Source organism: Dendrobates tinctorius, unplaced genomic scaffold, assembly GCF_039654945.1.
Source record: "Dendrobates tinctorius isolate UK_male_01 unplaced genomic scaffold, ASM3965494v1 ptg000070l, whole genome shotgun sequence".
NCBI lineage: Eukaryota > Metazoa > Chordata > Amphibia > Anura > Dendrobatidae > Dendrobates > Dendrobates tinctorius.
In genome coordinates, this window is record NW_027361738.1 from 85,381,579 (window position 1) to 85,453,667 (window position 72,089).

A 72,089-nucleotide genomic window follows, 5' to 3' on the forward strand; every position below is an offset into this window, starting at 1 on the left:
AATTCAGGTTAAATAGCTAGTTTTGAAACCAAGATACTTTATAAATTTACTCAGCCAAGAAAGGGGAATTGTGACTTGAAGCCGTTTATAGTATCAGCAGGTACGTTTATTCCCAAAGCCTCGGGTTCCCCTCCTTTTCTTTCCTCACATTCACCTTATTTTCTGCTTCCCTTTCTCGTCATTCCAGCTTAATTCTGTTCCTGCTTTCCCTTCTTTGTCTTCCTTCCTGCTTCCACTTCTTTTCCACCCTCCTTTCTAACTTCTCTCCTTCTTTCGTTCATCACCTGACAAGCTAACATTCCTGATGTATAAATAAAATGACCTATATTACTGAGTATATGGAAATCACTATGGGAGGATGACAGAACTTCAGGCGACAATCTGGTGTTCCCACCTCGTCAATATTTTACACTTTGTATCTTCCATCTGTGGTTACATATTTTAGTGTGTAATTTCCTACACATGCGGCGTCACATCCATATCCACTCAGGACGGTCACGCTCATGCCGTTAGGTGGCAGCAGCTTGTGAAATAGACGCTCTGATTTGTTTAGATTTTTCACACCTTCACATTTTCATTTTCTCATCATCTCATTTTACAATGTTCGGTCTTTGATTTGCATTTCGTCTAACGCTCCGTAAATTAAAATATCAACAAACATGAGCAAAGCGGTGTCTCCAAGTGAGAAGATTAGATGGATACATTACATTGTTTTATGAATTATCTCTTCTGTTCGCCAGTGTATAATATCTCAGAAGTATTACACAATTCTCCTCGAAATCAATGATCTGACGGTATACCTCTTGGTTGTGCTGGGAGATTTTCTTTATAGTTGCGCTTCCTTTTTATTTTTCTTGTCTGCTCCTCACGTAATTGTCTCTTTGTACTCTGGAAATAGCTACCCTGAAACATCAGACTCTCTCCAATCATCCGAACCTTCGAATGCCACCTAACCCTCCTCTCCACTTTATAGATACTTAAAACCAACCATAACACATTTTCCGATCCACAACCATTGCCCAGGGACCGAGAACACAATGATTGGGAGCTGAAGTCCTTAAGTCAGACCCATCTTTTGCCAATTATCGAGAGTCAGGACACCACCATACACATGATGATCAGCGAGCACCACCAAAATCAGTGGATTCAGCTAACACTAAGATAATGTGTGTGGCCAGCTTCATCCAACTCGCCTAGTGTTAAAGGGTAACCTTACTTTGAAGTAACTTTCCAGAATAAGCTTGATAAAATACAGTTTATCTGGCTATTATTTGACTTTTATTCTGCATTTCTACTCTGCTATTTTGAGGTTTAGTCACAGATTTTCAATGATGTTCTGGTCAGGGGACTGTGAGGGTCATTGTAAAACCTTCAGCTTCCGAGTTTTGAGGTCATCTATTGTGGATTTTTATGTGGGTTTAGGATCATTATCCATTTGTAGAAGCCATCCTCTTCCTCTTCCTCTTTTCACCTTCAGCTTTTTACACATGGTGTTATGTTTGCATCAAGAATTTGTTGAAATTTCATTGAATCCATTCTTCCCTCTACCCGTGAAATGTTCCCGTGCCATTGGCTGCAACACTCCATAGGGTTTTGATGACTTATTTACAAGTTGCCAAAGGCAATTAAACCCTAAAGATTCTATTATTGTTAAAATATAACTTTTATTTTGACTTTAATAATTGCGCAATTTAAAACCGCAGCGTCTGTATTGATTGTTGATTAGACTTGTGGTCCCCATTCTAATTCAAATTTATTCATAGACCCGTATTGTCAAAACTGACCTTCCTCAATTTATAAGAGTAATAATGAATGATTATCATATATTCGCTGTTGCAGAATTAATATCAGATTTTTTAGCCCTGAGCTTACAATCAGTCGATAGGACACTAGACTGCCATCTACGATTTTGCCAGTTAGTAATGGTGGTCAAAGTTCTGTCTATTGGAAAGTATCTGAGGATCTAGGATACTGACTTCATATTAATTTCAATCACTGATATTAGTTGCATAATGTGGCTTATGATTACAGATAAACTGCTTTTAAAACTTTACACCAGCTGCCTCCCCAACATGTTTCACCATTGCTGGCTTCATCAGGGGAATGAAGCTGCTATGGCCACTGCATGGAACCTTCTGGCTTAAATAAGATTGGTTTGTGATGCTGTAGAGGTCATGCTATAAGAGGAATTTCACCAATCATAAGAGACAAGTAACACTCATAAGAGAACATCCCATAAGTAAAGAGAAATGTCAATCAAGGGATTTAAGACTATGCCATGTTCTTTAACAAGAAAAACAGACTCACCCAGCCTATCTGGAACCTGCAAACAGGCTGTCCTTCTGGTGTCTGTCCAATTCTAATAGTTGGCGCCACTGTGGGGCCAATAAGGCTCTCCTTCCAGGCCCCATTCCTGATGGTGGTTAAAAAATAGGATCTTTAGACCACATAATCGGCGTCTGTGCTTGCGCATACGGTTATAATAATGAAAAGCACCTTCTGGTCACATAACCACATGTCAGAGTGACGTCACGTTTGTAACCAAGGACCTTCTGTTAGGAGTGGCGGAAGACACTAAATAAAAAATAATTAAAGTGCCTTCGCCACCCGGGGTCCATCGTGCGGTGGATGGAAAAACCGCTGCTAAGAGAGGCAGAGCACTAAGGCGGTAATGTGCACAAGGGTTAGACGGCACCCAGTGCACTGAAGCAAGCTCTGTTATATTCACAGAGCTGCAGGCAATAAAGCTTAAAGTAAACGCTGAGTCTGTTCAGAGTCACAGACTCACAGCGATACTGACGCGGTATTTGCGGTCACAGGAGTAGCCTTAAACAGCAGGACTACTCCGTCTAAACCTACCGACAAATAAGGTGCGAAGCGTCGCAGCCGCGGACGCAGAGAAAAGCTACAACTGCAGCGCTGCAAGAACTGAGCCGCTGGCAAGGCGCTGTAATAACGCTGGTGCAATGCAGACGCTAAGCTGCTGAGCAAGATGGAGCATATGCGCGCTAGCGCTGCTACTGGCTGAACCCAAACACTCACACAATTGTATTATCAGAGGGAAGGGGTTTCTTAATAAGTCAGTCACCAGTCCAAGCATCTCCCATCTTACATACAGCAGCAAGTATGAAATACTAGCGCATGGCAGAACAGCCATGCGCGCTTTTTATACCAAACGGGACCTTCCGGAAATCTCCAAGGCTCCGGGAGGAGTCAATAGGATTAGACACAGGACCTGAGCATGTGACTCCCGAACTCCAATGGGAGCTCGTCCCATGAGCATGCTCAGTGGAGGGAACAGAGGACTTAGCCTCTGGGGAGAGTTGCCGCAAGGCACTCTCCTCTGCAATCTCCTCTACCGCAGATAAAACGCAGGAGACTGCAGAATGTAAGGGTCTATGTTTCATCATAGGGAAGGAAGAAATCAGACTCCTAACATTACCCCCCTCCTAGGGCCCCCTCCTCCCTGAGTCTTCCGGACCATCAACCTGGGCTCAAACTCACCCGAAGGCGAGCTTGATGTCCTGGTAGGTGTTACAGTAAACCGGGGCACCTGGAAGGCATCAGTGGAAGCAAGGTCACCAGGTTTCAAAAGAGACACCTGGGAGATGGCAGGAGCTGGCGATGCAACTGAACGCCGCCGCGAATCAGCGACCGTCACCACTCTCCGCTTAGGAAAGTTAACCTGGGCACATGAAGTGCAAGCCTGGATAAATTTTTTAATATCCCGAGCTCTATGAGGCTACCAATACGCTCCGGCCAAGAGCTTCGAGATTTGCATGTAACCTCGATGTTGAGGCGCATGGGAGGCATGCGCCCATGCAAGAACTTGAGCCCTAAGATGAGGAGGGACAAAAGTCTCGGTGACCGGTTCAGACTCTGACCATTGCGGAGAGCTGGCTTCTGGAGAAACCGCACATACATGGGGACAACCGCAAATGGATTCCTGATCAGAGTCTGTGTTGAGATCAGTACGAGACACCTCCATGGGCTCAGGGGGTATAACGTCTGGCTCAGAAAGCTCAGAAGGTACAAAAAATTTAGGAGCTGAGACAGCTCCTCGCTTGGAGTGAGCCCGCTCCATACCGCGCTCCGAAAAACAGAGGGCGATACGTGAGGAGACGGAAATTAGCTCCTCCAAACTGGTGGGGATCTCTCTAGTGGAGAGAGCATCCTTCACGTGCTCTGCTAGACCTCGCCAAGAAACGGGGATAAGCGCTCTGTCGGACCATTCCAACTCGGACGCCAGTGTCCGAAAACGGACGGCATACCGGCTAACCGAGAGCGATCCCTGAGTAAGGGCGAGCAGCTGCAGAGACGTATCGTGCGTGACCCGAGGACCGAGAAATACTTGCTTGATGGCTGTTAGCAAGTTGGCCGTGGTCCGAATCTCAAGGTCACCACGTTCCCATAGAGGCATAGCCCATTCCAGAGCCTTGCCCGACAGTAGGGAGATAATGAAGGCCACCTTAGCCCGCTCTGTAGGGAATTGGGCAGCCAGCAGTTCCAGGTGTATGGAGCACTGGCTGATGAAACCCCTGCAGGAGGCGCCATCCCCAGAGAATTTTTCGGGCAACGGGAGGCGGGTAACTGTTGGCACAAGGGAGGACACGGACATACGCCCTACGGCATCTGTGAGTGCCTGAACAGCAGCATCTGTAGCCTGCGCAGCTGCGAGGGACCTCTCAAGGGTGGCCAAGCGAGCCTCGAGCTGTCGCACACACTGCACCAGTTGCTGCTGATCTGCCATCTCTAACCAGACCCTGGCGCTAGTATTATGTTAGGAGTGGCGGAAGACACTAAATAAAAAATAAATAAAGTGCCTTCGCCACCCGGGGTCCACCATGCGGTGGATGGAAAACCGCTGCTAAAAGAGGCAGAGCACTAAGGCGGTAATGTGCACAAGGGTTTGACGGCACCCAGTGCACTGAAGCAAGCTCTGATTTACTCACAGAGCTGCAGGCAATAAAGCTTAAAGTAAACGCTGGATCTGTTCAGAGGCACAGACTAACAGCGATACTGACGCGGTATTTGCGGTCACAGGAGTAGCCTTAAACAGCAGGACTACTCCGTCTAGACCTACCGACAAATAAGGTGCGAAGCGTCACAAACCGCGGACGCAGAGAAAAGCTGCAACTGCAGCGCGGCAAGAACTGAGCCGCTGGCAAGGCGCTGCAATAACGCTGGCGCAATGCAGACGCTAAGCTGCTGAGCAAAATGGAGCATATGCGCGCTGTCGCTAGCGCTGCAACTGGCTGAACCCATACACTCACACAATCGTATTATCAGAGGGAAGGGGTTTCTTAATAAGTCAGTCACCAGTCCAGGCATCCATCATCATACACACAGCAGCAAGTATGAAATACTAGCGCATGGCAGAGCAGCCATGCGCGCTTTTTATACCAAATGGGACCTTCCGGAAATCTCCAAGGCTCCAGGAGGAGACAATAGGATTAGACACAGGACCTGAGCATGTGACTCCCGAACTCCAATGGGAGCTCGTCCCATGAGCATGCTCAGTGGAGGGAACAGAGGACTTAGCCTCTGGAGAGAGTTGCCGCAAGGCACTCTCTTCTGCAATCTCCTCTACCGCAGATGAAACGCAGGAGACTGCAGAATGTAAGGGTCTAGGTTTCATCATAGGGAAGGAATAAATCAGACTCCTAACACCTTCGGATCTCATTTACGCTTGCGCATACATTAGTTATGAAGAGAGGCCCATAGGACCTTAGCTCACATGACCGCCCATTTGCGCTTGCGCATACCTTCATTGTGAAAAGAAGCCAATAGGACCTTAGGTCATATTACTATTATGTCACGATTTTCAATATTGGAACCATACAGTCACGTGACGAATCCAGTGTCTATGCATATAGTTATGATGGCGTAATATGACGGGTCCTGTTTAATTGAATATTCCACTAAAGACCTCTTATCTCTGCGGCCAACTAAGATCCTATGTCACATTCACATAATAATTTCTAATTTAGATACACAGTTCCTACGGAGCACGTCCAGCTAAAACAGGCTCACATTTACAACCACCCAAGAGTCTTAGTGTTTGACAAGACGATAGTACCTAGTAAACTTAGCATGGAAGTACTGATAAAATTATTACCATTCTATTGTATTTCTTTTACTTTTTTTGGACTAAATTGGAACAGCCAATCAGATGGTCCTATGGAGGTTAAGTATAGGTCCGTTTAGATATTAAAAAACAATTGATTAATTATTATCTATTGCTTTGTGATTAATTAAATGTACTTTGTTTTTTTATTATTATTGTACTAATAATTCAACCTTCTCACTATGATCACATTTTTAGTATACATTTGGATCATGGTGGTGTTTGATATCTATTAGTCTACAAGCCAAGATGTATGGACTCTGGATAGTTATTATTATATTTACAGATAGCACTTCTTGTCTCTTATTTATTAATATTAAAGGTACCAGTTTATTATCGTATACACTTCTATATAATTATTCAATTCTTTATCATTAAAAAGGCAGGGAAAAATAAATTATTTGACCACTTGATGACTATATTGACAATTAGCAGAGAAAAGCTTTAGACGTGAAACCTTCAATAAGCCCTGTCGTTCTTCGTGATTTCTGACCTTAAATCCACTCTGACTCCTCTTGGAGCAATAATTTATTGATATTTCCCCCTTGGATCCCCTAGGTGTCTAATTCCACAGAATTGAATATCCAATAGATTTGATGCATGTATTGTCCTCATGGAGCAATAGATTGTCAACCTCCATACTAATGTCTGGAGATCCTACTATTATGCTTGGAGATCCTTCTCCCGAATTCATGGATTGTCTTACCGACATAAAGTTTAGGGCACCTCACCACTTAAACAACTGCCTTGGTTTTGCAGCTGATCCTGTCCTTGATGATTAATTTTCTGTTTTCATGGAGGTTAACAAATTCTCTGATGCTGAGCAGGTATTGGCAAAAACCACAAGACTTGCAAGGATATGAACCTTTTTGTAGTTTATTAAGCCAGATCGTTTGTGCTTGTGGCATATCAGTTGGTGTAAAATGGCTGTGCACCAGCTGGTCTCATAAATTGGGGCTTCTGTGATATGTCACTGATGGATAACAGCCAACTACTTCTCTTAAATGCAGATCCGCCCGTAAAATAGGCAAGTACCTACATAGTATACTCATGATTCCTGAGTACTGTCCATCAAAGGTTCTTATAAATCAAATCTGGGGATTATCTTTTTTCTTCTCTTCCAGATTCAACAATATATCTCTCTGTTAATTTCACTCTGTTAATGGACCTTTTTTGGGAAACCTCTAGCCACAAATTTCTTGAAGAGATTATGACACTCTCTAATGAAGCTCTTGCTATCTGAACAGTTTCTGCGAGCCCTCAAATATTGTCCCTCCAGTATACCTGCTTTCAGAGCAGGGGGGTGCCCACTGTTCCAGTGTAAAAAATGTTCATGGCCATTGACTTTCTGTAAATATCGGTATGGATTCAACCATCATTCTGGATAATAATAGTTAGCGCCAAAACAATTATACCCTTATTTATGATTTCATATGTGAAAAACACACCAATTTTGTTTTTTGTTTAGAAGTGTAACAAAATCCCAAACCAGCTGTGGATCACCGTCCCAGAGGATAAGTACATTATTGATGTACCTACCCCAAAATAAAATGTGATTTGTGTAAAAAAAAGAAATTCCTCACCAAAAACAATTCTATCTTCCCACCACCCTAAAAAGTTAGCTTAGGCTACTTTCACACATCAGGTTTTCAGCGTCAGGCGCGATCCGGCGTCGTGCCGGAACGTCGGATCCGGCAAATGTTTTGTAAAACCGGATGTGACGCATCCGGTTTTCTGCCGGATCCGTCTTGTTCTTGACAGACAAAACCGGATCCGTCTCATCCGGTTCATCCGTTTTTCTATCCGTTTTTCGACGGATTACGCCGGATCCGGTTTTTAAAAACACCCCTTGTGGCCTTCCGAACGGGATTGGCTACTGGAAAACTATATACAGAGTGTTCCTACAGCCCTTCTTTGACAGGTTGTAGAGGAGAAAGTGCAGGTTGGAGAGAAGAGCAAGTTACTGGCGAAGATGGATGTTGACATTGGAAATATTTTGAAGAATTTGGCGGATTTTATAGCGGAGGCGAATCGTTTGAGGGTGATTGTTCTGGAGAAGGAGAGAGCGAGACAGCAGCGCATCAGGCATCGTAGATGACGTTTGTGGATCCACCCCATCACAGCCAAGAGAATGACGCGTGGGGTCTATTCTACACTCTGCATGGACCTTCGACGAAACCCGGATACATTTTTTGGATATGTTCGGATGAAAATGGAGAATTTTGATTACTTGGTGGAGCGCATTGCACACCTCATAAGAAAAGCGGACACCTATTGCCGCTTCTCTGTTTCACCCGCAGAGCGTCTGATGGTGACTTTAAGGTAAGCCACATTTATTGGATGTGATCGCATCAGAGCACACTTTCACTGCAATCTTGTTGGTGGTAATTTGTATCTCCAAGTGTTATAGCTCAGTTTTGGTATGTAATGCTGTGATTTAAAACTAATTTATTGTTTGTTAATTCCCCACAGATTTCTTGCAACTGGAGAATCCCTTTCGTCACTGCATTTCCAGTACAGACTCGGGATTTCCACCATATCTGGAATTGTGAAGTACACATGCCGTGCACTGTGGGACTCCTTAGCTGAAGAGTTTTTACCAGAGCCCACAACAGAGAGGTGGATTGAAATTTCAGAAAAGTTTCAACAGATATGTCAGTTTCCCAACTGCTTGGGCGCTGTGGACGGGAAACATATCCGCATTGTAAAGCCAGCCGGATCGGGATCGGAATATTTCAATTACAAGAAATATTTTTCAATTGTCCTCATGGCCATCACTGACGCGGAATACAAATTTATTGCTGTTGATATTGGGGCCTATGGCCGCTCCAATGACTCTCAAGTTTTCAAACTGTCTGCCATGGGGCGTAAACTGTATGGAAACACCTTCCAGTTCCCACCCCCTAGACCGCTGCCGCAAACATCTGGTCCACCTATGCCATTTGTCTGTGTAGGGGATGAAGCCTTCCAGCTGTCAGAACACCTTTTGAAACCGTACTCTAGCAGAGGATTGACAAGACCAAAACGCATTTTTAATTACCGCCTCACAAGAGCAAGAAGAATGGTTGAATGTACCTTTGGTATTCTGACAGCCAAATGGCGGGTCCTATTGACTGCGATCAACCTCAAGACAGAAACTGTGGACGAGGTGATAAAAGCTTGCGTGGTACTCCACAATTTTGTTATCTGCAAGGAACCCATTTCCATTGAGGACACCTCTGAAGAAACCACCTTGCAAGATTACCATGACATTACCACTAGAAGTTCTGTGACGGTTTCAGTAATGAGGGACAATTTTGCACTATACTTTATGTCACCTCAAGGCAGAGTACACTGGCAGGATGACAGAGTGTGAAAGATTTGTGCCCAACCAAACTTGTGTACCTTCTGTACCAACAGTATATACCTTTGCCAACAAAAGTTGGCTATCTTGTCATGGTCTCTATTTTTAGCTTTAGGCCACAGGTGTGTACCTGGTTGTGTTTTATGCAAAGTATTTCACCTTTTAACAAAAGTTGTGTACATTGTTAGGAAATCACCAACAATAAACACAACTTTTTAGGTGAAATACTTTGCTTCAAACACAACCAGGAACACAACTGTGGCAAAAAGCTAAAATTTACCCACAGTTATATACCTGGTTTTGAATACCTTTTTACCTTTTAAATACCCTGTATTTAACCTTTTTTTTTAATCATAGAAAAGACAGACAACCAGTGTAAACAATAATTTAACTTTTATGTAAAATATTTTTTTTTTGTAAACTGTTTTTAAAGTTAAAAAAACTTTTTTAATAAAGGTTTGAAACCAACTGCGCATTTTTATTACAAAACACATCATAAATCTGTGTAGTGTGGGGTGGAAATACTGCTGGAGGGGCTGCAGGACACTTCGACACTGGGAGTGTGGAGAGAGGATTGGGATCGTGGTGGGGAAGGAACAGTTAGAGGTGATGGTGTGGAAAAAGCTACAGAATGGGTGGACATGTGGGAGGCAGAAGAGGTGGTGGGCGGTGGAGTGGAGGGTTGGGCAGGGACTGTAGGAGCAGATGATGTTGATGGCAAGTTGTATGGGGAAGGAGTTTGGTACGGGGAAGGAGCTTGGTATGGGGCAGGTTGCTGGTACTGGGGAGGTTGCTGGTACTGGGGAGGTTGCTGGTACTGGGGAGGTTGCTGGTACTGGGGAGGTGGATGGTATGTAATAGGAGGGGGAGGATGGAAAGTGGCTGGAGGGGGTGCAGATGTAATAGGAGGGGGAGGATGGAAAGTGGCTGGAGGGGGTGCAGGTGGAGGAACTACTGTGGTGGGAGGAGGAGGTTAGGAGGTAACTTGCTGGAGAGCACCGTGGCATGAATGCATTACATGCATCTGCTGGGTAGGAGATAGCGTTTCCATGCGCTCCACAACAGACCTGAAAAAGGTGTGGTTTGGCGAAGATCTTGCTTCTGAATGCATGGTTTGCAGAAGTGTCTTCACCTCCAGAATGCTGGAGTTGATCTGCTGAAAGCCTGCGGAGATTTGCTCTGACAAGACTTTTAGACAGTTCTGGAAAGATGCATTCAGATGCAAGAACTCTGGCGTGTAAGTCTTTTCTTGACCCCTCTGCCGCTGCCGCCCAGTACCCGCAGGTGTACTAGAGGTGGCAGGGGCAGAAGGGTGGGGTAAAGGGAAAGCGATCTCCTCACCGGCAGCTTCATGTAATGTAGGCGGCCACGATGCTCCTGTGCTGGTGGATGGGACAGATGGGTCGAATGTGTGGGAAGGCTGGGAAGGTGCAGATGTACCGGGGCGGTCGAAGTGTCCCTCGGTGCCGGTCTCCTCAGGGATCGCCTCAGAAGGGTCCAACCATGCAGGCTCCCGAGTGCTGCTCACCGAGCTGTGGAATAAAGAGAAAAAAAACAATTAAAATAGTGACATGGTATGGCCCTGGCTGAAAAAAAAAAAGTTACATCTAACATTTTTTTTCACATGTGGTGTGTAATATTTACCTTCTGGTGAGCATTGTTTCCCGGAGGAACGACAGGGCTCGTGCGTACTTGTACTTGCTCCTGCGTCCTCCAGATCCACTCGGGGCCCGCATCTCTTTATTGAACTCTTTCTTGAAACGATCCCTCACAGACCGCCACCGCTTCACAATTCTGTTCCCTGAAACGAGAAAGGAGTGGTTAGTATACAACATCAGTGTTTCCCAAACTCCAGTCCTCATGGTCCCCAGGGGTCATGTTTTCAGTATTTCCATAGTAAATAGAAATCCTGAACACATGATCCGTGGGGACCACGAGGACTGGAGTTCGGGAAACACTGGTTTACATCAAGCAACCGGTACTGTATATACTTACGCTCTTTAATCTGGGCCCGAGCATCGAGGTCCTCCCAGCGGCCCACAAGGAGCGAACAGATTTCCTCCCAGAGTCGCCGGGTAACGATCAGGTCAGCGTGGCGTCGGTCAGCCATATTCCAGAGCGGCTCCCTTTCTCTGACGAGATCGATGAGGCGGTCCACATCAATCCCTCCATCCTCACCGTCAGAGTCGGGAGCACGCTGTGAAGGCTGTTAAAGAAAAAGACAAAAATAACATAATTAGCCTCCACAAAAGAAATGAAATAAAAAGTGCAAAAAAACAAAGCAAAAATATTTATACTTACACGCTGGTGACCGCCGCGTTGCTGTCGCCGACGACCCTGGGAGGCACTGCGAGGACCTCTTGGCCGAGCACCAGATTGGGAAGACTAGAGAAGAAAACAAAAAATGTTATGTCTTTGGATGTAGGCATTTGTTTGCTGTGTGTGGTCTGCAGAACATTGTTTTCTATGTGTTGTGTGTAGTGTGATGTTGTGTTTCTGCGTTTGATGCCAAAATCTTACCAATTGTGAGCCCACTCCAGGTGTCTGTCCACCCCTTCCTTCTTCTTCTGGGAGCTCCTCTTCATCTTGTGATTCCTGTTTTGAAATAAAAGGCAATGAATAGACATATATTACAGAGATGATGGATTTTGGAAATAAAAACTTACCGTCAAACGCTGACGATGCGAGGGAGGGCTCCCAGAAGAAGATGTGCTGTCCTGTTGATGGCCAGACTCCATGGCTGTGGGTATTGCTGCTGCTGTTGCTGCTGCCAGTGATGCCATTTCTGCTGCTGCTGCTGCATCTCTTGGGCGGCTGTTGAATAAAGAGAAACAAAGGGCCAATGAATATCTTGATATTCCATGGCCCTAGTTTGGAGGAATGGGGGATTTGATAATTACCGTCTCTCATCTGCTGCTGGACTCCCCTCCTCAGCATGTTCCATTTGCTGCTCCATTTGGCGTGGTGGTGGTGCTGATGGTGCTGCAGTGGTCTCCTGCCTTCTCCTGCGCCTGGTTGCTGTCTTGGGTGGCATGTTGGGTGTGGCTGAGGGTCCCACTGTCTTGCTTTTATATATGTGTCTTGTGGGCAGAGCTACTGAGCATGCTCAGACCAAAAATACCGGATCCGGCGCATTGCGGCGCTCATAGGCTTTCATTGTGTGAAATGGAGTTATTGTTTAAGTAAAGGAGGACTTTATACTAGCCTGACAGCAGATGGTGATAGTGTGAAGTTAAATGTTTGCTGTATTGTGGGGAGGGAAGCTCTGTTATTGTTAGGTTTTTACTTTCGCTTTTGACTGTATTATTCCAGCAACACGGGCTGTGTGCTTCTGAATTCTTATCTCATGTTTACCCATAAGAAGTAAATGCTGTTTACTCAAGATAACTTGCTCAGTGAAGTTCTCCTGTGTACCAGTGAATTCTCAAAAGATACACTCTGCTGCATTTACTATGTGTACTAAATTGTTTAGCCTTGGTAGAAAGAAATAGTGCAAATGCAGGGATACCGAGTTCATGTTCGATGTTCGATAATGCCTCAATATCGAGACTAGTGAGAATCATGGTTTCAGGGACAGTGATGTCACGTAATTTAAGTACCAAATCTTTCATATCAAGAATGTAAGAGGGTAACGTATCGACAAAGGGAGCGAGAATTTCGTCACATATTTGCTAAATCCCTCAGTCAACGAATTGTTACCGGAAACAATCGGACTCCCTGGAACAGATGGACCCCTTGTGTACTTACGACAGGGCATAAAAGGTAGCTGTCGAGGGGTGGGAATTGAACAGGTATTTAAATTCATCATGAGAGATTAAGTTATTTTTCAGGGCCTCATCAAGTAGGACATGCATCATTCTCAAAAAAGTGTTAGGAGTCAGGTTCCTGCGTCTGCTCTGCAGGAATCCAGACCCTTACATTCTGCGGTCTCTTGCTCTTTATCTACCGCAGAGGAGATTGCCTTGCAGCAAATCTCTCCAGGGGCTAAGTCCCTCTGTCCTCCTACTGAGCATGCTCATGAGACGGTTTCCCATTGGAGATCGGGAGTCATGTTCTCAGGTCCTGCTCCAGATCTCATTGGTCCATCTCGGAGATCTGGAAGCTTCCGGAAGGTCCCGGCTGCTATAAAAAGCGCGCATGGCCGTTCCGCTATGCGCTAGTATAGACTATACTGCTATGTGTGAATGGTGACGGATGTATGATTCTGGTGACTGACTTATTAAGAAACCCCTTCCCTCTGATATTACGCATGTGGTCAGGGAATTAGTTCAGTAGTCAGCGCCAGTCTGTGGCAAGCCTTAAGCCACTGTGCACACCGCACCTCTGCGCCAGCGTCCGACATAGCGCCTGCTTTGTAGCTGTGTCGTCCAGAGGCAGTGTGATGCGCCGCGCTGCAGCCCTTCTTGGCGTTCGCAGTAGCGACGCAGCACACATGGTAGGTCTAGACGGATGCAGCTCCTCTGTCTTAGTTCCTGCTCCTGTGACCTTATACCGTGTGTGCATTTACCTGAGGCCTGTGACTCTAACAGGCTCAGCCCTTTTGTATGTTTTTGTTGCGGAGCCTCTGTGTGTGAACAGAGCCCGCTCTGCGCACTTCAGGTGAAGTTGAACCCGTGCGCATTATATCGCCATATTGCTCGTCTGCCATTACTCAGCAGTGGTTGTAACACCTACTGCACGGTGGACCCCGAGCGGCGAACGCACTTTATTATTATTTTTATTTAGTGCGTTCCGCCGTTCCTAACAAAAAGAGGCAGTAGGGTCACATTTTAATACTGCATATATTTTAGTGTCATTAAGAATCGTCTTGGCGATTTGTAATCCGTGTTACTGTTTGGGTTCAGCAGGCCGAACACTGGGTGTTTGTTGCGTTCTCATGTAGTAGTGGCAAACACTGGATATTTGGGCCCCCCATTCAAGTGAATGCGGTCCGGGTTCGGGACAAGGTACTAATCTGTTACCCAAACTGGAAATTTTCAGAGTGCTAGGCAACTGCTTAGAAGAACCCATTTCTGCTGTTTTTTTGGAACAAGCTTAGAGGAGGCTGGGTTTTTATAAAGCTGCGAAATTTGCATCACCTGGCCTTTCCAGATGATAGTGAACAAGCCATAATCCTGAAACTTTGGTCAAAGTTCTCTGAGCACACAAATCTCCAAAGGTGCCCAAACACTTACTGAGGACCATTTTTCTTTTTATAATATTTAAAATGAAAAAAATGACAGTATATATTTTTTTTTTGCCTAAAATACAAAGGAAATGTGTCATCTTTAACCTTAGGCCTTTTAGAGATCATTTCATCTTCAACTTGCTTAACTGTTCGCAATAGCATTAATTTTGAACATGGGTGGCCAATGCTTTACATGCCACAGTAAACAAAAAGGGCAGCAGCATGGAGGACATTATAAAGCAATAAAGAGCTGTGTAGATGTGAATCCAGCTCTGGGGGTGAGGTTAAAGTCTTGTTAGAAAATTTAGCACTATGTTACTGTTTCTCCCTCTGTTTCCTCTTCCTGCTTCTCACCCTTCTTCCACCCTCCCATCTCTATAGAGTATAATGAGCCATGTAACCTGACACCTCAGTAAACCTGCAGATTATTTTGTCTAAGCAAAACTGCAGTTGAGCTGTTATTCAGAGTGGATGATTTGCTCCCACAGTGCATAGTGTTGAGCTGCCATGAGAGAGGTCAAATGAGTTCATCAGCTGATGAGCTCCGGTGCACATGTGGCGCCCGTGTCTGTTGCACCACAAAATGCCTGTATGTGTGATATACTTTTATATGTATTGCCAGCTATGGTGAGGGCTAAGTTCTCTGCTATTATAATTGCATCCACACATTTTACCTGATACCTTATTGGAAGATTGTGCACTTTTGTCTGAACCAGGAAATGTGCACGATCCCTCAGAGGGGAGGAGGTGCTTCTGAGAGGTTGCCATGTGCAGAGCAGTGAAGGTGTAGGAAAAAGTAGCAATATGGAAGTCTGCAGGCAGAAGAGAGGAGCCTGCTCTCACTGCCAGGACAAGCTGCAAGAGGCAGGGTACCAGTCCCTAGAGCCCAGAGACTTCCAGGGTCCAAGCTAAACTGAAAGACTGCTCGGTTTTCATATATAGTGTGCTTTTGCACAAGAGCTCAGCAGCACAAAGAATCAGGGACACTGCTGCAAAAGAATGTGGTTTGCACAGGATTCAAGCTGCCTGCTCACTGGAAGGGACTATGGATCCAGTAACGGTTTACCTTACACCCCTGGGCATCCAAGAAATTGTTTACCAGAAATATAATTAGCAGCAGGATGGCTACACTATGTCACAATAGAGAAACTGAACTCTCACCATGGAGGCCTGACCAGAACCCTGTATGTGAACTGTATAGAAGCTTCTGGAACTGTTTGCAGAAGTTCAGTAAAAGGTACAAAATGATCACTAGCCTGTCTAACGCTGATTATTCTCTGCTGCACCATTCCTGCTTCAACTCTACTGGGAGCCAGCCCTAGTTGGGAAGGGGTTAATGATCTGGCACTGTCCATCACCATCTAACACCCAGGCCGAACATCCCAACTGACGTCACAAACCTTTTAATTATTTTTATTATCAACCCCACAATTGACAAAGACTGGTGCACGCCCCTGGTCGGACTTGACAAGCGTTCAGACCGCTGTGACCCAGTACCATTACCGCAGAGGCCAGGCTGTGGTGGCACACAATAACTTATGGCACCACTGCTAAGTGAGAACTTTCTCATGCAGAGGTGGTGCTGTAAGTGAGATCACCGGAGTTCATCAGCTGATGAACTCATGTGACCTCTCTCACAGCAGCTCAGAGATACACTGCTGGAGCGATGATGCTCCTGTTAGCTTGTAGCCAGCAGCCGGTTAGAGCTATCACATCTCCCGATGAAAATGTTCTACAAGTGAGATCGCTATGGGACACTCTGGATTACGTGGACTACGGCAGACAGGAGAGTATATGGTTGTTTATTATTTTTGACTATTTACAGGGGACATGGGCATTGGAGATTAGGTGTTCTGTGAGTATGGTAAATTTAGATTTAATAAAGGAGTCAGTTTTATTTTTTTCAAATAATGGACTTTATTCTGGGTGTATTTCATTTACAAACAGTTACTATGGATTTAGTAATGGGGCGTCTTATAGATACCTAGCAATTACTAACCTGGGCTTCATGTCAGCTTCCAATATAAGGCTGACATGAATCCCAATACTATCACCCCACTTGCCAAATCACCAGCGCAAGTAGGAAGAGCGAGGCTAAGCGCCAGATTTGGCGCATCTTATTGATGCGCCATTTCTGGGGTGGCTGAGAGCTGCTGTTTTTAGTCTGGGAGAGGGCCCATATTTATGGCCCCTTCTTAGGCTAAAAATATCAGCCCGCAGCTGCCTGCATAGCCTTTGCTGGTTTGATTTTATAGGGGGACCCTACGTCAATTTTTTTTCTGGGGTCCCCCTGTAAACTATGATAAGCAAACAGCTGTGAGCTAATATTTATAGCCTATGAACCTTTATGACTATTGGCTCCTTCCCAGAATATTAATATCAGCCCTCAGCTATCAGCTTTCCCTCTGCTGGCTATGAAAATTACATGGGAATCCACACAATTTTTTTTCCCATTTTTTGTAAAAATATTACAGGTATCGCGGTGCACGCTGATTTCTGACAGTTGCTGTTTGGTTACAGCCTATGTAGTTTCATTCATTTCATTTCACTCCTACATAGGCTGGTGACAATGTGTGTATGTGTACGTGTGTGTGTGATTTAACTCTTTGCTTACTGGTTTAGTAATGAGGGTGTCTGGCTGACACCTATTCATTAGTAAACCAAGGGCTTGGAAACATGGCCAGCATGTTGGGAAATATAGTTGACAATGCAACTCCAAAATTATGTTTGGGGTTATGATTTTACATTTACTTTGATGCAAAAACCGTGTCACTTTGCGAACTGTGAGGCTAAGTTCACACAACCATAGTTATTCGATAGGGCTATTCAGATGACAGATGGCCATTTTTTTAACAGACCACATGGCAGCATGCACTAGTCTTCTCTGTATTTTGGATGAGGCTTGCCTACTTAACAATATGATTGCCCAAAAAAATTGAACCCCCATATGGATCAACAGTAAAGCATCCGATTTTTAAAGATATGTATATTGCAGTTCTTTAACATAGGAATCTGTATTTGGTCCTGTACACTTTACTAACTGCTGATGTAAAAAAAAAAACAGAAGACTATACCGATGAAAAAACATCAATTTTTCTGTATGAAAAATGGACAATTTTTTCATAAGTTCGTGTGATCATAGTGTTATGATGATATCAAATTTATTGGGCATTTTAATCTATGTTTTGCTACTACAAAAAAAATAAAACTAAAAAACTGGTTTGTGGCACCATATTTTCAGACACATAAATATTTTATTTTTGCATCAGTGCAGTTTTTTTTTGGTAATTTTTATTGGTACAATTTTGGGGTTGATATGACTTCCTGATCATTTTCACTTTTTATTGAATTTTTTCGGGGGAGGTTAGATGAATAAAAAATAAAAGAAATCTGGTAGGTTAATTTAAGTATTTGCCATATGGGCTAAATAATTTGATATGTTTTTAATTTGACTTTTTTCAATACGCTGAGACTATTTTTAACTATGTTTTTCTTTCTTCTATTTTTTAATAGTCTGCCTAGGGGACTTGAAGCTATAGTCAGCACTGGCTGCGATGGCAGAAGTTATGGCGTGGGTTACTGACTATATAATACAGGTGGACCCTGCAGTTTATAGAGGCGGCGCAGTTCCTGGACCCCATCTCGAGTGCTCATCCGTCAGACCTCTACGTCGGTTCCACATACACATTTATAGAATACACATAAATTCAACAAGAAGAAACCTCCCACCTAGTATTATACAGATTAATATTAATAATGGTTCCCAGCCGGCACTTTATGACTGGTAATGGTGGGGGAGCGGGTGGCGGTGAACGGGTTTGATATTACTGTATGTGGGGATTATTAGACATAAATGATTAATGATTTTTCGCGTCAATTTCAAGCAGATCAGCTCCCCGGGCTTCATAAATAGCATGTGACATTTCATTTGGTGGATGGCTCCCCGCTGCTAAAAGCATTGCTCTAAATGATACATGTGTCGTGCACGGCGGAGAAAATCTTTCAATTTTTATCCGAACCATCAGCCTAAAGGGAATACTAAAACCCTTCATTTAATTTTCTACGGTTGTCATTCATTTTACCAACTGCATTCATCCAGATGACGGCCTTAAAGGTCCAACGAGCACAGTATTGCAAGGATTTCAAGGGCTTGTCCAATATGAGTGGCTTCTACTACATAAACTAGGGCCCAGAATAAGTTTTTTAGCGCTATAACTTGGTTCGGCCAATCTTCATTATCTCTCAGCTAAAACCTCCTTTTTCTCCTTCTGTTTTCGAAAACTCAACATAGAGAAAGCTCCTTACCTTCATCTCACTCAGCCTGACCCCAACACAATATTTGGCTTCATATTTCCCCAAGTCTGCAGCCTCGGAGAGTATATGTGTGCATAATTGGTATATGCATGTGCAATGTGTACTTGTGTGCATAATGTGTGTAGATGTGTGTGAATAATGTGTATAGGTGTGCTTAATATGGGTGAGAAACATGTACATGCATGTCTAATGTATATAAGTGCGTATAATGCATGTGTATACAGTATGTGCTTAATATATTTATATGTGTATATGTATGTTTAATATGTAAATGTGTGTAATGTATACATATATGTGCAATGTTTAAGTGTGTATAATGTTTATATTCATGTTTATACGTATATGTGTTTACTATATATATGTGTGTGCAATGTGTGTTTAATATGCATATGTGTAAATTATATATATATATATTTATTTAATATGTGGGGAATATGTACATAGAATCATAGAATCGTAGAGTTGGAAGGGACCTCCTGGGCCATCTGGTCCAACCCCCTGCTCAAAGCAGGATTCACTAAATCATCCCAGTCAGATGTCTGTCCAGTCTCTGTTTGAAGACTTCCATTGAAGGAGAACTCACCACTTCTCGTGGCAGCCTGTTCCACTCATTGATCACTCTAACTGTCAAAAAGTTTTTTCTAATATCTAATCTGTGTCTCCTCCCATTCAGTTTCATCCCATTGCTTCTAGTCTTTCCTTGTGCAAATGAGAATAAAGTTGATCCTTCTACAATGTGACAGCCCTTTACATATTTGTAGACAGCTATTAAGTCTCCTCTCAGTCTTCTCTTTTGCAAACTAAACATTCCCAAATTCTGCAACCTTTCCTCATAAGACAGGGTTTGCAGACCGGTCACCATTCTGGTCGCTCTTTTCTGAACTTGCTCCAGTTTGTTGATGTCTTTTTTAAAATGTGGTGCCCAAAACTGGACACAATATTCCAGATGAGGTCTGACCAAAGAGGAGTAGAGGGAAATAATGACTTCACGTGATCTAGACTGTATGCTTCTGTTAATACATCCTAGAATTGCATTTGCCATTTTTGCTGCTGCATCACACTGTTGACTCATATTCAATCTGTGATCTATTAGTATACCCAAGTCTTTTTCACATGTGCTGTCACTTAGCCCTATTCCTCCCATTCTATATATGCTTTTTTCATTTTTATTGCCCAGATGTAGTACTTTGCATTTCTCCCTGTTAAAAACCATTCTGTTAGTTGCTGCCCACTTCTCCAGTTTATTTAAATCTTTTTTAATCCTCTCTCTCTCTTCTCTAGTATTAGCTATCCCTCCTAGCTTTGTGTCATCAGCAAATTTAATCAGTTTACCCTCAATTCCTTCATCTAAATCGTTGATAAAGATGTTGAACAATACAGGGCCCAGGACAGAGCCCTGTGGTACCCCACTTGAGACATTCTTCCAACTGGATGTGCAGCCATTTACGACCGCTCTTTGGGTCCGATCACTAAGCCAGTTATGAATCCACCTAACAGTTGCCTTGTACATTCCATACTTAGTCATTTTTTCAATAAGGATTGTATGAGAGACTTTGTCAAATGCTTTGCTGAAGTCAAGATATACTATATCTACAGCATTACCTTGATCCACCCAATCAGTGACACCGTCATAGAAGGAAATTAAGTTAGTCTGACATGACTTATTAGTTACAAACCCATGCTGACTCTGTTTAATCACTTCATTCTTATCCAGGTATTGATATACATGTTGTTTAATAATTTGTTCAAAGATCTTTCCTGGTATAGAAGTCAGACTCACCGGCCTATAGTTGCCTGGGTCCACCTTCTTCCCCTTTTTGAAGATAGGAACAACATTTGCTCTTCTCCAGTCTTCTGGCACTTCTCCTGTTCTCCAAGAATTTTCAAAGATTATGGAGAGGGGTTCAAAAATTTCTTCTGCTATCTCCTTCAGTACTCTGGGGTGTAATTCATCTGGACCTGGAGACTTGAATTCATTTAGGTTAGCTAAGTGTTTCCTCACTATCTTTCTGTTTATAGATATCCTGGATTCTTCTATTCCCTTAATAGGACAGTGAATAACAGTTGATGTTATATTTCCTTTCTGAGAGAAAACAGATGCAAAATAGGAATTTAAAAGTTCAGCCTTCTCAACATCCTGTCTTACCATTTCATCATTTTCATCCTGTAAAAATCCTATAGCATCTTTGACTTTTCTTTTACTTTTGATATATCCCCAAAATCCTTTATTATTGCTTTTGACATCTCTTGCAAGCCTCAATTCATTTTCAGCTTTAGATAATCTGATTTGTGCCCTGCAGGTTCTGCAGACCACATTATATTCTTCTTTAGATATGCCTCCCTCTTTCCATTTTATAAACATTTTTTTCTTCCTTTTTAGCATGTGCTTAAGTTCTGTGTTCATCCATCCTGGTTTCCTTAAATGCTTCCTATTCTTCCCTCTTTTTGGAATTGTTAACAACTGTGCTTTGAGAATTTCATTTTTCAAGATTTCCCATCCCTCCTGGACATTTTTGTCTTTTAGGATATCCAGCCATTGGATCCCTCCAATTCTCTTTTTGAATCCCTTAAAATCTGCCTTTCTGAAATCTAACCTTGACGTCTGAGTCTTCACAGGTCTTCCGCCTCTAGTTATCCAAAATTCTAAAATAGCATGGTCGCTACCTCCTAGGGTCCCAGCCACTTTTACCTCCTCAACCATTTCCTCCCTGTTTATAAGGATTAGATCCAAGGTAGCAGTTCCCCTTGTTTTCTCCCTTACCTTTTGGAAGATAAAGTTGTCAGCAAGAGAGGATAAGAATTTCCTTGACCTGTTAGTTTTGCCTGAGAGAGATTCCCAACAAATGTCTGGATAGTTGAAATCTCCCATGACAACTATGTCATATTTTTTGGAGAACTTGGCCATTTGATGCATAAAGAGTTCATCCATATCTTCAGCTTGCACAGGCGGCCTGTAGTAAATGCCTACAATGGTGTCCTTTCCATTGTTCTGTCCTTGTATTCTTACCCAAACAGTTTCCACAGAACTCCCAGTCTCTGATGCTTCAATCTCTGTGCAGATATACGCGTTTCTAACATCCAATGCGACACCCCCTCCTCGTTTAACATGTACAGTTATGCTTAAAAGTTTACATATCCCCGCAGAATTTTTGCTTTCTTGGCCTTTTTTTTCAGAGAAGAATGATAGCACCAAAACTTTTTTTCTCCACTCATGGTTAGCGGTTGGGTGAAGCCATTTATTGTCAAACTAACCATGAGTGGAGAAAAAGTTTTGGGCCACATCTTCTCACTCCCCATGTATAGCTGGGCCCATGAGAACAGGCGGTGTCTGGGTAAAACTGTGCCAAGCTAGTCTTACGTGTCCTCATGAAGTGCGGAACGTCACGTTGGTGCTCAGGAGGATCCTTTTGATGGAAAAGTGACATCAGGCAGGGTAGCGAGGTGTGGGTTCCAAACGTGTGGTGGCAGCGGTGGGATTCTGTGTGATCTCTCTGTTGTCATGTTTCACAATATGTATGAGTATACTTGATAGACATGAAGAGTGGGGCATAATCCAACATCTTGCCATTTGCTGTCAGTGTCCACCCTCCACCCTTGTTCCGCCGTTACTGTATGCAGTGTTCTGCCATCCCAATGTTGACTGGAAATGCATAAGTCCACACACACAAAAATTATTTGCAGAAAAACTTGCAATGCCAATTCTCTGTTATTTTGGTTCCTCGGACAAAAAGCTTCCTGATCCAACCTTGACTTTACAGACCCAGGCTCCCGCAATGACGTCTGACTGCTGCAAGTTGTGATTGCTTGCCTAGGTACTATGGGGCAAAATGTTACACAGGAGGCTGGTTATATAGAGATTATGTATTTCTCTTTCAAAAAGTTAGAAAATCTTAATACTTTTTGGAACCAGTTGTTAATTCATTCTCATTAAGTTGACTACCAGCCCATTGTGCTCATGGACCCCAAACCACTACCAAAACCATGTCTTCAACCTCCTTGAAGACCTTACGTTGTATCTTCATGAAGCCTGATATAACCTCCTTACCTGGGACTGAAATAAAATATATCCCTCAACAAACCTGAAGTAAAACGTAAGGGTTAACATCCTCGCCCGCACCGGGCTGCTCATTACTTACACTGTGTATGGAGGAAAACAAGCAATTAATTCCGGGAGTTGTAAAGAGCGGCATAGAAGGGGATTAGCTCCATGCAGACAATAATTGCATTTATCAGCTTCCTCTGATAGGCAATGGCTTTGTATTTGCTCCAATGTTTTCCTGACATTAACAATAAGTGGGCCCACTTAATGATTCATAGGCTCCGAGGAGGAAAATGACTGCAAATCGGGTCCTGTGATGACAATGAAGCGCCGTCACTTGCTTGCATTTTGTGCCCTCATGGGCTGATGCTGTGGGTGTTTTTGTTTAGGATGAATGAAGAATGCAGATTGTTGCTATATACAACACGTGCAAATGGGAAAGCCGTCCACAGTGAGTTTAACACATTCATTATAGGATAGGTGAATGGATAATTACAGGCGGGAGATAGTGGATACATAATAGAGACATTCAGCACAAAATGGGTTTGAACTTCATAACCCGACTTTACGAGACAAAAAAAGTGGTTCGTTTAAGCCGCCACCTTGTGAACATGAGATTCTGTCCATATTTAGCTTGACGATATAAAACCAAGTCAGATACGTTATGGTACGGCATATTGGAACATCTGAATGCTGCGTATCTATCAGGATAATGACTGATGGAGGGGTGCCTCACCTATTGACATACTTGAAATGTCCATACCTTGCAGGTGCTGTTTGGTCAGAGAAGGCCTCCCCCTAAATAATCAGCTGTCATTCTGATTTATCCATGCGAGGTCTGTGAAGTCAGACGTTCAGAATTTGAGTTAACATGGAAAATTCTATTCTGCTTGAATAGTGGTCCATGCTACCTTGGGCAAGTGAGCAACTTGCCGAAGGTAGCATGGATAAAAACATTTGCCAGCCTAGTGTTGGGTTGGTTCTAGAAGATGTACTTGTCTGTTTGGCTATGAGAGATGTCAACTAAGAAAGGAGGCAAGGCAGATTGGGTGGTGCAAGACAAATCTGCAGGGGTTGTATGAGCAATCAGTCCAAAGAAAGAGCCTGAAAAGTAGTGTATAAGGATTGGTGTAAAAGTAATTCTAGCCTAAAATCCCACTTGAACACTACGCGACATGTGCACAATGCTGTACTGGCTATTTGCAGTTTAGGAGATCATTCAGAAGGTGAAATAGTTAAGGATCCATTTCAACAGTCACTTCCATGCCCATAGAACATCATGTTCTTGTAGGGAAGGTGACCTGACGGATGGACGGACTTGTCAGAATCGAGAAAGGAAGGTTTGCCCAGTTTAGACAGGTGTCAGTTACCACAGTGGGGAAACAGCTGAGAAAGTGTAGTGGACGTTCAGTACCTTGGGTTGACCATTAGATGGCAGGGAGGAGTGTGAGCAAAGGACTTGACATCAGCTTAGGGCTTAGGAAACCGTTGGTCATGGGGGGCGGAGTTGCAGGGAACCGGGAATGATATAAATTTGACAGGCGGGTTCCAGAAAGTTCCAGTCCCCAGGGGGAGCTCAAGTGACAGGAAGACTACGACAGTTTGTGCACTGTGAGGAAACCCAAACCAGGGGGACTGAGGAGAGAGAAAGTCAGGGGGGTGGTCCTGACAGGAAGAACCGCAGTATAGACGAGACACCGGGTGAAGGAAACCGTATTTGGTACGATGCTTGACCAGTGAAACTACTGTTGGTGTACAGGCCTACGGCAGCCACAGTGACGGAGCTGACAAGAGCGTCGAAGAGTGGAAAAGGTACAGGACGTACATATATGTCCCAGGTGAAAAGTACGGTGTGTGAAGCGGCCCTGGACACGGAGGGCCGTGAGGAAGGTAGTGTGTTGTATTGTGAGGACCGTCAGTCGGACGGCGAGAGCATGAATAAACTTGGACCTGTTGCACCCAGAACCTGCCTCCATCTTGTCTCTGTTTCGTCTCTGTGCGGTAAGAAGAGGGACCACCCCCCAGCCCGGCCCACGACTCTACACTTGGCGTAGTCGGCAGGATCAACGCCGCTAATACAATATCTTCTGCTGCAGGCCTGCCCTAAAGGATGGAGAAAGACTTGGACTACACTGCTTGGATTACAAACACCTGTGGAATACAAATTACCCACCTGTGGATTACAAATTGGGAGCACTGTGGCGTATCTGCGTCGCCAGCAGAAGATCCGGGGAGGTACCAGGACTGATGCAAGATGGCGGTGCTGCTTCTGCGCAGAGGAGAGTTCCAGGTGTTTGCTGTTGTTTCCAATGGACTGGGGCCCCCTCCTACGTACTCCTGGAGCCAGCGATATGTGCCAGGAGGCCGGCGCCCCCATGTACTGGACCCTGACAAGTGGGTGGAAAGGTCTGCCATCGCCCCACCCAGCAGAGGGAGTGGCACAGGGAAAAAGTTTGGCTGCGGCTGTCTGGCGCCATTTGAGTGCTGCCCATCGGACGATATGAGACGCTGTGGATGTCACGGCATCGGGCCCCTAGAGTGGTGGTGGCGCCGGGAGGTCGAGTCACACCAGGAAACGTTCCCCTCAGGGCCACGGGCAGGCAGCTGGATGGTGATTGAAGTAGCGGAACCTGTGCGGAGCCACCGGGAGCGGCCACCTAAGTTACCGGTGGAGAGCCTTCCTGCGGAGCCCCTGAGCCTGGAGGCTAGCCCCGCCGGAAGGCGGGATGAAGAGCGGAGACTGCGGAACGAGCTGCGTGATGAGGAGGCGGAGGCCATGGCGCCGGGGAAGGTGAGAGTTCCCCCGGCCCCGACAGTGACTCCGCAAGTGGCCCCCACCATTCGAACGCAGCGCGCGGCATCCTGTGTCCCCGAGAGCCCGGCCAAGGAGGGCCCTACTATACACGCAGAACTGAACAGCCCCTCCTCTCCTGGTCCCGAACCACTCTAACCGGTGGTGCCACGCCCGGTGTCGCCGGTGCGGAGCCTGACCGAAGAAGACACCGTTGCATCCCCTCTGCCGCTAGCTACTGCATCTTCAAAGGCGGCCGCTGCCCCGGATGAAATTTCAGGTGTGGCCTACCCTGCGGCCGTGACTGCTATGCCGGCACTGGAATCGACTGCAGCCTGTGTGACAGGCCCTGTGGCCCAATCTTCTAAGAGCCGCTCCCATCTGCCACCCGGCCCCAGCGGCTGCTGGGCCACTAACATCATTAGCCGCCTCTGCCCCGCTCTCTTCTTCGGCGAAGCCCCACCCACCGGACTCACGAGCTTGGCAGCCACAGTGACGGAGCTGACAAGAGTGTCGAAGAGTGGAAAAGGTACAGGACGTACATATACGTCCCAGGTGAAAAGTACAGTGTGTGAAGCGGCCCTGGACACGGAGGGCCGCGAGGAAGGTACTGTGTTGTATTGTGAGGACCGTCAGTCGGACGGCGAGAGCACCAATAAACTTGGACCTGTTGCACCCAGAACCTGCCTCCATCTTGTCTCTGTTTCGTCTCTGCGCGGTAAGAAGAGGGACCACCCCGCAGTCCGGCCCACAACTCTACATTCTCAGCAGAACATACCTTGCTTACAGAGGATGATGTGCTGCTAAGTTTAAAAATCATCGTTCTCAACAGCACATCGTCCTCTCTAAGCAAGATACTGCATATGCTGCCAAGAACGATGGTTTTTAAACATGTTTAAAATCAACTCACCGAACAAACAAACATTTTCCTTGTTCGTCGGATGATCAGCAGCCTGTTTAGAAGTAAAGGTTCCCAATTATCGGCCTCTTCAGAACTTTAAGCTGATATGAGCGAAAAAATGTTGCATTTGCCAAAACACAAATTTTTTACAATTCATCTTTACGCAGGTTCAGACAGTGTCCTCCATTTTTATGAACCATAAAGGATCATTAAAAGGTAAACAAAAAATAAAAAATCATAATAGTCACCTTATCGCTTACCTCTCCAGCCCCTTAGCTACTGAGTGCCACCTATCCGGTTCTTGCTGCATCTACTTATCCCCTGTGCTCGCGTTGTAATCCTAGGGTCTCTCACACAGAGTCGGTATTTCGACTTTGTAGAGGGAAAGTGTGCCTTCATGATGCAGTGACCGTCCTATGGGGATTCTAGTGCGAGTGATGCGGGATCAGAAGATTTGGTGGAGAGGCCAGAGAGGTGAATGGTGAGGTGAACAAAAGGATTTTATTTATTTTTTACATAAGAAGGGATATTATATTTGTGGAGAATAAGTTCTCTACTAATCGAATTTCACAATTTTGAATTTTGCCTGATTCGCTCATCTCTTGCTTTAAGCATACACACAGTTAATTCATATATATAGGGGAAAATAAATCTTGAATACATGTTCTGAGTATTTCTCTTCGGGGAGGAGGGGGCTGCCATAGTTTAATATGTTATTTTACTCAACGTATTCCACCTCCTATAACCTTGAATAAAATACAGCATCCAGCATATAAAGTTTTCAGGCTATTAGTGAAATAAATCCTGAGCACTTACAGCTTCTTCTTATGACTTTATGAGCAACTGCTCGAATAAATAATATTTTTGTGTTGCCTACTAAAAGACTTGGCGTCCCTCCATGACATTGGCTGACCGATGAATATATAAAGGATCTCAGTATATATCACAATGTGATGAGGCGCAGCGTCATTAGCCCAAGAATGTGATACCAGAAGCCAAAACGAGCTCAATATAAATTCCTAGCTGAATATTCATGAGGCCAGAATCACATCAAAATGAAACGTCATCGACTTCAATTCGTATAAACCAAATGTAAGAGGCACATTCTGATGTCCTCCTCCTCCTCGTTTATTTACATGATGCATTTTACATTTTGTACCGTCTGCACTGTACACTGAGTAGATTGCATCCAGAAATGTGAACTGCGGGGGTTGGACTTTCAATGTCCCCTCCCATTAGGTCTCTAGTAGTCTCCTATCTTGAAAGATGGCCAACAACTACTTCTCCTTACTTCTCCATGTACAGTACATGCATGCTTAGCTAACTGTGATTCTTTATTTTATGAATATGTCAAATGTCAGTGTATGGAGCGAGCCCAGGACCTGAGCCATATGAGGAGCATGATTTCAGAATGTAGCATTCGCATCTACATTCTAAGGTAGGGGCTGAAATGCATGTGATGGATCGCAACTCTTGTGGAAGCCAGCTGTTGAACCCTACAGCCAATTATGGCCCCAGCACCTAAGAAGTTTGGAGGAACATGGAGAACCAAGGTCCTTCCGTGTGAAAGAAGCGTTAGTGAGCATGAGCAACCACCACTCCGTTAATAGAGATGGCATATGTTAACAATTGGTCATCACTTACTGGGAAGACAATATCCCTGTAAACCAACTAGCTCATATTCATGGCGGTGTCCTATCATTTCCCCCCGATACCAAAAATATAGAAAGAATGAGGCATGTTGGGTTTCAAAGTAAGCTGTCACCAAATTGGTCTGGTTACTCCCCTCTCCCCATTAATTTCATCACTTACTGCTCAATTTTTTATTTTTCTTCCTTCACTTTTTCCAAGATCCCCAATTTTTTTAGTTTTACTTTTCCATAATCTTTTATAGGTTATTTTTTCTTTATTTTGAAAGATTGGACTTTTATTGTGATTCCTTTATTGGAATTGAATTTTCAATCATTTTATCGGATGTACTATATAATGTGATTCTGTCTAGTCGTACTGAAGCAGTGCACTGTACAGTGAAAACAAAGTGGAATAGCTTTATGGAACGTTTGAGATTTTTATTTAATTATAGAATATCCCTTTAAATTTTGAATGTAGAAATAAGAAATGCAGTGAAATCACAGATAATTTATTTACTACTTATCATGTATATTAGAGTATGGGTCTGGTAACACATTTCCACATGTTATCTCGATGAAAAATGGATGCGATTGAAGAAATATATTCTAAACTTTGCATCATAAATATCATTAAAGAGGATCTGTCACTTGTTATTAAAGTTGATCAAAAGCCTGATCCAGCGGTTACACCGGTACCACTGTTCTAGAACCCTGCTAACTTTTACCTTACCTCTGCATGTATTCTCGGTGGTTCTTCTGATTACTAGGCCCCTCAACATCATCGGGCTTACTAATCGGAAGAGAAGCCAAGAATGTCATCTCACTTCTCTATTTGTAAATGTAGTCCTTCTAGCCAAGTGGGAGTGGTCCACTAATGTTCTCTTGTTCCAGACCCCGCTGACTAAAATGACTAGACTTACAGTCATGAACACAAGTTTTGAGACCAACACAAATTTTGGTTTTCACAAAGTTTACTGCTTCTTTTTTCTTTTATTCAATCCTGATGTTCACCGATCACATACGGCAAGCGGTTTGACGAACATATACGAACCCCATTGAACTCAATGGGAGGCAAAACCAAATGCATAGACAGCCCCTTCAGGGAGGCCAAAAAGCTCCCAAAACAGCTCAAATTAGGGGCGAACACCAGGAAATGTGGCATCAAATGCACTAAAAATAAATAATTAAAAAAAAATGACATGGGTTCCTCTATATTTTTGATAATCAGCCAGGCAAAACTGACAGCTGCAGGCTGCAGCCCTCAGCTGTCAGCTTCAGCAAGGCTGATTATCAAGAATAGAGGGGTCCCCACACTGTTTTTTAATTATCGAAATAAATAATAAAAAACAAAAAGGTGCGGAGTTCCCCTCATTTTTGACAATCAGCCAAGCTAAAGCAGATAGATAGGGACTGGTATTCTCAGGCTGATAAGGAGCCATGGATATTGGCCCCCCCAGCCTAAAAATAGCAGCCCGCAGCCACCCAGAAATGGCGCAATTATTAGATTCTGTCAGGTGAGGAATATGGTTGTTTATTATTTTATTTCTCTTACAGGGGACAATGACTTCTGTTGACTGGGCGACCATGTGAGTATAGTTTAATTTAGATTCATTAAAGGAGTCTGTGTCCTTCTTTCAGTTAAAGGGCAAAGTGCCAAAATTGGCACATCTAATAGATGCGCCTTTTCTGTGGTGGCTGCGGGCTGTTATTTTTATGCTTGGGGGCCAATATCCATGTACATAGCTGTTGAAGCCAATGTACAGTGATACACAGAGGCTGTAGAGACAAATGTACAATGATACACAGCGGCTCTAGAAGCCAAAGTACAGTAACACATAAAGGCTCTAGAAGCCAATGTATAATGATACACAGAGGCTCTAGAAGCCAATGTACAGTGATACACAGAGGCTGTAGAAGCCAATTGACAATAATACACAGCGGCCCTAGAAGCCAATGTACAGTGATACATAGAGGCTGTAGAAATCAATATATAGTGATACACAGAGGCTTTAGAAGCCAAAGTACAGTGATACATAGAGGCTGTAGAAGCCAGTTGACAGTGATACATAGAGTTTTCAGAAGCCAATGCACAGTGATACACAGAGGCTGTGGAAGCTAATTTACAGAGATACATAGAGTGTGCAGAATCCAATGTAAATTGATACACAAAGGATATAGAAGTCAATGCACAGTTAGTTATACACAGAAGGTTTAGAAGCCAATGACATTGATACATAGAGGGTGTAGAGCCAATAGACAGTGACACCCAGAGGCTGTAGAAGCCAATGTACAGTGATACAAACATGCTGTAGAAGCTAATGCACACTGATAAACAGAATCTGTAGAATCCAATGTACAGTGATGCATAGAGGCTGTAGAAGCCAAACTGTTCAAACTCTGTCACTCACAAGGGCTCTAACTGCGTCACCCCTGCCACTGTCTACATTGCAAAGACTAATATATTACAGGACTAAGAAGTAGCGGAAAACCAGCATCTGCCGGAACTAAGTTTATAAGTCTCACCAACATTGGTTCCTAACTGGATTAATGATTCATACAACCATTAAAAACTCACAGAATGAGCCACATGGGCTGATAATCCACCTCAGCTATCCCTAGTTAGGCAGTAGTCCACACACAACTCTCGGAAGTTGTCCACCTTCATGGCAGAGCTCTATCAGCCCCAGACTATTAGAGATGACTCTAAGATTCACTCACATGGGCTGCATGAACATGTCTGCCATGTTTGTACACCTATAAACCACACCTGAAAAATAAACACATATTGTATCAGAAAGGGTGTAACTGTCTGAACTAATAACATTTCAGAATATTTATCCCATACGGTGCTCAGCTTAGCAAAGCAAAAAGAATAAAATGGCAAAATAGCTATTTTTTTGGTTACTTTGCCGCTAAAAAAATTGGCTAAAAAGAGATCAGAAAGTCGTAGAAACTTCAAAATGATAATGGTGAAACCGACAACTCATGCCAAAAATAATAAGCCCTGATACAGGTCTAGCAACAGAAAAGTACAACAGCTACAGTCAACTGGCCGACCCAGTGTCAGCATAGACCAAGAACCGGCCCGGGCTACACTGCCTACTCAAGTAGCGCTCAAGGAGAGATGGCCAGAGGGACTCTTCTATGAAAATGGCTACTTCTGCTTTGTTATAGATATGAGACAAAAGCTGGGGGAACAATTAAAACTTTCAATTCTGTTATGTCAAGAAAACTATTCCAGTAACGCAGCCTACTTAAAGCGTGAATCGTCCACCCTGGTCAAGAGAAAGTCGGACAGACTTTGAAACGCGTCGAGAATAAATCACGTCACTTCTGCAAACCTTGGATTCTCGGGATCTTTACAGATCAGTCACCAGCAGAGCAGCACCCTCGCTTATTCCTTTTGTCTGACTTCTTGTAAATTTAGGAATTTACTGTAGCCAAAAACATTAAACATCACTGCAATGTAACAGATAAGTTGTTATTTACAGTCGTACAGCTCTATTTTCTGCCCTGTATGGGTTTTTTTTTGCATGGGACTGCAGCTCATCTTATACGATGCTTTTCCAGAGTTACATTCCCTTCTGATACATATGTAAGTGAAATAATAAGTCGTTCAGTGATTTTTCCAATAGAAATTAATTTTAGCTTTTGGCAGCGGTTGCTGATTCGGTTCCAGGTATCGATTGTGAATTAAATTCCACCTTATTCGCTAAATACGACGGCCAAAAGCGCAATCACTTTCTGTCTGTAATTTCATATTTTCTTCTTCATGTGTATTGAGTTTTGCACAGTAGACTTATTAATGAGGAGAAATCAGGATACAAGTCATGTAATGGCTGAGATAGTGTAATTCATGCTGTATCTTGGACACACAGGTCAGCTTATGCTGACAAGCTACTTCAAAGTATAGTCCCTCTTTAAAGGGGCTGTCCATTACTAGGACAACCTCTTCTAGATAAAATTGTTTGGTCCCGGTGAAATAATAAAGTCTATACCCACCTCCTGTGCTGGCACAGTTCCCGCGGTGTCAGCATGTCTCCCCGGGGTTCTCGTGCGGTTTTTGTGACACGTGACGCCAGGCATCCAATCAGCACTGGCCTCACTGGCCCCGCCTTCGGACAAGTCAAACACGAAGAGGAAGTCAGACTTCCTCTTCCTGCTCAATTTGACAGGAGGCGGGGACAGTGATGCCGGTGCTGATTGGGTGCTGAGGTAGACCCTAAGAACTGTCTGCATCATTTATGACGCACTGAGTAAAGTAGTATTCTGCGGAAATATAACAATACATTATAGGTTAAAAAAGGCTAAAATATATACAAATTCTAACTGAATGAAAAGACAAAAAAAGGTAAATAAAAAAACCTTAATAAAAATATTTACAAAAATTCTCCACAAATCATAATAACTTAAAAACATTTTTTTGCTAATATGTATGTACGCCAAGAAGCAGCAAGAAGTAAGAAACGTCTCACACAACCGATCAAAAGAGTTTAAAAAATGTACAAAATGATTTTTAAATTAATCAACACTGAATTTTAAAGCTTTTTAAAGAAAATCTATACATCACACTGCCATTGTTCCACATATATGAATGGCAGAAAGTGGCATAACTACAGTCCAATGGGCCCTGGGGAAAATTCGGACCTGACCCCCTGCATGTTGGTCAGATGTATGGGCCCTTGTGGCCGTCTAAATTCTATAAGGACATACGTGTTGCCCTCCCCCATTATGTAGTAATGTCCCCAATCCTGCACTAAGGTCCTCCATCCTGGGCACCTACCAGGTATATATGTCCCCCATCCTGGTATATATGTTCTCCATCCTGGGCCCTTTCCTTGTGTATAAATCCCCTATCCTGGGCACCTTCCAGGTATATATGCCCCCCATCCTGGGGCCTTTCCTGGTATATATGTTCTCCATCCTGGGCCCTTTCCTGGTATATATGTTCTCCATCCTGGGCCCTTTCCTTGTGTATAAATCCCCTATCCTGGGCACCTTCCAGGTATATATGCCCCCCATCCTGGGGCCTTTCCTGGTATATATGTCCCCCATCCTGAGCCCTTTCCTGGTATATATGTTCTCCATCCTGGGCCCTTTCCTGGAGTATATGCCCCCATCTTGAGCCGTTTCCTGGCATATATGCCCCTCATTGTAGGCGCTTTCTCGGTATATATGTCCCCCATCCTGGGCCCTTTCCTTGTGTATAAATCCCCTATCCTGGGCACCTTCCAGGTATATATGCCCCCCATCCTGGGGCCTTTCCTGGTATATATGCCCCCCATCCTGAGCCCTTTCCTGGTGTATATGCCCCCCATTGTAGGTGCTTTCTCGGTATATATGTCCCCCACTCTGGGCCTATTCCTGGTATATATATCCCTCATCCTGGGCACCTTCCAGGTATATATGTCCCCCATCCTGGGACCCTCCTTGGTATATACAGTATATCCCCTATCCTGGACCCCTTCCTTGTGTATATGCACCCCATCCTGGCATATATGCACCCTATTATGGTATATGTGCCTCCCATCCATTGTTCCTTCCTGGAATATATGTCCCCCATTCTGCTGCTGTTCTCTGACGCATAAACACCCCCATTGTACTCACGTTCCCCAGCTCTAATGAAATGCGGCATCCTCTTCTATATTAGGTGCAGAGTCGGACAGCTGACATCGACACGCCTTCTATGGGTGACGTACGGCCACCTTCCAATGTCAGCTGTAGGCCTCTAAATGGCCTGCGGCATGTACGAGTATAGAGGTGCAGGGACCCAGTAGGTGATGGCATCAGCGGGTATACTTCCCGCAAGGGTCCGGTCGCAGTCGCACCCTCTACGACTGCGATTGCTACGCCCCTCATGGCAGATCACTGTGGTGTATAGTGATGCTCAAGAAATTAATATTTCTACAGACCAACCTTCCAATCCATTAAACCATGGTGCCATCCTTGGTTTCATTGGCATCCATGAAATTTTGGTGTGTACACGCATTCTTCCAGCACACGGAAGGGGTGCAATATTTCGTAAAAATGCCTTTTCTATGACATTTCCGTACTCGGCACATAGTACACCAGTTTTCACTCTTCTATGTGAGGCTTTTTCTAACCACCTTAGGATAACGTCTAAGCCATGAAATACTTTCTTTACTCCGGAGGGAAACGTGAGTCTAATTTCATGAGTGTAATTTTTCTCCGATTCGTCGTATTGGGGCTGATGTTTTATTAATTCCATCACAAATTTAGCGATCGTTCACGGCTGCACATGAGAAAACTGATTTCCTAAATGACCCAATGTCTCGGGGAATAATGTTTTCTGTACTTGAAGGTTTGAAACGGATGAATTTGTTGCCAAACAAGAAGAGGAGACGTAAGTATCAGGAAATGTTTCGTGAAGCATTGAGAGTATTGGGGGCTCTTAAATCACCTACACATACACTGGGGGTCCGAGTAGTATAGAAAACAATACTATAACTCGGCTACAAAATGGAGAAGTGAGTTTGATGCCCTTCTAAAATTTTGGTAAATTTTATTGAAGGGTCCAATTTTTCACATTAGAAATTCAACACATGAAAAATGTGAAGATCTGTTTGAGGCAAATTGAGTTCACTCTGAATCATAGTTTTATGCAAAAAATTTTCTGCCACCCATCTGCAGGCTTTGGATGTTGCACATCGTGACTGAGGTTCCAGAAGAGGACGTCCAAATAAATTCAATGCAAATCGAATTTCCCGGCAAAATTTGAGAGAACTGTTAAATTTTAAAATGTTCAGATTCATTCATTGCTAATAAGGCCATCCTAGCAAAAAACTTGACAGGCTGTAATTCACAGCACAACCACTAGGTGGCCACATATAGACACATATAGCAAAAACATCTCCTGACAGAGTATCAAAATCACTTTTTTTTTCCAAAACTGGTCATTTTGCACAGCTCATGTAGGAATATATTCTAAAAAATCATTAGGACTGTGATCCTGTTCTTTTCTCGATAACTTGTCAGCCATTGTCTTGACAAGCTTTATCATCCTCAAATCTATCCAACGTACCCTAATATTTCTCTGTACATGAGATCAGAGTAAAAGGGACAGTAGACTGGATGTGTTGCAACGGTCAACTTCTTAAAGGGATAATTTTATGTCGGACATTTATGGTATATCCACCTCTGGGACATGTTCCTATCTCCAGAACTGGGGTCCTCTATCTAGATCCTATCCTATTCGCTAAGGTATCTGCAGGTTGCCACATCCAGGTGGGAAAATAATGGAGAGTGGGCAAGTAATTCTCTCCATTCAATTTTATGAGAATTGAAGATGTTTTCCACCTTTGGGGACATTTTTTATTTACTTAAATGCATATATTGGGGTCTAAGAATAATGTTCACAATTGGTGCAGCTCAGGAAAGCATATATAAAGGAGTTATAAATTCTCCTATCAGACTCTCAGATTGTGATCACTGACAGAATCACAGTTCACTCATTCTGCAGCCTGCAATGGACAGTGCAACACAAAGGCTCTATGAGGCAAATGGAGGAAAATGTTTAATTAAACCAAATAGCAAAGATTATAATTATTCCGAAATATATGAATGTAAGGACAAAAAAAAAGTGTCCCTAAAGGTGGACAACCCTGAGCAAGTGTGGTAGAGCCCCAATATAGCAGACTTCTATGGCATGTTGGATAGGAAAAAAGTGGTCAGACAATCCGTGCTGCGAATCACTAAGAACAATTATTATTACAGTGGTCAGATTGTCTGACCACTTTTTTTCCTATCCTGCATCTTCTACGTCGGTCCCTCGTAGATCTGTGGTTTCTGCACCAGCGAATCCTCCATGCTTATTACAAGCTCCATCTGGTGAGTGTATTATTTTTAAATTGATATACCTACACTGGATAATGCACTATTTCGCTTCAATAGTATCCTGTAAATATTTTCTTAGCCAAAACAAGAAGAAAAGAAGTTAACTGAAGATGGACTCATAAAGGTCAATGAGCTGAGCCTCACCCGAACCCTTCTAGCACTTGGAAAAATGCGCTTTCCCCTTTAATTTAGCTATTGAGAAAAGTCTCTCCAACTCCCACCAATTAAAACTAAGTTCTGATATATCCATATCGCATGTCATGGTGGCTGCAGCAGAGGCTGAACTTTATCACTTCTACAGTATATGTCTATTTGAGTCTACTTGAGTCTATTCCCTTTAAACATATCAGAAGTGAATTAAAGAGAATCTATGGACTATTCCTCTTGCCTTGTGTCATGAGGGATTGAGATGATAACTTGAATTATTGATAAGGATGTTTAGTAAACACGTTGTCACGGACAGTGTTTGAAGACTAAGTGCAACACGAAGGGAACACTATTGAAGAGGGAAGTGGGGTCCCCTAGGCAGATCTAAAGTCACCCTCTATGCCCTAAACTTATTCAACGCGCATACATAGCTGGGAAGTGATTAAGTAAATGTGTTGAGAAATATCACTGATTAATATTTTTGTGATATTTAGTTATTATTAATAATACATTTGTTGTTTATTTAAAGTGATCCTGAGCTCAAATCATCAGGAAAATTAATCTGGTTCCCTAACTTCTCAGTTGAAGTCTATAAATTAGTTAACTATGTTAATCATGTTAACTTTGCTACTTTGGTAACTTTGCTTCTCCTGTGTTTAACCATTGCCCAGCCAGAAGATATCAGACTGCATTCCTGTGATTAACTGCTTCCCTGACTGTTTTCTATACAGTTACTGTTCCTATCTGTAAGTTAGTTAACTTGGTTACTTCTCTTAGCTTGGGTAACTTTGTTACTCCTTTGTTTAACCGTTGCCTTGCTGGAAGATAACAGACTGAATTCCTGTGATTAACTGCTTCCTTGACTGTTTTCTATACAGTCAATGTTCCTGTCTGTAAACTAGTTAACTTTTTTTTTTTACTTTTGTTAACTTTGTAACTTTGATTCTTCTGGGTTAAACCATTGCCCTGTTGGAAGATTCCAGACTGCAATCCTGTGATTAACAGCTTCCATGACTCTTTTCTATACAGTTCCTGTCTGTAAGTTAGTTAACTTTGTTACTTCTGTTAACTTTGTTATTTTGGTAACTTTGTTACTCCTGTGTTAAACCATTGCCTTGCTGGAAAATAACAGGCTGCATTCCTGTGATTTATAGCTTCCAAGACTCTTTATTATACAGTTACAGTTCTTGTCTGTATTCACACACCATCTGATCAATAACTTGTCCATCAAAACCTGCTCCCCCAGCACCAATGCCTCTGGTCCACGCTACTCGTCCAGACCTATGGCTAAGGGATTCCACCAACTCACCTGGTGAGCTCATAACAACAACCATCTCGAGCTTTGCTATGGTGCTGCTTTTCTAAGTCACTGATTTGATGGCTACACAAGCTAGAAGCTCATTTTTCTGGCTGATCTCTTCATCTCTTTGCACATATCGTACCCATCACCCACTTAAAAATATGATAATGTTGTCAGTTTAGACCTAATTTCTACTCTATGAAATGAATGAATTCCCTCTATATACAGAATCCTAGAATATTTGACTTAAGGCATGATATACTTGTTTAAGCCCACATAGGAAAATTACTTTCATGCTTCTACAGATTTCCCAAGCCGTACTGGTAAAGTGTTTCAGTCATTAGGATGCAGTCACTGTCAATCTGCTTACATGATGGATGTTGCCTATATGGTGTCTTCACAGTAGCGGAGTCGAGGTAGATCTTCCAGGAAACGGGAGATATAAATCATTCATTACTTCTCCCTCCAATCATCCTGCATCTCTAAAAAGGAGTCATTGAAATTCTCATTAGGCTAGGTCACACTGGGCTCAGTGGTCACAGAGTAAAATGAATGTCTTCTCCTAGGTCAATACATTAGGTTCCTCCGCCATGATTGCTATATAGATTGGTAAAACAATGAGGAGTTTCCACAGCTAAAATTTATTTTGACGCTGAGTTAATATTTCAGGATCCACTGACCAAAGTATAAGGAGCGTCTCTCGCACTGTCTCACCTGTCTCTGCCCTGCCTTGCACAGACAGCCCATTGATGTGAATGGATACTGTGTAATGCTTTATTTCACCTGTGGAGGCGCTGCAGGAAAATTGAACATTTATTGCCAAGTTTGCCCCACTGATCACAGCTGAACACTGCGGAATCCTAGCAAGGGGACTCCTTGTGAAACCGCAGCAACTTGACCACAAAATGTAGAGGACAAAGTTACAGAGTGTTGTAAATGAAAAAGTCCAGACGTCCTCTGGTATAACATTAACACAAACACTGCGCCCCCGCCGGGAGCTGAGCAGCTGCATGCCGCCGTACATCACCAAGCACAATGCCGAGCGTCAGATGGAGTGGTGTAAAGCCGCCACCACTGGACTCTGGAGGAGACGTGTTCTGTGCAGTGACGGATCACACTTCTCTATCTGCGTCTGATGGAGGAGTCTGGGTTTGGTGATTCCAGGAGGACGTTACCCCCTGACTGCATTGTGCCCCTGTACAGATGGTGGAGGAGGATAATGCTACCGGCTGTTATCAGGGGTCGGCCTTGGAAATCTTCATCTTCAGCACAAGTCATTGTGGACAATTGGAGCTTCAGCTTTGTGTGAACAGTTAGGAGAAGACCCCCATGTCCCCCATGACTGTGCCCAGAGCACAAGCTCCATACAGACATGGAGGGTGGAGAACATGAGCGGCCGCACAGAGCCCGGACCTCAGCCCCATCCTGTACTGGAGATTGTGAGCCCGCCCCCCCCCCCCAACATCAGGGTCTGACCCCATAAATGATCTTCTGGATGAAGGGTCAAAAATTCCCACAGACGCTTCCAAAATCTTGTAGAAATCCTTCCCAGAAGATCCAGAGCTGTTATATCTGTAGAAGGGAGACTTCATATCAATGTCTATGGATGTAGAATGGCAGCTCAGAAAACCTCCTGTAGGTGCAAAGTGGAGGGGGCACATACTTTTCTCCATATAGTATATCAATGATTAATAAGAAAAAAATTAATTTAGTCTTTCAAATATCTCATATAACAGGGTGTGAGGTTTGTTTTTTAATTTCTCGAATTTAGAATATTTAGAGAGCCTTTGCATTACCCGTCAAAGCTGATACTGCTCATATAAAAGGGGGGCATCACGGTGAGTGTCTTCTAACGAGAGTCCTGATCTGTTTGCCAGGAAAGGAACGAGTGCCATGTAATAGAAGAGTTTGGCCAGACCCAGGGTGGTCATCTCATCGCTATGGGTGGTGGTGTTGGTGGCTGGATCCATACTGATACATGGGTGCACTTTTTAGCAGGTGATCTGATACATTTACCCCTTTTAATATATTGAAGATAGTGATTGGAGACTTTTTGCAGAGTATTATATTAATCTTTTAACTACTTTATGCACCAGAAGTTCATGCTATAGATAACTTTCCATCTTGAGACTGAAAAGAAACTACATCCAAGGAAATTACAGTGGAAAAAAAGTCCCTAATTCTCTCCTTAGTCATTGCATTTTCCTTTCATCTGGGAAATAACATGCGGACTATTATCTCTGCATTAGAATTTCTTAAATTTGTACGAATAGAACATTTTCTTATATTGCATCTGCATTTCCGGCATCTGAACATTATCTCGATGGTTTTCAAAATCAGTTTTTGACAATGGATTCCCGGAGATTAGAGCACATTGTATGATCCCTGATGACTGGTGCACAAGGTATGAGCACTTTTAGATATATATTGACATGTTAGAGCTTTTTATGTAACATCTTCATCCTTGTAGACAGTGGTTTTGGGGGAAAAGAACTGATCCCTGATGCTCGCGGGTTGCATTTTCATGGCTGAATATGAAGAGTGGCCCCATGCCCATAAATCAAGGGCCTTATTGGGTTGATCTCTACTGGGTTATAAAAAGCCTTTCACCCCCCGCCCCCCCAAAAAAAAAGTTTCTAGGCAGGATCTTTTTATATATGCCTTCCAACTTAATATTAATTTAATGGTCCTTGGCTCGATCTCAGGTTATCTGGATGAACGATCTGTGAGAAGATGGATCTTGTACAAGCCTAGATATGTCCACCAGGGTCTTCTCCACCGTTATCTTGATATCATCAAGCCATTGGTTGCTGGTCTTCCTCTTCACCTTGCTCCTTCTATTCTTCTGACCATGATGTCCTTCTCCAGTGATCGTTCTCTTCGTATGATGTGCTCAAAGTAGGCAAGTAGGAGCTTGGTGACCATTGCTTCGAGTGACATGTCTGGCTTGATTTGTTGCCCCATGGACCATTTCTGATTACTATTTTTTGATCTTTTGAAGCTAAAAACAGATGTTGAGGTGGCCAGGCATAAAGAGATTTTTTCCAACTCATACCCATGTTAAAATGGTAAGTTAAAACTACCAGATCGGTGGGCATCCAACAGTTGGGATTCTCATCTATCCTGAGGATGAGGCTCTAAGATGTCAGAATAAAGCAGTGTCCACTCCCACTCCATTCGTTCTCTATGCAACTAACATGTATAGCTGAGTACTTTACTCAGGATCAGAGGGGGCCTCGGTGGTTAGGCACCCCATCAAATTACAAGTGATATAGTGCAAGTTGGACATAACGTCTTGAAGGGGTTGTCCAGTACCAGGGCTGTAGAGTCAGTAAGTCACATCTTTTTCATACTGGCCAACATTCTCAATTCGGCACTTCCAGAAGAACTGGGAAATCTACTGAGCACACTGCAAAGTCCCTTAAATTGTCACTTTTATGGAACGTTTCTTGTGCAGGACACTGTCATCAGATGGATCCCATCCACTTAATTGCACGTTCAGTGGATGCCAAACTGGGTGTGAAGGTGCATGAGAGAGTTGGGAGAGTGTGGAGGGGTGTAAATAACACCTCCCAGTGGAAAGGCTTCAGTAAAAGTTGGAAAATATACCCTTGAACTTATCAATCATGAATAATGTGGTGGAAATCGGAGAAGTATGGGGTCTTAAAATTAACAATTCTCCTTTCAAGGGATCCTTTCAGCCCAATATGACTGTTCAAACCAAGCACATGTTCTCGCTGCACTATGCAGTTCGTTGCACCTTTCCACCTCCTTTTGCACCATTTCTGCTTTCTTGATTGTAGAAAACAAGTTGGCACGAAGGTGCACTGAGCTGCTCGGCAACGACAAAGATGCACCGAGCGCCTGTGCTTCGTCCCTTTCAGTACAGTTCATTCATTTTCTTTTAACCCATCCCTTTATTATTTTTCTATGTACATGTTCCCTATTGTCAGACAAGGTTTCACGTATCATCAATAATTATTAAAAAGGGACGGATTACGATAAAATCACCGGTGTCATTTCTGTTGGGTTAAATACTGTCGCATTGTATTCATGATGCGATCGTTATCGCACTTAGCTTTGTTTCGTGTCTATTTCCTATTTGTTGCCATCAAACAAAAGGCTGTGAGTTATCAGCCGCTGTAAGTCTGTACGGGGGATGTGTTATAAAGTACGGATGAGGAATAATAATCTGACGGGCCTTTCATAGGGGGCGTTCAGTAAAGGGTAGCTATTGTTGAGTTATATCTGTGGCACAATGGCTTTTCCATGGAGATGCATAATGAATAAAGATACAATTGTGTCCAAAAACAAAGTAATCTATCTCTCGAGGGGGTTCCTCCAATGGCGGCAGAAAGTTATAATGGCTTTATGTCATCGTGGTCTATAAAAAGAAGACGGTGGTGAATTAGAAATGGATCTCAGTTTGGATACATGGACAACATCGGATTTGGAGAAACAAATAAAGAACTTGCTTGAAAAACAATTAAAACATCAGCAACATTAATGGAGGTCTGGGGCTACCATAGGCGTAACGGTAGAGGTGCAGTGGTGCTACATCTCAAAGTTGTCTACTACTACTTGGACAACTCCTTGCCATACCCCGTGATGAGGCAGATCCCCAAAGCCTTTTGTAGTGATGATCATGTTTTGTGCAGCCCGGATGGTGGCGTAGGTGCAGCGGTGGAAAACGACTCAGGGCTTGAATTACGTCAACTGGAATCGAAATCATGGAAACTGTTATAGCAGAGTTGAATTCACAACGAAGCAGAGTTGGAGTTACAGTGACAAGTGTAGCAGAATAAGCACAGCCAGAGCTCGGTGATAAGGAACAAGAAAAGAAGTTATACTGGAGGTTTAATATAGCAGAGCAAAGTTTGCAACAGAGTTCAATATGCCAGAGCTAGCAGAGTAATATAGCAAAGTTGACAGAGCAATATAACAGAGCTGAGTTTGCTGCAGAGTTGCAAAGGTGGAGTTGAACAGTGGAGGTTGAGGTAGTAGCGCTAAAACCACAGAGTAGCAGAGTGGCACCATCAAGTACTCCTGTGTTCTCTATGAGAGAGACTCTACCAGATTCCTCGGATGGAAGCTTATCTCCTAGATAATTAAAGGATCAGTCGCTGGAAGTCCAACATGACAGATTCTTCTCTACCCTAACATTATCTGTCGCGGGAACTTAGGGAGGTTCCATGCACATTATTTCTGATATCAGTGGATTTGTGACTAGATCCGGCTGTTAAACACATCTTTTGGTCAATGCAGCATTTTTTATGTATTTGTAAAATTTGTAGAAATAAAATAAAAAAAAATGCAAAAATTAGACACTTCTCCAATTCCGAAGACACCAATATAAGACATCTTGAATGTCACAAATATGTGCCTGATAAATAATAAGTTCACTTCAAGCAGAATGTATATTTCCCAAAAAAACGATAAAATGATTACCCGTGCCACCATTTTTACTGTGCTTCATTTATTTGTCACAGATAGAACTAAATTAAATGGTGGTGTGGTGTTTGATGCAGAAAATACAATACTGGATACAGCAAAAGAATTCAATGCACAGATGCAAAAAATGAGTGCCAAACAAGAGCACTAAACTTCGTTAAACTGAATCATGCAGAATTGATTTCTCATCCCTAATAGTCTTATCATGTGAGTTATGGGAGCCACTGAGCATCATGGCAGCCGGCGACCTGTGACTGCCATCATACTGCTCCTGTCAAACTCATCAAGAGGATGTGCAACAATAGTGTATACCGCAATATTATTTATTGTATTGCAGCTAGAGATAAGTGAATCAAATTCTAGTAAAATTTTACATAATTTGCAGGTCCTAGCAAAATTCTACAATTTGTGATTCAGCTAGTAAGCCACAGAAGGCTCACCTAAGGCATAACCATGTGGGATTTCTTGCAGATAAAATATGACATGGCATAGCACAACCAATCAGGACAGACTATAATAACCTACATAAAAGCTGAGGAGGGGAATGCAGCAGCCTTTTTAGGGTGATTTTAGGATAGAGCGAGGATGTCAGAGCTCACAGCTTAGGAACAGAGATAGGAAGAGATAGCCATAAAACATTAGACAAATACTTCAGACAGAGACACAGAAAAAACACATAGTATGACAAACGTGCATGAATACTCTGTTGTAAAATATATGTAACAATATGCAGCAAGTGCTGGTAAAAGATGATAACAAAAACAGGGTATTTAGTTGATATGTTTTTTTGCAGGTTTAAATACATTACATAGGACTGCTCCGAGAAGGGTATACGTGTCGTGGTGGAGTGGCTTCGTATACATTTTTTGCAAAAAACGTATCAACTAAATACTCTGTTTTTGTTATCATCTTTTACCAGCACTTGCTGCATATCGTTACATATATTTTACAACAGAGTATTTATGCACTTTTGTCATACTATGTGTTTTTTCTGTGTCTCAGTCTTTGGGTGGTGTTCGCATTGACCTGTTCATTCTTGTGCATGTCCCATGTGTTTTTAATTTATTAAATACTCCTGACAGTAATCTATTGTACAACTGCAGCAGTGAACAAGATGAGAGTTGTGATCTGCAAAGAATAAATTGATTCAATTAAAAGGAGAAGAAAGATGCAGGAGAGGAGGCAGCGGCAGTTGTGCCAGAATCAGTATAATTGAGCAGTTAAATGATGGAGCTGGCATCTGTCCTGCTGCATTCCACTGAATTTCCACACTAGAAAGCAGCAGCAATGTAGCGCAATATTTTTTAGGAAAAAATCTAAACTCAATGCCACTCAGAAATTATGTGATTGCTTGTCACAAGTTTTTGCATCTCTCATGCAAACCTATTTGTGAAAAGGGCTTTTAAAAAAATACCAACAAAAACCACAAAATCCAGACATTAGGCTGTAACTGTCTAACTCTCAGTGTGCTTGTGACAACCAATTTTTTTTTCAACATCTGTTTTGGCTGTGGATGTCTATTTACCTCTTCACCCAGGAGCCTGTTTTCATCTTCATGACCAGGAAAAAATTTTAAATTCTGACTACTGTCATTTTATAAGGTGTTAACTCTGGAACGCTTCAATGAATCCCACTAATTCTGAGAATATTTTTTGTGACATAGTGTACTTCATGATAGTAATAAAATTTATTTGGTATAACATGTTTGTGGAAAAAATCAGAAATGCTGTGAAAATTTTTTAAATTTTGCAATTTTCAAGCTTTTTATTTTTATGTCCTTAAGGGCTCATACTCACTTGCGAGTCTCTCGCATGAAAACCTGGCATTGCCGCCGTCACTTGGACCGGAGCGTGCGGCTGCATGTATTTCTATGTAGCTGCACGCTCCGGTCCCAGTGACGGCGGCAGTGTCTAGTTTTCATGCGAGAGACTCACACAAGAATCGCATAAAGTGAGACTAGGGACTTTTTTTTTTTTTTAAGTGGCGGAGGAATACAGTGCGGAAGGATACCTACCTTCCGTCATCGGATTCCTGCAGCCCGTAGAGAACGGCAGCATCAGCTGATGCTGCAGTTCTCTACCCAAGATCGTCGTGGGACACACTCGTGGACTGCTTCGGATCGTGGGTGAGTATTTTTGTGGTTTGTTATGTTAATATTTATTCCGTAAAAGACAATGGCTTCGGGGAACAATGTGACAAGTATTGGTAAGTATGTTACTCTATGTTATATGTACTGTATGTCTATGTATGTATTGTATGAATGTATTGTATGTATGTAGTATATATGTGGTATGTATGTAGCATGTAGTATGTATGTAGTATGTATGTAGCATGCATGTAGCATGCAGTATGTATGTAGCATGCATGTAGTATATATGTAGTATGTATGTAGCATGCATGTAGTATATATGTATGAATGTATGTAGCATGTAGTATGTATGTAGTATGTATGTGGTATGTATGTAGCATGTAGTATGTATGTAGTATGTATGTAGCATGCATGTAGTATGTATGTAGTATATATGTAGTATGTATGTAGCATGTAGTATGTATGTAGCATGCATGTAGTATATATGTAGTATATATGTAGCATGTAGCATGTATGTAGTATGTATGTGGTATGTATGTAGCATGTAGTATGTATGTAGCATGCATGTAGTATATACGTAGTATGTATGTAGCATGTAGTATGTATGTAGCATGCATGTAGTATATATGTAGTATGTATGTAGCATGTAGTATGTATGTAGCATGTATGTAGTATATATGTAGTATGTATGTAGCATGTAGTATGTATGTAGCATGCATGTAGTATATATGTAGTATGTAGCATGTAGTATGTATGTAGCATGCATGTAGTATATATGTAGTATGTAGCATGTAGTATGTATGTAGCATGCATGTAGCATGTACTATGTATGTAGCATGCATGTAGTATATATGTGTTATGTATGTAGCATGTAGCATGCATGTAGTATGTATGTAGTATGTATGTAGTATATATGTGGTATGTATGTAGCATGTAGTATGTATGTAGCATGTAGTATGTATGTAGCATGCAGTATGTATGTAGCATGCATGTAGTATATATGTAGTATGTATGTAGTATATATGTAGTATGTATGTTGCATGTAGTATTTATGTAGTATGAATGTAGCATGTATGTAGCATGTATGTAGTATGTAGTATGAATGTAGCATGTATGTAGTATGCATGTTGTATGTATGTAGCATGTAATTTTTTTTTTTTTTTTACATTCAACACATTAGCCGGATGATAGGACTATTACTGTCCCATCATTGGCTAATGTGTCAATCACTGTCATGGTAGCAGGCATCGCCCGATGGGACTTGTAGTCCCATCGGACGATGCCTGCACAGACCCCCGAAGCCTGCACAGACCACCGGCAGGCCGGCACAGCCCCCCGGCAGGCCGGCACAGCCCCCCGGAGCCTGCACAGCCCCCCGGCAGGCCGGCACAGCCCCCCGGCAGGCCGGCACAGCCCACCGGAGCCTGCACAGACCACCGGCAGGCCGGCACAGCCCCCCGGCAGGCCGGCACAGACCACCGGAGCCTGCACAGACCCCCTGGCAGGCCGGCACAGACCCCCGAAAGGCCCGTACAGACCCCAGAGAGGCTGTACAAGGGCAGGAAAGGGTTTTTCTTATTCCGATACCGGAAGTCCCATAGACTTGAATGGGACTTCCGGTATCGGAATCGGCGATACCGATACTTTTTTTAAAGATCGGCCGATACCATCCGATACGATACTTTGAAGTATCGGACGGTATCGCTCAACTCTAATTGTTACCATTTTCGGGCACATTACTTTTTTATATCGCTTTCTATTTCAATTTTTGGGAGGTAGAATGAGCAAAAACCAGCAATTCAGATATGGCAAAATTGATCAGGCAGCTGTATTCATCGGTTCAGTATGATTACAGCCATACCCCATTTATATTTTTTTAATGTTTTGGCGCTTTTACAAAATAAAAACTATTTTATAGAGAAAATTATTATTTTTGCATCACTTTTTCTCTGAGAGCTATAACGTTTTTATTTTTCCACTGACGGAGCTTTATAGCAACCTGTTTTTACGGGACAAGATGTCATTTTCAGCTGTACCATTTTTTGTTTGGCGGTATGATGATAAAGCATTGTTTTTTGCGTCATTTTTAATTTTTTTTACAATGTTCACTAAAGGGATGAACTAGTGGGGCAGATTTATAGAGCGGGTCATTCTGGATGCGGCAATACCAATTATGTGTGTACTTTTTTTTTTTCAAACATAAATGTATTTATTGGATTAATATTTTTTCTTTTTAGTTATTTTTTATATATTTTTACAGTTTTTAATAACTTTTTTTTAACTTTTTTACATTGTCCCAGGATGGAGAACAGGAGAAGTCCCAGAAGACTGGAGAAGAGCAAATGTTGTTCCTATCTTCAAAAAGGCGAAGAAGGTGGACCCAGGCAACTATAGGCCGGTGAGTATGACTTCTATACCAGGAAAGATCTTTGAAAAAATTATTAAACATGTATGTAAGTACCTCGATAAGAATAAAGTGATTAAACTGGGTTTGTAACGAATAAGTCATGTCAGACTAACTTAATTTTCTTTTATTACAGAATCACTGACTGAGTGGATCAGGGAAATGCTGTAGATATAGTATATCTTGACTTCAGCAAAGCATTTGACAAAGTATCTCACACAATCCTTATTGAAAAAATGACTAAGTATGGAATTTACATGGCAACTGTTAGGTGGATTCATAACTGGCTTAGGGATCAGACCCTGTTGTGAGTTCATTCTCTGGTTCACCAGTTGTGAGATCTCCTTCCGGACTCCCTCTGGTGGTGACGGGAGGTAGTGAGGCTGGTTTGATCGGTGGAGATCTGCCACCTGAGAATGAGGATGACGATTGGACCTCGGGAATCTCAGATTGGATTTATGACAGTCAACGCCCTATTCAGTTGCTGGTGATTCCTTCTGGCTTGTCAGCTCTTGGTTTTCAGCTCTGTTCCAGTCATCTAAAGCTAAGTTTTTCTGCTAATGTTCACACTTGATTTTGTTGGTCTATTCAGTTTTTTGTGTGTTCAGCCAGCCTCGGCTGGGGGCTGTGCTGAATTTCCACTCTTATTTTTCAGTATTTTGCCAATTTGCTTTTTGTCCCTTACTAGTTTGGTCTCTTTTTGCTCTGTCTCAGAATATTTCAGAGTGCTGATATAGTCGGAGAAGTCTAGTGACTTCAGGGTTAATTTTGCTATCAGAAGTGTTGGACATTATTTTGTAGGATTTTGGGCAGATTGCAGACAGTGTCTTTCCTTTCCTCTCCTGTCTAGTTAGTTTGGGCGCCATCATTTGCTCAGCCTATTTTCCTACCTGTGTTTGTGTTTTCATCTTGTTTCACCATCAATACATGTGTGGGGGCTGTCTATTCCTTTGGGGTCTGCTCTGGGGCAGTTAGTTTTCCCTTTTCTTGCTTTAGGCTTATTTAGTCCTCCGGCCGCGACGAGGCGTCTAGGCTCATCGTAGGCACACTCCACGGCTGCTGCTAGTTGTGTGGTAAGATCAGGGATCTGCAATCTGCATAGTTACCAACCTCTCTGGTTTTTCTGGGCTTAGCATGTTTAGGTTTTTTCCTCCTCGGTGACCCATTCATAACAGGACCCAAAGAGTGGTCGTAAATGGTAGCACATCCAGTTGGAAGAATGTCTCAAGTGGGGTACCACAGGGCTCTGTCCTGGGCCCTGTATTGTTCAATATCTTTATCAATGATTTAGATGAAAGAATTGAGGGTAAACTGATTAAATTTGCTGATGACACAAAGCTAGGAGGGATAGCTAATACTAGAGAAGAGAGAGGATTGAAAGAGATATAAATAAACTGGAGCAGTGGGCAACAACTAACAGAATGGTTTTTAACAGGGAAAAATGCAAAGTACTACATCTGGGCAATAAAAATGAAAAAAGCATATACAGAATGGGAGGAATAGGGCTAAGCACATGTGAAAAAGACTTGGGTATACTAATAGATCACAGACTGAATATGAGTCAACAGTGTGATGCAGCAACAAAAAAGGCAAATGCAATTCTAGGATGTATTAACAGAAGCATACAGTCTAGATCATGTGAAGTCATTATTGCCCTCTACTCCTTTTTGGTCAGACCTCATCTGAAATACTGTGTCCAGTTTTGGGTGCCACATTTTAAAAAAGACATCAACAAACTGGAGCAAGTTCAGAAAAGAGCGACCAGAATGGTGACTGGTCTGCAAACCATGTCTTATGAGGAAAGGTTGCAGGATTTGGGAATGTTTAGCTTGCCAAAGAGAAGACTGAGAGGAGACTTAATAGCTGTCTACAAATATCTCAAGGGCTACCGCATTGTAGAAGGATCATCTTTATTCTCATTTGCACAAGGAAAGACTAGAAGCAATGGGATGAAACTGAATGGGAGGAGACACAGATTAGATATTAGAAAAAACTTTTTGACAGTTAGAGTGATCAATGAGTGGAACAGGCTGCCACAAGAGGTGGTGAGTTCTCCTTCAATAGAAGTCTTCAAACGGAGGCTGAACAGATATCTGTCTGGGATGATTTAGTGAATCCTGCTTTGAGCAGGGGGTTGGACCAGATGGCCCAGGAGGTCCCTTCCAACTCTACGATTCTATGATTCTATGATTCACTGTACAGTAACATATCGCTGATCTGTTGTTCTGCAATGCTTTTGCACTGCAGAGCATCAGATCAGTATCTGACAGGCATGGAAGTGTAATGTCACGTGTGACTGGATACACTGCCTCCAGCAGGGCGAATTTCTATAACACCCGTGACCCTGGATACACCGCCTCCAGCAGGGCAAATTTAAACAGAGTTAAGGGAAACACCGGGGAAACTGTTACAATGGAGGGCCCTGCAATAGGGAACGGGGACGTGGAGACCTCCTGCACTCCCCTGAGTCAGTGTCCCTACACTCCTGACGATCCCTAGGCAGGTTCCCTTTCTAGTGAATTGGACGGTGCAGAAACTAATCCCACCATTGCGCTAATACACACACAAGGAAAGTAACAAACAGGGAAAAACACCACTTAGCTTAGCTCTGTTACTATTGCTCCCAGCAACAGAGTACAACACCAAAGTTCAGCTTCACCCCTGAAGCTCGACACCTAAATTCAGCATCCGCCTGAAGCTATTACACCAGAGCTCCCCTGAGCTGCCAGGAACTCCTCTCTGTAGTTCCTTCCTTCACCAGACATGGTTGGAAATGAGCAATATCACCAACAGTGAGTGAGACAACCTGCAACTCCTTTATAGGTAGGAGCCAGGGAATCACACCTGCTTTCATAATCACGCGCAATAACACTAACGGCCATCGCGGGCAACTAAACTAAAGTAACCAGAGTGCAATGACCCTAACAAAGCAAACAGCTTAAAGGAAAAAAAAGGTTACTTGTGCAAAATCTGTCATAATCCAACCTGGATCATTACGGGAAGGAGGAGTCTCAGCTCATGCTGTCAGCAGGCACGGAGAGGCCCCCTTCCCTGCAGGACCCCGTTGTCATCTTGTGTCCGAGGGTCACTATGGAGACCATCAGCACAACGTGATCACATCACTCAGGCAGCCCCCTCCCTGTGCGATGCCCCATGATGTCGCTGTCACTATTGACAGCGGCATCAGTGGGATTTAACACCAGTGATCAGTGCTAGCACCGATCGTGGGTGTTGCTGCAAGGTGTCAGCTCTCACATAGAGCACCTGCACTCGATCGCGGTGGCGCTTAATATGAGCCCCCGCAATTGGGGGGCTGTACAATATACTTCCCTTTGTGGAAATGCAGCTCCCGCAGAGCAGTATATGTACAGCGCACATTCGGTACAGTTTAATCCAACATTTCATATTATTTCATATTTTTAACAAAAGGGTTGAATTTTGCTAAATAGAAAAAAAAATAAAATACAGTATGTAGGCATTTAATTGTGCATATCTGTTTTTGCACACCTGCTTTACATGTCCAGAATGAAAACTGTACACACCACACCTCTGCTACCACATTTTGCTTTCTGTACATGCATCTTTGTATCTAACTAGAATTTCTTATCACGTCCTTTTTGCAAGGGTTGAAAAACTGGGGTTGAAAGACCATCAAAATGTAATTGTAGTATTGCAAAATATATGGCAAAAGAAAAAGTGGCAATGGCAATGGACATGGTAAAAGAAAAAAAAACTATTCCACTGCTAAAAAATGTGAGAGCCACTATCAGCAGCATCACCACTATTGGTATCAGCCATCCGGGCATAGCACTAATAAACACAGGTCACACTCAGCCTCCTTTGTCTCTGGAGAACGCAGAGGGCTTTATGGAATATTTGGCAAATCACTCTTCTCAGTCACAGCAGGATGATGTTACCTCTGGCAGTGACACCATCAGTTTGAATCATTGTTCTACACAGAATGGTCTGCTTGATCACGAATGACTTTGAGGGATAATTTTTGGACAGTTTTTAAAAATTGTAAAATACATAAAAAAAATGTCAGTGCGCTGTGTTATTAATTGGACTGATGATTACTGTTGTTTTACCAACTGTTTCTATGATAAAGTTACTTAAACACTACTAAAGCTGTGATTGTGTTAAAGCACTTGAAAGGGGTTGGATACAGTCTTAGGAGACCTCAGGATGTTACAAGCAATCGGAGACTTTGCAGTATTGCAATATGAAGCAAATCGATTCACTGCAAACTGAATTTTTTTAAAAATTAATCAGACCTGTCGAATTTTAATTTTAAAAGATTTGTTTGTCTCTGATTGCAGGATATCGTATAAGGGCTTGAATGATTGCAAGCTCAAGTCTCCTAACGGGAATAAAAAGTAAAATAAAACATACAAAAATGTTTTTAAAAAAAGTTAAAAATATATGAACGGTTAAATCATCCCCGTTTTTCACCATTAAATAAAGAAATAAAAAAAGAAACAAAGAAAAAACCCCAAACTTATATGGTTTTGTAGGGTCTCAATAAGGTCATTTTGGGTTTCAGAAAGGGTTAATGAATATTAATAGTAACTACCTGTGGGCCCTTCTGTTTTTTCACTTCTCATAAAGACATGAGACCCTTTAACCAAGGAAGAAAAAGGCTTGTGCTACATCACATTATCATGTCGCGTGTGCCTATCACTTTCTGCAAAATATCAACTACTACTAGAGGCGAATCCACACAATGCAGCACAGCAGAGGCGGCTGCTTTATTATACAAAGGATCCATTAATAATGCGTGCTCTTTGTTCTTGTGTTCTTTGTACCGGGCATCCCAGTGATATCAGAACTATGCGGTCATTCTCTGTGCGCTGCCCCCTGCAGCATTTTTTCCATCCCTCCGAGGTCACAACAACTGGCGTACATGCTCAGTCATACATTTATTATTCGATATATTCACAAAGACACAAAATCAATAAAGTGTTTACAAAGTTTACTTTCCATCTCTATTATTAATTCATCACTTTCTTTTCTGGGGTCTGACCCAAATTCCACGCAAAGGTTTCCTCTACAATATGCAACAAAAATACTGGAAAATGGGGCAATGTAGGGTGATATACCGCTGATTCATGAAATGGGTGCAATCAGAGCTGTAAGTGCCAGAGCCACAGTTGTAACACACAGAGTATATCACTATTCAACTCAGAACAATACAAATGTGCATATTACATAACATAAAATACAGCGACTGCACCAGCAGAATAGTGAGTGCAGCTCTGGAGTATAATACAGGATGTAACTCAGGATCAGTAATGTAATGTATGTACACAGTGACTGCACCAGCAGAATAGTGAGTGCAGCTCTGGGGTATAATACAGGATGTAACTCAGGATCAGTAATGTAGTGTATGTACACAGTGACTGCACCAGCGGAATAGTGAGTGCAGCTCTGGAGTATAATACAGGATGTAACTCAGGATCAGTAATGTAATGTATGTACACAGTGACTGCACCAGCAGAATAGTGAGTGCAGCTCTGGAGTATAATACAGGATGTAACTCAGGATCAGTAATGTAATGTATGTACACAGTGACTGCACCAGCAGAATAGTGAGTGCAGCTCTGGAGTATAATACAGGATGTAACTCAGGATCAGTAATGTAATGTATGTACACAGTGACTGCACCAGCAGAATAGTGAGTGCAGCTCACTCAGCACAGTTCTTCTTTGCTAATAACATTATAAATTGTAGCCTAATTAAATTAAATTTAAAAAATAAAATATATTCTATGAAATATAAAACATGAAAATAGAAATCTTTGTTATGAGTTTTCTCTTCTGTCTGTATGAAGTAACATTAGAGATCCTCCCCAGCTGCTCGACACTCAGTGCAGTAATAGTCGCTTCTGTAAGTGATTTATATTTATCTTCTTTTCTTTGATTTTTTTTTCTTTTTAGTTCTTTTTCTTTATAACTTGCCCAGAATCTTTCTTCTGCCTCATGTTCTTCACTTAGATTTACGGAAAGGCGGGGTGCAATCCTCTCTGAGTCAATGTGTTATTATCAGAAATTCTTCGCAGGTTCTCGGAGCGACGTTAATTAGTCTTGTGTGGGGGAAACAAAGCTTCGTTTATCTCAGTAAAGGCTCATTCACACGTCAGCATTTGGTCAGTATTTTGCATCAGTGTTTGTATGCCAAAGCCAGGAATGGAACTTACCGAGAAAAAAATATAATTGAAAGACTGACTCCTGTTCTTTGTTTTGGAGACATTCCTGGTTTTGGCATACAAATACTGATGAAATACTGATCAAAAATACTGATGTGTGAAAGAAGCCTAATGCAGCAAATTTTACCAGAAACGCAAAGGTATTTTATAGAAAATGTCTCCTTTATAATTAGGGACTTGGTGGGATCTGCTGGAGTTACGGTATAAATACTGGAGAGGTACAATGGCCGCTGCTAATACGCTAGCTCTAGTGGGGAAGGTGCAGGTACAGGGCAGTGCTATTTGAGCAATGTATGGATGATTTTATTGATGTGACTTAGGAGCTGTGTAGTGGTAGAAGGATTTGTACAAGTGACATTCGCAGATCTGGGGTTAGTTCTCCAAGATGTTTGCAACAACCGCCTGGCAAGTTCCTTAGAAAACTATGTGTAAGTTCATCTAGAAGAAGTGATGAAGGCAAAGGACGGTCACATTGAATAGTGATGGGATCTAGATTTCTTTTTTTGTTTTTTATTTAGCATTTTGAAAAGTGATCAAAATAAAACTTTTGCCCAGCACTGTCTTACAATAGCTGAAGGACAGATTCTCCTCCCGGCGTCCCAGGCTCGTGCTCAGTTCTGCCGGTGTTTTCAGTTGAGTAGGCTGCAGTCGCCAGTTCTGGTGGTGACCCGTCTCCTATAGCAATAACTAAAGGATATCTTGAAATCCGCTTTTCCCTAACATTTGTAGGGAACGGTTGCGACACTCCCATATGTGGGGTTCTGTGAAAGATGGCAGGTTCAGCTCTTTGGCCTTTTCCAGCGCATGCGCAGAATAGTATTGTGCTCTGCCCTCTGCAGGGCATAGAGACGTGCACCTGCGCAAGAGCATGAAGGGGACACTGTGCGGATGGCGTAGGACCTGTCATCCACATGGAGCAGAGAAGGAGAACAGCGCCGAAAGAAGAGAGGAGGCACCGGATGAAGAACAGCGACACTCATCGGACCGGACCGGACCACTCCGCAGGTGAGTATTATAAAATGTCTTTCTTTTTGCCTTAGGGTATGTGCACACGTTGCAGATTACCCTGCGGATTTTTCCGGACGGATTTGGCTAAATCCAGAGGTAAATCCGCTGGTCAACTGATCTGCGTTTTACCTGCGGATTTTGTGTGGATTCCTATAAAGGAGCAGGTCTCAAAACGCTACGGATCCACACAAAGAATTGACATGCTGCGGATTTAAATCCGCAGAAAATCCGCGTGTAAAAATCTGCAGCATGTGAACAGCGTTTTTTGTTGACTTTAATGGTACTGTACAACGCAGCAGAATCCGCAACGTGTGCACAGACTCTTAAAGGTCGAATTGGAATCATTTGTGCAGCACTATAGAATACTATCACATGGGGCTGAAAGATGGTGGCCGTAGGTTATACCAGAAAAATTGGTGATAGGTTCCCATTAAATCTGTAGCAAGTCAAGTCTTTCAGCATTTTTTTTAGCATTTTTCACCTATAGAAAGCAATGAATAAGTGAAAAATCACTTCAAAAACCTCAATGGCATTCTTCGCTGCATCTTTGGTGAATAAAACTAACTTTATCTTACTTGTACTGTAGACAAAGATCACATGTAATTCTCACCCAAAGGACTGAAAAATGGTCTTTGGAATGCAGTGAAAATGTTGCATGTGAACACAGCCTAATACAATGGAAAAAAAACTGTTCAGTTGGGACTAGAAGCAAAAGATGGGGCATATCCTGAAACTTCCCGAGCTTTGAAAGCAGCTTTCGATCATCTGCACTTATCCATAGGATCAAGTAAAGATTAAAAATTCTACTATGAATATCTTTTTAGACTTGAAGACTGTAGAGTAGTATGAGTGATGGATAATTTCCAGAACACCCGAGGATAGTACTTTGAAAATGTAAAAAGTCAACTTTAAAGGGAATCTGTCACCGGAAGTTGGCGGGCTATTTAAATGACCTGTGTCGGGTCCGATGGGTGGTGTTTCTTGTATTTTTCTCCACCCCATCCGTGGCCCCCATCCGCGATCTTTTCCAGAATTAGAGTTGTTCTCCATAGTTCGGGTGTGCGCAAAGCAATCTTGTGTCGCGCACACGCAGTATGCTTTGCCCAACTCCGGGCAAAGCCGAAAATCATTACTGCGCATGCGCCGGTACACTACGTCCCGGAAGTATTTCGCTGTGTTCCGGGACATAGTGCACTGGCGCATGCGCAGTGATGATTTTCGGCTTTGCCCACAGTTGGGCAAAGCATACTGCGCGTGCGCGAGGCAAGATTGCTTTGCGCACGCGCGAACTATGGAGGAGAACAACTCTAATTCCGGAAAAGATCGCGGACGGGGGCCACGGATGGGGTGGAGAAAAAAAGAAGAAACACCGCCCATCGGACCGGACCTAGGGCATTTAAATAGCCCGCCAACTTCCGGTGACAGGTTCCCTTTTGCAGGAAGAGCGGAGCAGATTGATGTATAACTTTGTAATTACCTTTAATAAGTATGCATGACTCATAGCAATCAATCACTGGTTAGGACCGCCTACTGGACTCCTATATCCAGAATGAGCTGGTTATCCTACAAGGCATCCTAAATACTTCTCTCATAAACTCATCTATCAATCTGTTCAGTTTCTCCAGTTCTATAACATGCTGCCGGAAGAGCGGACTCCATTTTTAAAGTGACAAGTTCCCTTTAAGCTTCTCTTATGCATGTGTCCTTGGCTTCTTACTATAGGTCTGACTTTATGTGTAAATTGTATTAGAGGCCGGACTATAGATCTGTGTCCCCTCCAGATAATGGGATGAGGACGGTTAATGGAGCACTTCTCTGCTGACGCCACATGCAATGATGGGAAATGTATGTTACGTGTCACTTTGTGGACCCTGAGTGATACATAAATCATCCAGCAACGACTGAGTGGATAGACGGAAGCTACGTTGCCTAGTCTCACAATCCGTCATTGGGACAGATCCCTTTAACTTGCCCTTGGCTTTAAGAGAACCCTGCACAGAGACGCGTCATTAGTTACACGTAAGACCCCATTCATCATTGCATTTTCGCCAGTTTTTTTTTTGGCATGAATACCTCTAAGTTAGTGACTTTTTGATTTGCGATAATTTCATCAAGTGATTTGCCCCTTTTTTTAAAAAAATTTCTTTTGTGGTTCTATTAGTTATCTGATTTTTATGTCGGTGTGGCTTTTCCAGATGTCTTCGACTAATACATCAAATTCAAGTTTTTAAAAAGACAGAAAAATGGTAGAATTGTGTTTTTGGGTTTTTTTTAACCAAAAATTTTTGTCCTGTTTTTTTCCCCAAAATATTATATGGAAAATTTGAATGTTATGTGTATGGAAATAGTTATGGATCTTGGAAGAAGTCCTGGAGGGGGGGATGGATCTGTAAATATGAGAATTAGTCCCATCAGGAAGGAGTTATATAAGTTGTACAGGTTGTATATGACATTGCAGCATGGACTAAATGACTTTAAATTGTTTAGGACTGGGTGTTTTTCCCGTTAGTAAAATCTCTGCGTGCCCCTGATTCTGCCGTTTTTTTCCCATTTTTTGATACGTTGTTCTATCGCAGAGATATTCACACTTGTTGCTTTTGGAGTGCAGTATGTGAAATCTCTGCGCTTGTAGAGCAACAGGGCGTTTCTTCGAGCATGCACTTTCACTCCTCCCTCCTAGGCGCCGCTGCCAATCACAGTTCTCTGTGAGGAAAGCGTGAAGGAACACTCCTCAGAAAATACCGCAAAGAAATGACCAGTTGAACTACAAGCAGAGATTTCACATGCTGCGCTCCAGAAGAAACAAATGTGAATATCTCTGCAATGGAGCGACATAGGGCAATAGCGAAAAGAGTGGCAGAATTAGGGGAGCTCAAGGATTTTTTCCCCAATATTCAGTATATATTCAATGTTTTTGAACAAGTGACAAATCCTCTTTAAAGAGCTGCGCATTTTTTTTCTCATTACGAAATTTTATGTTTTTATTCCATTTTATCTTATGAAGATATATATTTTATCTACATAATATTTTGCCCAAGTGGTCATAAAAGATTTCAGGTAGGCATAATCTTTTTTTTATTGATTGTGCAGTTTATTATAGAAACTGAGGCATCCATAGGAACTCTAATTATAGGGAAAACAGCAGCATGTTGTGGCATCGGCCAGATGTAGTGAGGAGCAAATGTGCTGAAATTTGATTTGCAGCATGTCAATTCTTTCAGCGTTTTTTTTTTTGCTCCAGAGAAAGCAACAAGAAAATGCAAAAACGCTGGAAAAAAAATGCAACCCTGAGTTTGGACTGCATTTTTGTTGCATTTTAGATATGTTATTGGTGAATAAAAACTAACTTTATCAAACATGTTTCTACCGTAGACAAATGACACATGTAATGTGCATGAAAAATGTACAAAAAACCCAGCAACAACACAAGAAAACCTGCTTTTTGTTAGCAGCTTCTTCATTTCCAAGAGAGCTGGTTTTGCCTGCAGAAAAAAAAATGCAGCAAAAATGCTACGTGTGAACATAGCTTTATACTATGACAGAGCACAGTAAACATAGGTTAAAAAAATATATACTCACCTCACCCCGAGCCCTCACTTGGCCAGCCGCATAGTGAATATAAAAGAGGAGGTATGATGAATTTTTATTTTTTTTAGCCCCTTTCTGGCTCTTTAGAATTGAGTAAAACGACACTAATTTTCGGCATTTGCACAAATTTTTGAAAGTTCTAATTGTATTTGATTAGTTTAGAATCTTTCCAAAATTCAGAAGATGGGTATTCCTTAAGGGGTTATCAAGATTATTAGAAAAACATGACTTTTTTTTTTCTTTCATAAAAGCAGCACACCACCACACCTGCATCAATCCCCTTAAAAGATGCTGAGCTGCAATACCGGACACAACCTGTGGAAGAGTGGTGGTGCTGTGATGGAAGAATGTATCCTTATTTTTTCGTACCCACTTTTTAGAAGCTTCACATGAAATGCAGTATGTTGTTAAACTCCATTGTCACCTATGAAAAACTGCAATAAGAGAAAATCTGATTTCCCGAATGTCAAATCTATGTGAAGAAACGTGAACGATTAGAAATAATGATTGTAAAAAGCACAGGATGGTCTTCAATATCGCAGATATTTGCGCATTAAATTCACGAGCTCGCTACTTTATCTTAATTAGTACGACTCCGCTCATAAGTCTGAGCGCACGTGATTTATACCGCACGTCAGCCCCCCGGGAAAATGACTTTATATGCCTTTTATGTTATTAGGATTTAATATAAGACCGAGAACAAAAGTCGTAAAATATTCAAATTGATACTTTCTAAAATCTGCATAACAGAAATGTGATTTCTTACGGCGCCAGGATGACGGGAAACAATATCCTTCAGCTTATTAAATATATTGTAGGGGGAACGAGAGGGGACCGTTCCTACGATGCTGCGTACAGGGTTTATAAAACTTCATAGAGATTTTATTAGAAAAATGATGGCTGTGGTGGAAACATAATGAATCCCGGGAACAGAGTTGTAGATGTCGTAAACAAAGCTGTTCTGCTATACGGCGATGACACAGACCGGGATCAATTCAATCGTAAGACTAATTTTATTACTAAGACACGGTATGGTCACTGTCATTCTGGAATCCATTGTACAAGCAAATCTAAGAAACTTTGTAATAAAGCTTTTAGAAGAAATCTGTTTTTTTCTCCACTTATGTTCCACTTCTCCCCTGCCTCCTTAGCTCCTCATTCAATGTGATATAGAGCTACCATTTTTCTTGCTAAAGACAAGATGGACTGCTCCCTCAGGTGAGGGATCAGATTACACCTGCCTATAGAAGTCCATAGAGAGAAAAGGGGAAAAATGGGAGGAGGAGAAGGAGAACAGAGATTAAAAGGTGTAAAGAGTTGAGGCAGCTGCTTTCTAGTAAGTGTTTCAGCTTGTCTCAGAAGTGAATTCACAGCTTAGTACTGCAGTATAATGTCCTGCATGCTGCTGCTTTCTAGTAAGTGTTTCTTGACAGAGCTGGATTCACAACTACACTGCTTAGTGCTCCTCCATAATGTTCTGCATGCTGATGCTTTCCAGTACATATGTGTTGTGTGACAGGTCTGGATTCACAGCTACACTGCTTTGCTTATACTCCTGTATAATGTTCTGCTTGCTGCTGCTTTCTAGTAAGTGTTTATCATGTGACAGCTGGATTCACAGCTACACTGCTAAGCAGTCCTGTATAATATCATGCATGCTGCTGCTTTCTAGCTAGAGTTTATCGCATAACAGCGCTGAATTCACAGCTACACTGCTAAGTACTGCTGTATAATGCCCTGCATGCTACTTTTTCTAATAAGTATTTATTGCATGACAGTGCTTAGTTTACAGCTACACTCCTTAGTACTGATGTATAATGTCCTCCATGCTGCTGCTGCTTATGGACAATGCTTCATAGAGACAGGAGAGCAGGAATCTCTTATGTTCATGTGTTCTGTCTATGTGTAGGGAAGGAAACTGACCTATGGACCTGTCTGCAATAGGAAGGTGAATGCAAGATGTACTGTAAATGTACTTGACGTGGACTGGTGTATATGTGTGGGGAGACAGCTAGAAACAGTGAAAGATGGTAAAGTACTGGGTTTTGGCCACTAGGGGGAGACAAAGAACAGCAGAAAAAAGACGGTGCAGTACTCAGGTTCGGCCACAAGATGGAGGCAGGGAGCTGTGAGAAAAGGGCTTAACAGCAGCTTAAGGCTAGGAAACCGCATAGTCATGGTGGGTGGAGTTATGGGGACTCTAGAGGGAAATTCCCAGGGAGTGGAAGAAATAGGGAGAGAGAGTTCCAGAAGGAAGCCAGTCGAGGAGGAGGAGTTCATTAGCAGGAGACTGAAGGAGGGAGAGACTGAGAGAGAAAGAACTCCAGGAGGGGACTGGAAGGAGACAGTCAGGGGGGTGGCCCTGACAGGAGAGCCGCAGGACAGAGGAAGCCCAGGGGGTACCAGACAGACGGACTCGGAGAGGCGAAGCGCTGTGGTGGTAGGCCTAGGGCAGCCACAGCGAAAGAACCGCGAGGGACATCAATTGGAGGAAAGAGAAGGAGGTGAAAGGTACCCAGGCCTGTGTGTACGGAAGCTGTCGTACTGCTGCGGTCATCAGGAGGACGGCCAATAAAGAAGACCTGTTGAACGTACATTGCTTTCTGTCTCCAGCCTGTTTGCGGCGAAAAAGGGACCACCCCCCAGTCGGCGCTCGTACCTACATATGGGAGACAACATAGCAGCTTGTCTCAACCCACTAGCTCAGAAACTGGAAATTAGAGCTAGAGCCTGCAAAGGGGAACACTGGTTAAAAATGAAGGGTACAAGTCATATGATAGACAGAAATAGTGTTAAACCTCATGTACATGCATGCAGCTTATTGGTAAAGTGTAGCCTGAAACGACAGGTATTCGAGTAAGAAGCAGTTGTCACCGGTCACTTGGATTGGTGACAGCTTCTCAATTGGTCGGGGTTTTACTGCTGAGACCCCCAATGATCAGCTTGAGCTTCAACACTGCTACATTCATTCTCTATGACGCTGAAAGAGATAGCCAAATGCAGTGCGGTCTGATAAGGAACGACTGGAGTAGTGGTCAAGCAAAGCCCGCTGCCGCTCTATTCCAACAGGGGAAGAAAAGGGGTCATTCAATGGGGTCTCAGTGGTCAGACACCCATAGATTTTGCATTTGGTGATGGTGACACTATATACTATTGTATTCTAAGCTTCTGTATGGAACAGCCTTCGACCAATGTCTACCACTGCTGTTAGTTAGACTTTTATGGCACTATAACCCAAATGGCGCCGCATCAACAGAAAACACCATACAGAACACCGTAAGACTAGCCCTGACTGTAGGAATTATTTTTTGTTGCATTATTTTGGTATTATTTATGCACTTTGGTGCTTTTTTTATAGCGTATACAGTGTGTTTGCACCATATAGCAGTATACATTGTGCAAATATTATTTACGCACTATACAGGCATGGAAACTTCTGTTTATAAAAACTGGGGTGAAAAATAGGAACTTACACACTTGAATGTGTTCTCAAATATTCTCAGCTTTTCATTGACATTTGGTTATTGTTGTAATTAGTTACTTTTATTCTGTATTCACTGTATAGCAGTAGTATTAGAGCATTGTATGACAGTATTCTATGAGAGCTGGACATTGTGAAAGGAAATCTTGGCAGTATATGCGCTGTATCTGGACATATTTCACTTTAACAAGATTTCTATTGAAACTTACTGCAAGTATAAACGGTGTCAAAAATGGGTGTCTTACGTTACATTCGAAAGTTCCTTCAACATTTTTTAAAAAGTGAGCATTAATTTATTTAGATACTCATTGGTATAGTGGAGACCAGGACACTTTATAGAATGGCCCTAAGGAAATGGCACTGGTGATGTTGACTGATACAGCTATGCATTGTATAGCAGTGCTATTTAGGCAATATATGGCAGTATTAGGTGAGCAATGTATGGCATGGATGGATCCCTTTCCTATAATTTGCCTTCCAAGAAACTAAAAAATGCAGATGACAGATACTTATTCAGCTTCACAGTAAAGTCCACCAAAGGGCGCGGGTCTCCTGCTTCTTGATTTATGGACATTTGAGACCAGAGTTCTTTAGTCTTGGAAAAAGGGAAGATTTAGAACCTAATTATATGTCAAGTAAATAGATCGAAATTAAAGGAATTGTTAGTTTCTGAGTAATTAATCTTTAAAAGTGAAAACAAATAAATGTGAATCTTTAAATTCAAGTCCAATATAAAGATTTTTTTTTAATCTATCTCACTGCTGTCTCATTAATAGTAAACAGGAAAACATATATTGAAAGATGGTCTCATTATCGGCATAGAAATGGAGCACAAGTATCCTTCTCGGCATGTTCCCATTAGTCAAGATAAGATTGTCCTGAACTTTCCAGTACAGATGTCTTAGCATGCTGTGGCTCAGTGGGCAGCACGGTGGCTCAGTGGTTAGCACTGTTACTTTGCAGCACCAGGGTTCTGGGTTCAAGTTTCTCCAATGGCAACATCTGCAGGGAGATTGTATGTTCTCCCCATGATGGTGTGAGATTTCTCCCTACGCTCCAAATAAATAGTGATAGGGAATCTAGATTGTGATCCCCAATGGGGACAGTGATGATGTCTTTATAAAGCTGCAGTATATCATGGCGCTGTGCAAGCAAAGCATAAGAAATGTCTTAACAGAATGGAACAATGTCACACTTGGCTTGAGTGTAAGGTTTTTTTAAAAATGTGGTGTAGATACCGTAGATGCGGCATATGCCGCCTCGCACCGGTCCCCAAAACCTTCTCCAATAGTCATCAAACTCAAGTATTTAACATCAAACAATACATCAACTGCAATAGTGATCATGGAGTTTATGTTGTAAAATGTACCCTATGTAATAAATTATATGTGGGGTGCACTATGTGGAAACTGAAAAAAGGTGTATCAGAACATCTCACAGATATACAGTTATGCTCAAAAGTTTACATACCCCGACAGAATTTTTGCTTTCTTTGCCTTTTTTTAGAGAATATGAATGATAGCACCAAAACTTTTTCTCCACTCATGGTTAGTGGTTGGGTGAAGCCATTGATTGTCAAACTACTGTGTTTTCTCTCTTTTTAAATCATAATGACAACCCAAAACATCCAAATGACCCTGATCAAAAGTTTACATACCCCATTTCTTAATACCGTGTATTGCCCCCTCTAACATCAATGACCGCTTGAAGTCTTTTGTGGTAGTTGTGGATGAGGTTCTTTATTTTCTCAGATGGTAAAGCTGCCCACTCTTCTTGGTAAAGTGCCTCCAGTTCCTGTAAATTCCTTTATTTATCTTTTACGCCGTTCCTCGCGCAGTATATGTGGTTACATGACTTTATTCTTCGGGTCGGTGCCATTACAGAGATACCAGATTTATAGCGGGTTTTTATGTTAGGCTGCTGTCACACACTAAAAGACTCTTTTTATTGCAAAAACTAGTTTTTTCATCACCACATTTTGAGAGCCATAATTTTTACATATTTCGGCCAACAGAGTCATGCGAGGGCTTGTTTTTTTGCGGGATGTGATGACGTTTTTATTGGTACCATTTTCGGGCACATGACATTTTTTGATCGCTTTCTATTCTGATTTTTGGGAGACAGAATGAACAAAATTCAGGAATTGCTTTTTGTTTTTGTTTTTTTTATACCATTACACGTGTGGTAAAATTGGTAAGACAGCTTTATTCTTCGGGTCAGTACGATTACAGCGATACCTCAGTTATATTTTTTTATGTTTTGGCGTTTTTACACAATAAAAACTATTTTATAGAAAAAAATTATTTTTGCATCGCTTTATTCTGAGAGCTATTAGTTTTTTTTTCTACTAATGGAGCTGTATGGTGGCTTGTTTTTTGCGGGACAAGATGACGTTTTTAGTGGGACAGTTTTATAGGGCGGGTCGTTACAAACGCAGCGATACCAAATATGTGTACTTTTATTGTTTTTTTTTTTATTTACATAAATAAAGGTACACCCGGTGGGCGTTGCTATGGGGTGTGAGCTCTCATACAGAGCTGACACCCGCACACGATCGCCGCGGTGCTCAGTGTGAGGCCACGCAATCGTGCTGCCGTGCATATACTTTTCTTTGCTGGAATGCACCTTCCGCAGAGTAGTATATGTATGTGGCGCCCCTGAGGCTCGGTCGCCACAGAGGTACTGCACCTTCCCCTAAGGTGTAGTGCCCCACCGTCCAGGTAACGTGGGAACTCCTTTCCACACTCCAACACTCACACCCCACACGCAACAGGGTAGTTCTACACAACCACATTGCGGCTCAGTGCTTAGAGAGTAGCAGAGCACCTTTGGTGGTTCCCTGCTTGGAACACTGGATGTGCTGGGAGGTGGGTGGAGTTGAGATCCATATAAAAGAGTGGGAAAGTGTAGGATGACAGGTCAGTCTGACAGAAGGTCAGTCGGGTAGGAAGTCACTGAGACAGGAGTGAGGATCCCAGGAAGAATGGATGGAGGAAGGAGTGCTGCAGCTGCCTCAGTGATCTGAGCCAGCTGGCATGGGAAAGGAACAGAAGAAGAAAGACGTAGAACTGAAACCTAAGCTTCCATAAGAAAGAGAGACAAGTACGGAACGAAGGAGTAGGAGAACAGAGAGGACGTGGGTTAGAAGAGGAACCCTGCCTATAGGTTCTCAGCGCAAGGCCGGGGCCCAGTCCCCGAGGTTGTATGGACACTTATGGTTCTGCAGCAGACACCGGTGGAGTAGTTGGCTGTAAATGCACTACTCCCATCTAAGACTTGGGGCACAACAGAAATTGGATAGTGAGCCAGGACTCAGGAGAATGGAGTCCCCGAAGCAGGCTACAGCTGTCTGCCGTACAAGTAGAGTTCTTGGGAACATCTGTCAGGAGGAGCTCCAGAGTACCACGGTACTGGAGATCTTCACACTTAAAGGCGCTATAGAAGAGACGTTCAAGAAAGGTACATGTTGGCGGAGTGTTGGAAGGGAGCATTCCATCTTGCCTGGAGGTTGACCGAGTCCCTGACCTGGAGGACACGGCACAGAAGCGGGATTACTGACTGTGAGTAAAGGTTTGGAACTACATACCCTGGTGTCCTCCATTCCTTCCTACGTCCATCTGCCTGGCACTGCTACATCCCCTGCGCCGGACACTACACCACCTAAGTGTCCCCGCATCTGCACTGCCCTGGGACAACAGCCCTGCCTGTGAAGGGCTATAACACCATTGCTGCACCACACCATCTGTCCCGGAGGATCTGCATGCAGCGTCGGCTTAACACCTCCCTTGCCGAGCACCACAGGTGGCGTCACAAACTATTCTATTCCATTAACCACATTCCCCGATTACTTGGGCGCCCAGGGCCACGGACCGGGACACCGATGCTGTGACACATTCCCCTGACACCGGCCCGGTACCAAGTACCCCACAACCCTGGGAGGGCGACCCATGTACATGTCGGGAAGGGGTTGAAAACTGCATTTCATGATTACTTGTGTAATCTTTGTCTAATATTTACATTTTTTTTGAAAAACATGCAAAAGAACAAAAAATGGGGAAAAAACTTTTTCATATAACTGTTTATGGAGTGACATCATTCCTTCCAAAATTCTGCTCCCTTTCCTTACCTAAATGTTCTCTAACTATTGGGTCCCTTCAAAATTAGTTACCATTCTTAGGTGCTTATGCTTGGCTGGTACATATTGGATGTTAGAGTTCGTGCTCATGCATATGGCAGAGCCCTATCCAACTAAAGCTTTTAACCCCTTCACGACGTAGCCAATTTCCTTTTTTACTTTATCACTTTTTCCTCACCTTCTTCCCAGAGCCATAGCTGTTATTTTTATGTCGACATGTGAAGGAGAGAATGGCTACTGAAATCAATTATTGACCTTACATAAGCTAGTTCAGCTGTGGTGTGACAAGATGGCGTCTGTGTCCTGGAACTACTTACTCCCTGGAAGGAATCCTTGCAGTGTGAAATGGAGAACATTGCAGACTATATAAGGAGCGGACCTAACCTGGACCAATCACGGACTGACATGATGGTTGCTCAGAAGATGTGTGACACCCTCTTTCTGCCTGCTACATGATCTTTTGTTTTGTCCTGATAAAGTCAGTTCTGTGCCAACTCTTGCCAAGAGAAGAGCATGCATCTGACTTTGTATCCGATGTCTATCTTTTATGCATGCACTCGGCTCTTATTTATCAGGTCAGGAGCAGGCAATCGCAGGCAATCTCACTTAAAGAGATCTCCAAATTCCCCTAAACTCAATCTCATAGACCAAAACATAGAAAACAGGACATGTTCATAGAGAGCGGACATCAAAGCTAACTAGACTAAAATGATCACTGTTGTTTCAACATTCTTTGTCTCAATCGATACTACAAGTGAGTAAAATACATTACAAAGTTTATCTTAAAAAATAAATCTGCTTCTTTCTCCACTTCTTTCCCTTCTTCCTACATAGTAAACACATCATGCAGATGACAAACTTTGAAAATCCATAAACAGACTGCCAGCTCAGGGGAAGGAGTAGTGGGGATCCGGTAAGAGAGAGACAAAGACATATACAGACATCTGCTACTGCTATTTATTATGTGTTTATTTCATCCCAGAGCTAGATTCACAACTACACTGCTTAGTACTACTGTACTATATTCTCCATGCTGCTACTGATTCTGAACATGTGCTACAGAGAGAAAGGGGAGATGGAATCCTTCATGAAAGTCTCTTTGTAGTTTGTGGGAGACATCTTAACAGCACCACCCACTAGCTCAGTGACAACTGAAAAACAAAGACAGTGCCTGAAGGGGGATAACCTGGTGAGAAATGCAAGATACAAGTCAAAAAAATGCCAAAAATAGTGAAAAGAATGTTGGAACAAATAAAGTTTTTTATAATGATCACCGCTAGTGATGAGCGAATGTGCTCGGATAAGGCGTTAACCGAGCTTGCTCATGTGCTAATCGAGTGTCTTTGGCGTGCTAGAAAAATATGTTCATGTCGCCGCGGCTGCATGTCTCGCCGCTCTTAGACAGCTACAACACATGCAGGGATTGCCTAACAAACAGAACACGGTTTATCCGAATTCTCCTGAGACTTGTGAAATAAAACTGGAAACTAGAAATTACAGGTCAGGAGTAAATGTAATGACCCTCTGCATCGCACACTCAGAAAAACACCGATTACCACTGCCTAAAATTGTCCTCCAGGCTCATTATGACATTTGTACAGATGTTCTGTATACAGGACAGTCAGGTAATTATACACTGACCCCCGAGACAAAAGAGATGATGTAAGTGAGTGTCATATAATTACTTCTCAAAAGTCAAAATAATCAGTAATTATATAAATGCTCAAAAATAAAAACGGACACTGTGTATATGTCAACACACAGTCGTATATAGAAAGTTAAAAAAAATTAAGAACTTTTTTGTGTTCTGTACAGAAAAACTATACCATAGTAGTTATATAGTTATATTCTTGTACATAGGGGCAGTATTATAGTAGTTATATTCTTGTACATAGGAGCAGTATTATAGTAGTTATATTCCTGTACATAGGAGCAGTATTATAGTAGTTATATTCTTGTACATAGTAGCAGTATTATAGTAGTTATATACTTGTACATAGGAGCAGTATTATAGTAGTTATATTCCTGTACATAGGAGCAGTATTATAGTAGTTATATTCCTGTACATAGGAGCAGTATTATAGTAGTTATATTCTTGTACATAGTAGCAGTATTATAGTAGTTATATACTTGTACATAGGAGCAGTATTATAGTAGTTATATTCCTGTACATAGGAGCAGTATTATAGTAGTTATATTCTTGTACATAGGGGGCAGTATTATAGTAGTTATATTCTTGTACATAGGGGGCAGTATTATAGTAGTTATATTCTTGTACATAGGAGCAGTATTATAGTAGTTATATTCTTGTACATAGGGGGCAGTATTATAGTTGTTATATTCTTGTACATAGGAGCAGTATTATAGTAGTTGTATTCTTGTACATAGGGGCAGTATTATAGTAGTTTTATTCTTGTACATAGGGGCAGTATTATAGTAGTTGTATTCTTGTACATAGGGGGTAGTATTATAGTAGTTGTATTCTTGTACATAGGAGCAGTATTATAGTAGTTATATTCCTGTACATAGGGGCAGTATTATAGTAGAAGTATTCTTGTACATAGGGGCAGTATTATAGTAGTTATATTCTTGTACATAGGGGGCAGTATTATAGTAGTTATATACTTGTACATAGGAGCAGTATTATAGTAGTTGTATTCTTGTACATAGGGGCAGTATTATAGTAGTTATATTCTTGTACATAGGGGCAGTATTATAGTAGTTGTATTCTTGTACATAGGGGGTAGTATTATAGTAGTTGTATTCTTGTACATAGGAGCAGTATTATAGTAGTTATATTCCTGTACATAGGGGCAGTATTATAGTAGTAGTATTCTTGTACATAGGGGCAGTATTATAGTAGTTGTATTCTTGTACATAGGGGGTAGTATTATAGTAGTTATATTCTTGTACATAGGAGCAGTATTATAGTAGTTGTATTCTTGTACATAGGGGCAGTATTATAGTAGTTATATTCTTGTACATAGGGGCAGTATTATAGTAGTTGTATTCTTGTACATAGGGGGTAGTATTACAGTAGTTGTATTCTTGTACATAGGAGCAGTATTATAGTAGTTATATTCCTGTACATAGGGGCAGTATTATAGTAGTTATATTCTTGTACATAGGAGCAGTATTATAGTAGTTGTATTCTTGTACCTAGGGGGCAGTATTATAATAGTTATATTCTTGTACATAGGAGCAGTATTATAGTAGTTATATTTTTGTACATAGAAGCAGTATTATAGTAGTTATATTCTTGCACATAGTGGGCAGTATTATAGTAGTTATATTCTTGTACATAGGGGGCAGTATTATAGTAGTTATATTCTTGCACATAGTGGGCAGTATTATAGTAGTTATATTCTTGTACATAGGGACAGTATTATAGTAGTTATATTCTTGTACATAGGGACAGTATTATAGTAGTTATATTCTTGTACATAGGAGCAGTATTATAGTAGTTGTATTCTTGTACATAGGGGGCAGTATTATAATAGTTATATTCTTGTACATAAGAGCAGTATTATAGTAGTTATATTTTTGTACATAGAAGCAGTATTATAGTAGTTATATTCTTGCACATAGTGGGCAGTATTATAGTAGTTATATTCTTGTACATAGGGGGCAGTATTATAGTAGTTATATTCTTGTACATAGGGGCAATTTTTATTGTAAAAACCTAACAAATACAAATAACATTCCTCCAATAATACAAAACTGAATTCACTTAGATTGTACATACATTCATTACATATCCAGTTTATACATATCAAATTAACTTAGAGTCCATACTCCTAGTTTGAGGAGAGAAGAAAAAAAAAAACACTTTGCAAACAGAGCTCATCATGTTCCTACCCAGTGACTCATCCTTCCATATCTTAACATTTCCTAATTTCTCCTAATGATTTTCCCTATCTGAGTTCAGACATTATCTGGTTGACAGCGTCACAGATCTGAGTCGGAGTTATTCTGTTCACCACCGGTCTCCATCTCAGACTCTACCCGAGTGCCCTCTGGTAAGGGCTTCCGTTTTGGCGGAGGACAGTCCTCTACGTCCCTATCACACTCTGTGTCAATTCTCTTAAGGTCATCTTCAAAATCGCCGTCAGACTCCGACAGAACATCAAACCTGTTAGATACGACCATTATACCTCCAGAACTCTGGAATTTCTTCCCGGCTCCTTGGCCAGTGTCATACTCCTCAGGTTTACGGGAGGCCTTGTCCTTTTTCTTCCTTTTCTGATTATTGCTATGCTCTTCAGACACGGATGGTAGCACTGAAGTAATGCCTTCCTGTGACCGCTGCCCCTGAGGTACAACCTCCATACTCCCCTGTTCTCTCTCTGAACCCTGCTGCTCTGGTGTTAGCTGAGTAGACCCCTGGTGGACCTCTGGTCTGGTCAATATTTCCCCTGACAGTAAAGCTGCCTCCTCCAGAATCTCTGCCCCTGCCACCAAGTCCTCGTCAGGAAAGTCCTTACAGATATTGTGCCAGGCGTCTGGACAGTCCCTGCGAGGATGACCGATCTTCCCACAGAGGTTGCACCTGATGTTCTGGCAGTCTGCAGCTAGATGGCCGACCTCACCACACAGGTTGCACTTCACCACAGTACAGGTATTTGCCAGGTGACCTGCCTTGCCACATTTAAAGCACTTACGAGGCTGCCCAGGATAGAAACACACACCCCTCTCCCTCCCAATAAAGAAAGAGTTTGGTAAATGGGCAGTGATGTTATTGCATTGGCGCAGTTTCACCAAAACCCGCCACCCTCCCGTCCAGATACCATCACTGTCTCTGATTTTGGTGAGGTCCAAGACCAGGTCACAATGCCTCCGGAGCCACACCACAATGTCCTGCGGGGGAACAGACTCATTCCAGAAGATGACATTTACGGTGACAGTATCTGGCTTAGAGATAGGAATAAAGCTGAACTTACTCCAGCCCTCCGTGTCTCTAAACTTGGGGAAACTAGACCAGAATCTGTCCAGGTCAGACATGAGCTTAAAGCTGACATCATAGCCCTGCCTGTCTGGAAGATTAATCACTGCCAGGATGCTGACTGGCACAAACCCCATCTGGTGGCACAAGAGCTCCTGACGACAAACCTCCTGTCTGGCAGGTCCTCCTTGGCACCTCTGTGCCGGAAACGCACGACGTTTCTCCGTTTAAACGCCTGGCCTGTATAATTGGTACCAGAGGTAAAGGAAGGAGCACCACGACTCCAGGCATTACTGGGGGGACCGTGCGGGGTCACATTGGGTTGACTGACGGGGTGAAGGTCTGCAGCAGGAGGGGCAGCCACACCTTGTGTGCTTGAAATTAAAGGGGGGAAATCACAGACATTATCATGCACATTGTTATCATCAGCATCAATGTCATTATCAGACTGTGCAGCGTCCACCAAAGATACTGTGCTCCCCCAAGCCCCCAACCCCCCAGATATAGTGCGGTTATCCCCAGGATCAGAGCCCTGCTGGGCACCATCAGTAATGACCGGCACATGTCCACTGCCCAACTGTTGTGCTTGGCATTCTGAGACATGTAGTCCCTCTGCTGGAAAGTGCAGTCCATGCTGCTGCTTGGAATCTGCTGCAGGCTGCTGTGCTGGGCATTCTGAGACTTGTGGTACACCTGCTGGAATCTGCATAACATGCTGCTGCTTGGGGTCTGCTGCAGGCTGCTGCGGCTGCAGTATTTGACCCTTTTGGAAGCAGAAACTTGCAGGCTGCAGCACTGGCCGCACCGGCTTCTGGGGCTCACCTGGGACAATGTCTGAGCTGGAACCTGCAGAGTCCTGCTTGTGTGACATAAACAGTTCCTGGTTCCTATAAGTCTCTGCCAGGGGCCCCATCTTCTCTAGGATACAGTCCATGTCCGTTACCACTTTTGCCAGCTGTATACCAAGCATGTTCAGAGTCTGATCACAAAAGGTGTGATCTCCACCAGGATTAGCAGCCTTTACATTATAGCCCATTTCTATTTGCTTCTGCAGCAAGTCTTTGTGCTGCTGTAACTCACCAAGCCTCTTGACCAGTCCTGGGATCTCCTCTGCGACCTGAAGCTCAGGTGCACATGGCGTCTCCTCCTGGGATCCTGCTTTCAGCAATGTCC